Source organism: Solea solea, chromosome 20 (assembly GCF_958295425.1).
Source record: "Solea solea chromosome 20, fSolSol10.1, whole genome shotgun sequence".
Classification (NCBI taxonomy): domain Eukaryota; kingdom Metazoa; phylum Chordata; class Actinopteri; order Pleuronectiformes; family Soleidae; genus Solea; species Solea solea.
In genome coordinates this window covers 5,394,789-5,465,490 of record NC_081153.1, presented here as the reverse complement: position 1 = coordinate 5,465,490, position 70,702 = coordinate 5,394,789, and the positions used below count along the sequence as shown (strand labels likewise).

At 41.5% G+C, this 70,702-nt stretch overlaps 5 protein-coding genes across 9 annotated transcripts; 3 read left to right on the top strand and 2 right to left on the bottom strand.

The window, feature by feature from the left end:
* Positions 1-25,837: 25,837 nt before the first annotated feature.
* tac1 (tachykinin precursor 1) lies at positions 25,838-32,261 on the top strand. Its single transcript, XM_058619257.1, has 5 exons — positions 25,838-26,277; positions 27,188-27,290; positions 27,401-27,424; positions 30,972-31,028; positions 31,631-32,261. The coding sequence occupies exons 1-5, from the start codon at positions 26,164-26,166 to the stop codon at positions 31,675-31,677; spliced, it is 345 nt and encodes a 114-aa protein (XP_058475240.1). The 5' UTR covers positions 25,838-26,163; the 3' UTR covers positions 31,678-32,261.
* Positions 32,262-33,903: 1,642 nt separating this feature from the next.
* Positions 33,904-42,581, bottom strand: asns (asparagine synthetase). The gene is made up of 12 exons (XM_058620103.1): positions 42,457-42,581; positions 40,145-40,400; positions 39,430-39,667; positions 39,165-39,350; positions 38,974-39,075; positions 38,654-38,781; positions 38,434-38,560; positions 37,947-38,053; positions 37,528-37,628; positions 36,940-37,021; positions 35,721-35,876; positions 33,904-34,892 (listed from the first exon to the last, which is right to left on the bottom strand). The coding sequence occupies exons 2-12, from the start codon at positions 40,391-40,393 to the stop codon at positions 34,683-34,685; spliced, it is 1,686 nt and encodes a 561-aa protein (XP_058476086.1). The 5' UTR covers positions 40,394-40,400; positions 42,457-42,581; the 3' UTR covers positions 33,904-34,682.
* A 798-nt stretch (positions 42,582-43,379) lies between these two features.
* Positions 43,380-54,467, bottom strand: anln (anillin, actin binding protein). Of its 4 annotated transcripts, none has more exons than XM_058619127.1 (24): positions 54,257-54,467; positions 52,480-52,630; positions 51,956-52,387; positions 51,548-51,849; positions 51,013-51,373; positions 50,631-50,833; positions 50,400-50,507; positions 50,202-50,313; positions 49,771-50,057; positions 49,535-49,677; positions 49,303-49,444; positions 48,958-49,093; positions 48,498-48,680; positions 48,280-48,406; positions 47,926-47,974; positions 47,778-47,831; positions 47,401-47,433; positions 47,289-47,307; positions 46,528-46,640; positions 46,267-46,320; positions 45,552-45,638; positions 45,348-45,455; positions 44,866-45,038; positions 43,380-44,420 (listed from the first exon to the last, which is right to left on the bottom strand). In XM_058619127.1, exons 1-24 carry the CDS (start codon positions 54,272-54,274, stop codon positions 44,306-44,308), a joined length of 3,510 nt encoding a protein of 1,169 aa, XP_058475110.1. In that variant the 5' UTR covers positions 54,275-54,467; the 3' UTR covers positions 43,380-44,305. The 4 variants fall into 4 exon arrangements, with proteins under 4 accessions (XP_058475110.1, XP_058475111.1, XP_058475109.1 ...); XM_058619128.1 differs by having other exon boundaries at positions 49,771-50,060; positions 51,013-51,370; XM_058619126.1 differs by having other exon boundaries at positions 49,771-50,060; positions 54,257-54,466.
* A 256-nt stretch (positions 54,468-54,723) lies between these two features.
* Positions 54,724-61,717, top strand: LOC131447384 (putative tyrosine carboxypeptidase MATCAP2). 2 transcript variants are annotated; one of them, XM_058619130.1, is made up of 7 exons: positions 54,724-55,157; positions 56,763-57,418; positions 58,907-59,050; positions 59,888-60,020; positions 60,162-60,467; positions 60,811-60,908; positions 61,181-61,717. In XM_058619130.1, exons 1-7 carry the CDS (start codon positions 55,133-55,135, stop codon positions 61,337-61,339), a joined length of 1,521 nt encoding a protein of 506 aa, XP_058475113.1. In that variant the 5' UTR covers positions 54,724-55,132; the 3' UTR covers positions 61,340-61,717. The 2 variants fall into 2 exon arrangements, with proteins under 2 accessions (XP_058475113.1, XP_058475114.1); XM_058619131.1 differs by lacking the exons at positions 54,724-55,157; positions 56,763-57,418 and adding an exon at positions 57,487-58,384.
* A 1,663-nt stretch (positions 61,718-63,380) lies between these two features.
* stx12 (syntaxin 12) lies at positions 63,381-69,322 on the top strand. Its single transcript, XM_058620093.1, has 10 exons — positions 63,381-63,475; positions 64,122-64,245; positions 64,722-64,791; positions 65,798-65,897; positions 66,674-66,811; positions 66,904-66,947; positions 67,801-67,906; positions 68,066-68,138; positions 68,246-68,328; positions 68,449-69,322. The coding sequence occupies exons 2-10, from the start codon at positions 64,146-64,148 to the stop codon at positions 68,539-68,541; spliced, it is 807 nt and encodes a 268-aa protein (XP_058476076.1). The 5' UTR covers positions 63,381-63,475; positions 64,122-64,145; the 3' UTR covers positions 68,542-69,322.
* Positions 69,323-70,702: the final 1,380 nt, after the last annotated feature.

Sequence of the window (70,702 nt, the reverse complement as noted above, 5' to 3'; positions counted from 1 at the left end):
CGGAATCAATGGACCAGAACCTAATCCAGTTGCCCTCAAAGACCTGGGGTCCTGGGACTCACCACCCAACGTCTTCAAACTTCAACTCCAGCACCAATTACCCTGTCGGAGAGAGGTCTGCCCTTCATTCAACGCCTCCGCAAAATATAACGCGAGACAGACACCATTCACAAACCTGTCCAACAGCTTGTCTTGTTTGGATGCCTTGTATCCACCAAGTAGAATGGTTCAGATTCAGATTCTGTTCGGTTTTTGTGTTTTTGTTCCAAAATTATAGACCCCAACCGTTCCATTTTAGGTACCCATGGTCTGGTACGGGTACCAGAGCATGGAGGGTAAGGGTGGAGCTAGACCCACGACAGTCAGCTGATTGGGCGACAGAAAAGCGTCACTCCCTTGGGCCCGGTGTTTCTTCAAGACCCACAGTCTCTTCTCATACAGACCTCGACGTCTTGTTGAGGCAAACCGAGCAGGATGTCCTCCGTTTGTTGTCTGTTGGGTGTTGTTGACGCACCAGTACCGCATCAGGCTACGTATCCTGCTGACATGGCCGCCGGCCGTCGAGCACAGCCCAAACCCTGCCGACCAAGTAAACGTATGGTTTTCAGTCACAAAAACAAGCCTGACTGAGGGCTTTACCGTTCCAAACGGTGTTGTACGGCTGAAGACTGTTCATGACTACCAAATTGACCTCGACAATGTGTCTAGACCTGTGTGCGGGGGCCCTATAAAGAGCTATCACAGAATCCGCACATCATAATCAAAACTTGAGGCCAAAGTTTACCTCAATATTTACTTCATTTTAGAATGTGTGTTAAAATCAACCTTCAAACATACAAATAACTGAACTGCAGTCCACAAGGTCTATGTTTGGACCATTTTGAATCTCAGTGTAACTCAAAGCTTTACGTCCCTTTACTGCACATACTTTCAACAGGATTTAATTAGATGTTTTATTTTTTTATTTTTCTAAGATTGAAATATTCCGACCAACCTTGAGAAACACCTCAGGACTGTTTTTTTTTTTTTTTTTAGATGCAATACCTTGTAATTATTTGCAAAATGCTGGGATCAAGGCTGCTGTGTGGTCTTTATTAAAAGCCAGTATGGAATTCGTTTTATTCTGAGAGTGTGTAGGACCGACATCAGCCGTGCGGAGGTGGAGCACACTTCAAGGTTGTGAGGGACACATCCATAGACATTCACTGACAATACTGTGCTGCTTTAAATGGAGAGGTGTGCGAGGCTCGCACGCCAGTGGGGGGAAAAAAAAGAAGATACAAGTGCCCTAATGAAGTTGAGAAATGTTCAATTCCTTTCCATTTTCCATGTCACTTTGTCAGCAACCACTCACTTAAGCGAGCATAACTTAAGAATCACTTAGAGACCTGTCTGCCCACTTATTCCAACGCACTCAAATGCCAGCGCCCTTGCTTTGATACCTACGTGCAGTAGAGGTTGAGAAATCAATTCCAAGCAGCAGCTGAAATGCAGAAATTAGAAATTGGGTATGATTAAACAATACACCATCCAAACTGAGCTGTCAGAGTCAAAGCTGCCATCACTTTAGCAACAGCAACTCTTTGAAGTCGCCCATGAAAGACAAAAAAGAACCCCCAAGAAACGTGTGAAACGTCCAGGGCTCGGGGTCCACTGCATGTTTTAGATGTTGCCCTGCTACGAAAAACACCCGATTCAAATGAATGGGGATGTTATCAGGCTTTGGCGGAGCTCGATGACGAGCTGACCATTTGAATCAGGTGTGTTTGGAGCATACCAAATTTATACCAAAATAACCGGCCCCCTTCTGGTCCATTTTTTTGGCACCCTTCCCTTGAGGTACCGGTAAAATCAGACGATTGGCGGCATTCAGCGGATTGGACGACAGAAAATTGCCACTCCCTTTGCGATCGGTGTAAATATCCCATGAAATATTTTTACAGTTGTCTATTGTGTCGCGTTCAATGTCATTGTTCGTAGAGGTGCTGTTGCCTGATCCAGTGCTCTACCATTCCAAACCATACCGTACTTGACTGTTCAAAACCGGATCCGCTGATATCTGAAATAGCTGACTTTCTCAAGCATTACATCTGTGTTTTGGGCCTTTTAAAGACTCTGTTCCATACACTAAAACATTGTTCCACAGCATGTGCTTTGTGAACGTTCTCAGTAATTATAGTTGCAGGCCTCCACGTTGACACAATGTGCAATTCTTCCATCTCTGCATCTTTCATCTGCGTTTGGCGGCCACAGCTGCTCCTGAATTATATATTTATCTTCTTTGGATTTGTTTAAAGGCCTCGATCGGACCTGATATTTACATCCGTCCTGCAGACATCTGTTTCAGTGAGCGGGCGGCTCTGAGATCATCCTTTGTCACACCTGGCATTAACGCACATTCCGTGATCGCGTCTTAATTCTCCCTTGTACTTTTATGCAAATTGTTCTGTGGTGTTTTTAAAGCAGTCTGACTGTACACATGTGTCAGAAGAGAGAGAGAGAGAGAAGAGCCTGGAGGCACTGAGTGATTCACTGCACTGTGTGCAGCTGGAATGAGTTTTAATCATTTGAGGAAAAGCAGTGTGACCTTCAGTGCTAAGGTTACGGCAACATTCACAGATAAATCTCTGTATGGGCGCTAAAAGAAGTATAAAAAATACTTTTCAGTTTACCACGGAGCGACAGTGGGTCAGAGGACGTCAGCTGAGGAAGAAGCCTTTAATTTAACGTGTCCTGAGGAAAGATTTAAAGAAAGATGTACAAACATTTTTTTCAGTTATCAACCAAGGAAACAAGGGTGCAAACATCACTTCAAAACCTGTAAACTGTCCTGGATTGTGTTTTATTCTGATATTTGAGAGGGGATTGAGCCTTTCAAACAGTGGCCCTCATCTGCGCACTTTAAATTTTGTGGAGTCTTTTCAAAGAGCAGCTTTGTTCAGACAAGCGTTTAGTTAGGTGTGGGTTTTACTACAATCTGTTTCATCTGCTTGTGTCTGTGCTTGTATCTGCTGTGTTTTATGTACCGTATTTTTTTTACTGTTTTGACCGTGAAGCCCTTTGTGTAAAAAACTTCAGCTGTAGTGTCGAACGTGGCCTAAAAAAGGCCGCTGTGTGTTTAAACACTCACCGTGATCGTGACAATTAATGAGAACAAAGTGATGTTTTTAAATAAGTCTGTGTGTGTGTGTGTGTGTGTGTGTGTGTGTGTGTGTGTGTGTGTGTGTGTGTGTGCGGGCGTGACTGAACTCAACTCAACTGAATCAAAGCACTAATCTATCATGAAATAAGAAAAAAAGAAATCATATGGCGTTCAAGGTACAGTGTGTACGATTCTCCTGTCAGGTTTCCTCACACTGGCTTTTTGTTTGTACGTAGAATAAAATCTGGAGCTGGACCTGCTCTGGCGTAATCTGTTTATACTATTACATTTGACGCTTACTGCTGTGTGTGTTTGTGAAGCCAAAGGTTTTTTTTTAAGCGTAAAGCACAGCGCGGTTCTTTGCAACGAAACGTGCAATATCAATAAAGTTCCTTTGTCGTGTCTTAGTGATGAAGTAATGAAGGAAAATCTAAACAGTCTTCAGTCAGTCATGCTGCATTGCGGCTAAGGGAACATTAGAGGGGGGGGGTAAGCTATTCCGTCCTGTTCTCACAGAGATAAATTGCTCCTGAACATCGCGTCAGATAATCTGTGATAAACAGATGATTCTGAACAAACTACTTCTGGCCAACTTTCAGTAATAAAATGTAAATACAACAGCACATATTTGAGGAAGCAGAGCTTCCCTTGCTGTAATAGAAGATTAAAGATGATAAAAATGGGGTTTTGCTGAATTGGCACAGGTTGTCCGGGCTCCTGGGATGTCAAGGTGTCAATGCTGATGCTGCTGCTGCTGCTGCCACTGGATACAGTTTACTTTCCTAACATGGTATGCAGGGTATTCATCCAGCTATACAACAACTTTACCGTTTATCCCTCGAGTTCCTGGCATTGAACTGGGTTGAGTGTATTATTCTCTCACAGTTTCGAGTGAACCGCCGCGTCACCTGTGTGCGAATTGTGACGTCACAAATCAAAACAAGTTACAGAAGGGAGAGAGAAGACACGGGGGATAAAGAAAGGAGCAAAATCCCTGTTGGACACATTAAGAAAACCTTTAAAGTTGGGTTTAAACATTTTTGGTTTTTTTTACCTGTAGGAACAGAGAGAGTAACCAACAGGAAACTACCACAATGTTTTGCATGTGGTCGTGTTGATCTGAACATAAAGCATTTTCATTCAGTCCTACACTGATAAAAGGATTACATTAGATTCGATTACATTGCCCTGTAATGGTCTTTGGGAGGGAAAGTGGGTCTTTGCCATGCAGCAATTTCCTAACTGGATTAAACAAACGTTTTTCTAATGAATGGAAAAGATGTTTTCTCTGTATTTTAATAAGATTTGAATAAAATGCAGCAAATAAATGGAAACTAAATGCAGGAAAGAGAAGAGAGGCTCAATAGTGAGTCACATACAGTACAGTGGAAGTGCTTAAAATAAAGTATTTTGTTTAAAAAATAACAAATGTATCATTTCATTAGTAAATATGCTTTGTGGCTATAATTATATACAGGATTTCCAACATTTCCAGGAACTTTCATTACCTGAGGAGAATAATTCTTGTCGTACGTCCTCTTCTTTTGCTCCATATGTTTTTGAAATGAACAATCAGTTCTCGTTTTAAAATGTGTTCCACCAATCAGCTTTCTGCAGCACACATTATATATTTGGTAATTAACCCTTTAACACCGAGCATATCACCGGCGACGCGTTTGCGCAAGTGCACTTTGCATTGCAGTACTTGCACGACGGTTTGTTGTGGGAAAAATGGCAGATGAGAAGTTGCCCATCAAAGCCAACGTGTGGTTATTACGGTAATTTCACTCACACTCTTGTAGAATCAGCGTCTTTGTCACCAAGGAGGAGAAAGTTGGAAAGACTCAAAGACTCAAACAAACGTTATCGTAAATGTGTTTTATACTGTTCAAAATTCCAATTTAACACGCATACATACATCTGTGGTTTCGTGTGCTACTTTTTTAAATAAAGCTTTTTGTCTTTCTTGCCCGATATACTAACGTACTTAGTTACAGGACAATTTTCTGTCCCTTTTATGTTTAAAATAAACAACAAAAACAAAAAAAGTCCAGACGGACATTTTGAGTCTATCATCACCCGGTCTATCATCATACACATGGCAGGTTATTTCCAACTCATTCTTTGCATGAAACTATTTATCCATCAATGATCCAGGAGTGTTTAGCGGTCCACCGCTTTAGACTTCGTGACATCCTTACAAATGCTGTCGTAGACAATGGGGCCGCATGTTTTCTTGTCACATTAATTATACTCATGCGGAGAGAGCGTGGGTCTTAACAGTGCTTTTAATGTCAGTACACAATGTACTACCCTGTAAGGGATGTAATTGCAATAAATTTAGCAGGAACAGAAATTACAGTATCTGTGCTGCTCTGGATACACAGTGGTTCCCTTTTTTTTGTCTTGAGAACAACTGTGAAAACATGGCTTTGTGTTTAGCAAAGGCCTCATAGATTCATGTGATACAGGGAGGGAAAAAATACAGAGTAAATATTTACATAGACACTTTGCCAACTTCTAAATTTCCTGTGTAAATCATACCTGTTACCATACGGGTTAACAGAGTGGACTTAATGTGCAGAACATAATAAGACAGACAGCGAGTAAAAAAAGCAGAGTTTATTGCAATATTAAATGAAATGTGCCAGAGTCTCTGATTGCACTTTATAACATCACCAGTTCTTTATTTTTTGCGCTAAATGTTGTCTACAATGAAATAGAATAGGAATAAAACAGCTATATATTCCACTTTAATCCGAATCTATCTTTGCAGGTCCTGCATCTGAATTGATGGGTTCATCTCAAAAATTTAAAAAATGTACTTTTGACTCCACCCCTCTGTCTTCATTCACACTATTCTGGGTATGCTGCCTCTCTACGTCACCTTGTAAGCATGAAGAACACTTATAGTCTTAGATTTAAGGTGCCAGTGTTCAGGAAAGAAGACTCTGTCCTATGTCAGTCCATAGTCTTGGAATGACCTCCAGGTCTGTTTTGAGGTTGGGATCTATTTGCTGGGTAACTAAAAGTTAAATCAAAATAAAACATGTCAAAAACATGATATTCATGGTTACTTATGTCATTTAACCAGGCTTCCTTTTTCTTTGTTGTTGTAAGTTCGGAACCTGCAAGTTCGGAACCTGCAGGTGTCCGACAGAGTTTCAGCCGAATCCTAGAAAACTCTGGCCCCTGTTTTCCCCATGACCACACGTTTTAAAAGCCTGTCTGACATCATCAATTTCATACATGATCTGTTGTCCTATGTTGGTAACCTTAAAATAAAAAGCGAGTCATTGGTCGCTCCAGTTCCGGAAGCTCCCGGTCGTCACATCCGAGGCTGACGTTCTCATGCTAAATTCCCAATGCATGTTAACAAATTTGACAATGGCGCCATGTTTGTTGCCTCTCCCATACTCCAGGAAACAGGAGACACCTGGGCCATCTCCCATCAGATCTAAAGTGTCCCTTTGTTAACTCATTATTTTTAGGTTTTATTCGGATTCTAATCAATTGCATGCATGTGTACGTGAGAATGATGGATTCCTGATTGCAGGCAGACACTCTGTGTTGACATCTTCCCATGGATGGGACCCTCCCTGCCTTTTACCGTCTCCTCCTCCATCCCCCCTGCACAGCTCCTTCCTTTGCTCCCCTGACGACCACCTCCTCTTCACTCCGCCCCCTCCAGGCTCCACAAAAATGTGTGACAGAGTCCAGAGTAGCTGGCGTAGCTCACCTCTATAGAAGTGTTTTTTTCCCCTCCAGGGTCTGCACCAGTGCACACATCTGTGAAGATCCAATGGAAAATAGCACCTGCTTAAATTGGCTCCTCCATGAAGGACACACAAATACAGATGCAGATCATTCTCTTATCTTTGTTGTTTTGACATCATTCGTTTTCCTGAATATGTTTTTTTTTATTATTATTTGGATTTGTGTCCTTGGGTGTCCTTTTGAAAGGTGCTGCTTACGAATAATAAAATTGTTATTATTATAATTTATTTTCTGGTATTCAACAAACCCCCCACAGGATGTGGTACGGCAAGAAAAGCATGATGGAATGGATAAAAGCCGCCGCTTTAATTAGAAATTACGACACAGACTGAGGTGCATTTCAAAGACCAGTGAGTCACTTAGCTTGTGTGCTGTGGCCTGAGGTGTGTGTGTGTGCGTGTGTGTGTGTGTGTGTGCGCTGCATGCATTAAGTAATGACAAGTCAAGCTCACTCACTCAGATGGCTGCATGATGGGCTCCCACATGGCAGTCGTGATCAACATGGTGGACTCTAATTTCTGATACAATGTGGCAGGTTTAAATATAAAATGTTCTGAAAGGAAAGAGAGAGAGAGAGAGAGGGAGGGAGAGAGAGAATCTAGATTAACGACACACGGGCCACAAATTGGATTAGATGTGGCTCGGATAAAGTATTATACAAGACTATTTTTATTGTAGATCCTTGAAAAAAATAAAATGTCCTTGATGCGCCGCTGTAAATACCGATTGTCGTGAAGATGTAACGTCGGGCAGGTCCCAAAAAGCAGGATTTAGAGGTAGTGTCTCGGTAAACTTGAACGGATGAGGCCGATGAGAAGAATTGAGCCTTGACTTGAGCACAAAAAAACATGAGTAAGCAATGATGAATCAAAACGCCTCACAAGATAAATGGTGATACTAGGGAGAGCCAAAGGCGTCCATTCCGCTTCCAAGGCTAAATAACCTGGCGGAAGAATGGAGTGATGAGCCCAGTATACAGTGTTCTACAGTATATACTGGTGAGTCTTGATGGGTTGATTGGAGCCGCGGTGAATGGGCAGCGGAAGGAAGGAGACCCATAGCCACGCCCAGAAAGACATTACCCTGGCAGACGTTATCCCAAATGGCCATTTTCAGAAATCTAACCCACAGTATATCAACTACAGACTGTGCACATTGATCCAGGCCTGATTTGAGTGAAAGTGAATGGTGTTTTATCTTTTATCCGGCCTTTGCAGCAAGAAGACTGGGGTTTGCGACCTGGTCTGAACAACAAGGACCTTTCTGCATGGAGTTTGCATGTTCTCAAGTGTTCCTTCACCACTTTTATTAGTTCTCTATACCGACTCTTGTCAGAGTCACTATGCAGGTTGCCATGTCTTAGTATCCTTGAGTAATACTGACAACCCCAAACTCTACATCCTAATTCCAGGATGGGTCAAATGCAGAGGAATACTTTCCCTAAGGGATTAATCTTTTAATTAATGTGTCTAAAGACTCAAGAAATGATATATCATATAAATATAAGAATCATATAATTGACCAAGTTGCGGAGCGTGTACACCAGCATAAAAACATGGTCACCATCCTTGACGACAAACTGACTTTTGATTCTCCATGTTGAAAGCCCACCAGCGCTTGTACTTCCCACGCAACCTTCGCAACTTTGGTGTTGACAGAACTTGAAAATCTTTTATTGAATCGCTTTTAACCTCGACTTGTATCCATCGGTGTGGCCTCTTGAATCAGAAGAACAGGAGCTGTTTATATGGCATTGTAAAGGGTGCGCTGGTTCAACCTTGAATCATCTCTCTCTCACACATGTTCAAGTACAACGTTTTGAAGAAGGCCAGGTCAGTTCTCGTTGACCCTGGCCGTCCTATGGCAGATGAATACAGGTTCATATACAGAACCAACAGACTTATAGATAGAATTATTGTGTCTTTGTTGCCATTGTGGTTGTGAGTGAGTCATTTGTGTCTATTTTCATTTATTTCTGTTGCTGCTGGCTGTGCTTCAATTTGCCCCTCAAGGCTAACAAAGAGAACTTTGAACAGTTTGTGTATTTTTTAAAAAGGTACTTTTTCATAAATAGCCGCCTACCTGTGGGCTGGTGTTGGGTGTATATAGATGAAAGATACATCTATATATATTTTCATGGATATAAACTTGTTTCCAACTTGTCTTTCTAATAGTCGTGCCAATTGGCAGCCATCGATTTCTGCTATTTCATATTCAGAACAGACCAGGTTTCTGTTAGATAAATGAAGAGATAGAATTTGTCCACCTACATAAACCTAACCTATGTAAAAGTATTCTGGTATGCAAAGGCCACTGTAGTTCCCTGACAAGCTTGAGAGGGGGAGGGGTGACAGGACTGCAGTGTCAGCATTAGATGTCAGTTGTTTTTACACAATGAGCATTCCTTCCAAACAGCTGAGAATAAGAATAAGTAGTTTTCCATTAATACAGGAGCTGTTTTCCCTGAGATTTGATGATGGACATCTATATGCACACAGTCAGTCAGTCAGTCAGTCACCAGCCGATATTTCATGTGCTGTTCCTCACTGATTTGCTGAATGGAATGAAGTGTGCCGCACTTGCACTTTACTCGACGGCATAAATTTCATTTTCTGACAGCGCTGATATGACGGCTGCTCGGCAAGATTTATTTAAGGAAAACACAAAGACCTCAGCGGCGGCTTTTAGTGTCAGCTCACGTTGTGATGACGATCCTCGGCCGTGATTCATGTGCTGATCTACATCGGCGCTGATTCTCATCAAAACACAAGGTGTTACGGTTGTTTATGTAAGTGTGAATATCATGAAACCTACTTGAATGGTTACTCAGCTCAGATTCTGTCGATGCACAGTCACATGAGAGCTTGCCAATGATGGTAATTCTAAGATAATGATCCAACAAATAATAAATACATAATTAAACAAAGGGCAGTAATTTCCGTTGTTAAGTGATAAACATTTATGAGAAGTGCACGTCCTCATTACAGCCATAGGTCAACTTTCAGCCTCACCCATCCTCGCTTTATCTCCCTCGAGAGTCATTCTGCTGGTTCCAGACGGAACTATAAAGTCAGGTAGCTGTATTTGCTTAGCTGCTACCTTCTGCCTTAAAACACCATCCAACCAGGAAATGAAGGAGGAAATACTCCTGGAACCAACAGCAGATCAGACTTTATGTCTGGCGCCACTGGTCAAGTACCACCGTTGATTCCACTCACCCACGACAATCACTAAAAAAAAAACAATTTCCTATTGATACTGGAGGATGGATATCTTAAAACCTTAAAGTCTCCTTATGAAATGATTGTTTCCCATTGTTCCCCATAGATGATCGTATTGTGTACCTGTAGAATAGCAACACAATTTTAATATTAAACAAAGACAAACTTAGTCACAAGACACAATGAGCTGCCGTGAACCAGCTTGGGCGACCCAGAAAAAACCTTCACCTGCTTTGTCTCACTTTTAAACAGCCTGCTCACTCTCCCATAGCAAAGTCCATAGGACAGGATTCTAATTTGATTCTCTTTATGGACTTCTATGGAAAACCACTTCCCATCAGCGAAGATGAATTGGCGATCTTACTCTTACTAAGCAGACAAGGATTTTATCAGGTGGCCCTTTTCTTAAGGGCAAGAAATCTGTTTTTCCTTGTGTGCCCTCAATGACAGCATGCTGGAGGTAAGCATGGCCAAGTTAGCATTGACTTATGCCGCTTTCCCATGATGCAGTTCTAGCAATACTCGCCTCATCAAATTTTTTTTTGCTTTTCCATTTGCGATACTCCCTGGTACCTGGTGCTTTTTTGGTACCTACTCTGGAGAGGTTCCAAGCGAGCTTACCTTAGACCTTAGTTCCTCCTGTGCCTTTGGCACATCAGGCAGCATGTTTCCATCTCCTTTTAAGGGCAGCTGCTGTCTCTACTTCTTCCCAGGGGACGTTTGCCCTTTTCAGATCTTCCAGGAACGTCCTTCGCCAGGTGTTCTTCAGCCTGCCTCTCTTCCGTTTACCATGTGGAGGTAGCCAGGTCGAGGCTGTTTTTTAGTGTTGATGTCTGGGTAAGCGTAGAATGTGCCCTGCCAGTTGCATTCTTTTCTCTGTTGACGGTGGTTGCTGACCAGATGGTATTTATCCAACGAAACACTGAAGCTGCTTTCCCAATACTGCAGTTTATGTCAGGCTCTGCCTCGCCTCTGTTACTAATGAGACTGCCAAGCAATCTTAGCTGATACTAAAATGTGACATTGACAGAGTGCCGACCACTGATTGAGGAGTTGTTACAGCGAGTATACATGGCTGCTGTCCGAAAAACAGGTGCAGACGTTCCTGTTTGGTGGCTGACGAGAGGATCCAGTGTGTTAGTGTCACTAATATACATACAGTATATATATGCGCACAACCGTGCTATGACGAAACCACCCACTTTGAGGAAGCAATGGTAAAATGACGTGCCTGACACCCAAACCGAGTAGTGCCAGAAATGTCTGGAAAAGCGCCATTAAGGTACCAGTGCCTCATAAAACCACACCCTGTTGTGCTTGCTCAGCATCCTGGCCTTGCATATTGCACTTCAGTTGCTTCATTAGTAGTTGGAACTGGAAACAACGTCACATCAGAGGTGAGTTCCCACAGAACTTCACAAAGACTTCAGAAAGTCTGACAACAAGAAACCCGAGGGGCTATAGAAAGCTCCAAAACAAATATGGGGTGCGCCAAAGAGACATCGGTGGAAGAGGACGGACATCGTAAAAAGGTGTGTCAGTGTATTTGATGAAAGAAGTGCCAAGAAGGCAGTAGAAGCTACAGCTTCCACTTTATTGATGCTCAGAGCTGCAATCTGTGTTTGTTAACTCGGTGCATGAGGTCTTCAAATGAGTTGACTTAGAATTACAACTCCAGTGGGCGTTTCATTTCAAACTCCCGACTCGTAACGGGGGGAAATGATGATCTCTGAGTGCAACTGGACTGCAGTATTTATTAGTTTACATATCAACCCTCCCGGCTGAGTGCTGATAAACATGGTTTGAGCCTCACAGTGCTTTCAACCCACCAGTTCCCTCATCTAAGTGAGCTGAGAAGTGTTCAGTATGTAACACTTTATTAACCTGACCAGACTGACACAGCTATATGAATGCAGACATAGACTTCAAACCTTGGAACACACCTTAAAGTCAATACTGCGGCCTTTAGAAAAGGGTATTTTTGTGTGAACGTATGTATGTTGACAGAAAAGCTGGAGGAGGGAATAATCCTGGCGCCAGAGACTGGCCACATATTCGATATATTGACAGAAATCTAGTCATTATTCATGGGAAAATACTCCAGAGGGGACTCTTGCCCTGTTTTCACAGAAAGAAAAGGGCAAAGTGAAGACAGCACATTGTCATGAGCCAACCAAAGAAAACATAATCTCCTTCTCTGCTGCTGAAAAAACTGGTCGATACATTCATCCCATCCTGACTCTGTTTTCGCTTTGGCTCCACATCCAGAACCCGTTTGCTCACCCACACCCACTCGAGATATCACATCATTCCTGTGCTTCCTGACGCCCGTTCAGCAACACATCCAGTTTGGTCTTTCTCCTCACATAACAAAAGTTTAAGTGGCTAAAATCATCCTAAATGTTTTCGGTGACAGTCACTTTACCGTTGACGTGCGTCTCTGGGTGTCTTATTCTGTTACCTGCCCTGACGTCACAAAACTGTGCTTGTGTTTGAGTGATAGAGAGAAAAAAACAGAGATGGGAGAAGCTTCAGTGAATCCAGGCGCTACTCGTGCTGCTGTAACATGAAATAAGTTGCAACCGTACGAAAAATGACCCTTAGAAAACTACTATGTTAAAACTTATATACAGAGGCTATAAGAATGTGCATTATAGAGCATCTTACATCCTTTTTTTCAGCCTAACCTATAAGCAATCTGACCATTTTTTCACCAACATTTTTAAATTTTCACTAGCTATATAAACACACGTGAGCAAAAAAAGTACTCAATTTGTGACATTTGTGAAAATTGGAAATGTGTCACAGTTCTGAACAAAAATAAGAAGAAAAACTGTCTATTTTGTGACTTCTGGACAAGTATCACTACTCCCGTTGATATAAAATGAATCATAATTTGGAATCAACAACACATAAGAGCACAAACTCAATCAGACTAATCTCTTTGCGAGGTACGGAGGTGAGGTCGATGTACCCGGATGTCATCACAAAGGAGGACGCACGGGGAACGGCAGAAATGACATCATGAGGAAGAAAGCGGAGAGACGACATATGGTCAAATTTCACGTACGATGTTATGGAAGACAAAACCGAACTGCCAAACTGAAGGGAAAAATTACAACGAACCTGAAGCGACATTTGGAGGCGAGACATCCAGAAATCCATGCAAAGGTTTTGGTAAATATTGTGGCAGCAGCTGCAAATTAATTAGCATATGAGTCGGTGTTAATTTTGACAAAAGTTTGATTATTGACAAAAAATGTTTGTCAATAATGTTGATATGACAAAAAACTATGACGAAATCTACCGAACGAATAGAAACTACAAGAAAATGGACTGGAACGAGATCCAATCAGAACTAATCTCTTTGCGACTAGGGAGAAAAAGGAGAGACGACAAATAGTCAAGTTTTACATCGAGTTATGGATGACAAAACCTTTATAACCCTTATAACCCCCTATAGTGACAGCAGCTACAAATGAATTTGCATAGCAGTGCTGATTAGTGTAAAAATTGCCATGGATTGGCCGAGTAAGCCGAGTGCGCCGTCTTTAATGTGATCTCAACACCCTTGTACGTACACGGTCTTCTACCCAACTGTGGGGCCAGTTATTGTCGTTAAAGTATGATAAATGTACCTTCTGTGTTCATGTGCTCATGGGATTTTGTTGCATGGGTATGAAAGTCATCCACCACTAAAGCAACTTTCTATATATACTGTTTCTCTACAATGTCAGAATGTTAATATGTCACCGTGGGGACGCTCCCGAGTCGTCGCAATTAAAATGATGACTGGCTTAATGAATGAAAGTGGCTACTCTCATGAGTAAAAGGCCTGCAGTCAAACCCTATATATGACAATGACAGAAAACGCATTGGCATTGTTGAGGAAAACCAGTCATCGCGAATCTGGCGCGCACTCAACAGCAGCAGCTGCATGGAACTCATTACCCTGATTGGACAGAGTGGCGTTGGTATGCAGTCTGTGTCTGCTCCTGACCCGACGGGGGTTCAAACACCGTTAAAAACACAAGCAGGTAAAACAACGCTCGCTCGCTTCCTTTAAGTAGCAAGAAGCAAAACACTAAAAGGGGGGCTGTCAGACGCTGTTACAGGAACACTTAGATGTTGTGACGCAGGTTGTTGGTTTTTTCCCTCCCTCTGTCAATTGAGTTAAAGACTGCGACAGTAAGGTGCTGAATAAGGACCACACACACACACATTACTTTCTCTGTCCTCACTGGAGCAGTGGGAGTGCCAGGGGAGCTCCTGCGTATTTCCCTGTCTGGGTGTGATTGATTATGTCTGGGTTTTGTCCTCTTCGTCATTGCTCGTAGAAACAAGTGAGTGACTTCACTTAATGCTACAGTCATTCCTACTGGCTGGGAATTATGAACGAAAGACTTAGTCATTCATGTGCAAATTGAATTAAACTGTTGATTTTGTTCCTTTTTTTTTTTTTTACAAGAAATAGGTCGATATCTGTTTGGCAAAATGTCGGATGTTGTCGTCGGGCATTGGCAATTTATGTGCTTCTTGGGCTTAATGGGTTTGAGGCATTTTCACTCTCAAGGATCATGTGTCGTTATTGTGCATTTCACATTTACATTGATGTATAACCCTACAGACGTGTATATTAATGGGATAATGTTGTGATGCTGTTGGCTGTGAGACTGTGGGTTGGAAGTGGGCCTGTATTTGTAAGACTGAGAGCTCAGTCATGAGACCATGTCTATGAACCAACACATATTGGGATCAATGTGTTATTTGACTCTAAATGGCTCAATGATCTGTATCTTTATAGCACCCAGGATGCAACATGACCTTTTTGTTTGTTTACGCCGCCATGTTGGCAGGAAAAAGCCCTCAAAGTTCACCATGCACTTTAAATCCATACAATAATCGAGTGATATATTTCAAAACTTGACAGACTGATTATATCTGACCCTTAAAAACCCCCCATTACAGACCTACAGTATTACGACATCTTCAACTTCGTGCCTCTGGGTTTCCCCCATCGTTTCCGTCTTCTATTTTATGGCAGCGATCCATCTCTGCCGACCTCTGGAGATCTTTGTGTCCATGCTCAGTAATGTGGCCACTTGTGTCATCAAACCACCTCTGAATGGAGTTTTTATAACCTGACACCGCTGTCATGATGGATGGGGAACATTCTGACCTGAACTCGGCACGATCTGCATGTGATCAGATCACTCAAGATGGATGCTCTAAACAGGGTCTTACATAAAAACGAGTGGAGTCGTCCCTGACGGACTCTGAAGACCATAACGGGACAGGGTAAGTGAAAATGGAGAGGCACGAACGGAGCTGATGTCGACTAAGGTCCTTTGTAACCGAGGCCACCAGTGCTGCTGAAATGCAGACATGCTTTTAGCTACTTCCCAAAAGTGACGGCCCTTTACTCCCACGAGGGCTCTGAGCGTGAGGGCATCTGTGTGGGAAGATGAGTGATATAGCCATTGTGACAAACTGTATTCCAGCAGCTGTCAAACGGCATGATTCATTCTCGACGTGTCCTCACAACCTTCAAACACCAAAAGAGTGTGTGTGTGTGTGTGTGTGCGTGTGTTTGTATGGGTTTCTTTGTGAGGACCGAAAAAAGTGATATAGGGAGTGTGGACATTTTGGGAAAGGGAGGAGATTTTAGCTGGTCCTTACATTCTGTCATCCCTAAAAATGTCTTTTTGAGGAATAATACTTGGTTTCAGGGGTAGGGTTAGGGGACACATTATGTTTAATTGAAAACAGGAGAAAAGAAAGATGAAACAAAATGGCTTCTCTCGACTGCCTAACTACAATTTGTCCCCAAACATTATTACATTAAATAAACAAAAACACTCAAAAGCAAAGAATCTATATACTGCATTTACTTTCTATTCTAAATTAACTTAAATACCATACCCAACTTGTGAAAGAGATAAAAGAAATTGTTATTCTCACTCCAGCAGGACCAACATGTTTTGTGCTGCATTTAACCTACGCTTTTTTTCACTTGTACTTGACATTTGGATGAACAACAATCACCACCTGAAAATGACATGTCAAGTACACATGACAATTGTCCGTGAGTTTGTTTGAACGCCTCTCACACTGGAGGCAAAGCCCCCGCTCACGGCCCTCCTGAGTGTTTTTGTGGCCAAACTCAGCCCCACTTCACTTCACATCGCTTGATGCTAACAGAAGTCATGACTTGTGGGAGGGTGTTTTTATTGGTTTGTTCTGGGGAACAACATCGAATTATGATAGATACGTTTGTGTTGAGAGTTCTGAACCTGAATAGACTTTTATTTATTTATTTATTATCTGGACTGACATTTTGGGCAAGGAATGTCTAAATGATTTCACAAAAATCACTCGCTAAGGTTTTACTGGTGTTTTCATGCAAAATACATGCAACTGAAAGCGAACGGCACAAAAACGGAGAGGCTCTGTATTTCAACAGTGCTTTATTTGCACAATCTTAGTCCATATGAACAGATTGATTCTATTGAAAAGCTCAAAGGTCAATCACAGATCAAGAAACGTACAAAATGTACTCAAAGCAAAAACAAGTTGGGCTTTGAGTTTCTAAAAAAAGGTGGTCATGGGAATCAAACTCCCCACAGCCAATCACTGGTTCTATCAGAAAGGTGTTGACTTACTTACTGTATATATACTTTATATCCCAGTTTTAACAACTTGGAACAGTGCTATAACATTGTCACTGTCACTTTTTTTCCGCATGTGACAGCGGGCTTTTGTGACATGTGGCATAGAAGGAGTCGAGTTTGACAGTGAAGTTCCTGACAGTGATTACCAACTGACAGAAAGAGATGAGCTGAGGGAGTTTTCTTCAAACCTACACAGATAAGGGGAAGGAGTTCAGATTCCCCATAAGCAGCTCAAAAGAAGAAAATGAGCTCATGAGGCTTCTTGCCTCCTCCGGGTTCTACCCATCGTTTGAGGAGACCTCAGGTCAGACCCAGAACATGACGAGGAGATCGTTTTACTGTATGGCCTGGGACCATATTGGTGTGTTGGGAAAAAGTTCCTTTTAAAAAGGTTGCTTCAACTCTGTCGTCTGGTTTAGACAAACAAGGGTTTACTAACTAAACTGAAGTAGCTATAAGTGCCCTTAAAAGAAAATGTTGCACATATGAAGCCTGGAACCGCACATCATTGTCTTCTTCTTTGGTAGGAATGCGTCCTATTCCCTGCGTCCAGACTTGTACCGCCACCCAATGGTGAAGTCAGATACTACAGGACCCTGAAGCGTGAGCACACCAGAGTCTATATAGTATAGTAGACAGGACCTTTACTAATCCAACTACATACACCAGTCGCTTTGAGTAAACACAAGCAGCGACTACTCACCCGGCTGGTTATGATAGAGTTAACCAAAGGCCAACCACTAACAAACACCAGCAGAACCAGATAGATGCAGATACCGACGTCTCAAACTTGAACACAACGCACCAAACATTGGTGCCACTTTTGTGCCAAAGACTTTCTCCGACTGTGTAACAAATGTTCTTCTACCATAAAGTGGAAATAAAACGGCCCATACCATGACTATCTCTTGTGGAAAAAGTGCATTGTGAGCCAGGCTGGAGATTCGACTGTACGTCCACTTCATTCAGTTTTTATTATTTGATTATTCTGTTGTCATGGAACCTAAAAGAGGATCATGGTTACACTGCGTATCTGGCAAATGTATCCTCATCACTCCCATTAAGGTACGTAGCATCTTTCTGACAAAAAAGATTACCCGACACTTGCTCTGCGCAGCAAATTCACCACTGACATTTATCGTGAAGCCTGGTTTCCATCTTATCTCAGACAGCTATCAATATTCCTTTCACATCAGCCACTTGTGAGTATCCATTACCCACACGGCACCCAGGGGGACAATTCCATCAGAAGGTCAGAGGATTGTTCTCGCAGCCAAACGCTCGGCGCAGACTACAAAGAAAGAGTGCAGGGTTTGGATTGCGACCAAACCCATACTAGATTAGAAACTTCCCCAATTCTAAGATATATTTCCAAAGTGTTGATAAAGCTTGTGAAAAAACACGACTTAAAACTATGACAAAATGGTTTGTCGAGCCAAGAAGCGATGAGGAAACAAACGTTTAGATGAAAAATTAAGCTTTCTTTTCTTCAAGGAATGGAAATGCGAAGGCAAACCAAGAAACTATAATGGTAACTCGGCTTATTAAAAGCGCCACTCTCAGATTAAAATCCGAAAGCATTTTTGTTTTAGGGCAGCAACAATTATTCCAATCTTAGATTTTGTTGATCCTATGACACTAACTGAATATCTGGATGGAAAATAAGAGGCGATGGGTTTATTCTGCCCCGGCACGTTGACCCTCCTGCACGATGAGAAACAGATGAAACATCCTCGGGCTGCAGCCGCGGCGTGGCTCCAGTAAATCTGATCAGTCCATCATAGTAAAATCATACACATTCTCAATTTGTGCTGCCCAACCTGGTGATATGTGACATTTATCTAATACTGGCGCTGCCTCAGCTGTAATGCAAACAAACATCTGTGGAACTGAATAGCGGTGGATTAAATTAATGGTCCCGGGTGACGCCTGAGCACCAGGGGTGTGGGAAAAAACTCTGTTGGTTTATTTTTAATCAAATGTTGCCGAGTGGCCAATAGCAGGAGACTGGTTATACAAGGTAATACCACAATGTGAACGTGAACAAGTTTAAAACAGCAGATGATGTGTGAAGAGACCATGTGTCCTCATCAAACTTGTATGAATACATGAGAGTTAATTTGGGGCTTTTATAGAAGTGGTTTGACTAAGCAAAACATTTAAGGACCAGCGACATGAATGTTTTGCGTGTTTCCACCGGCTCGGCTCGGCTCGGCCCGTAGCGTGGTTATTTTGCATTTCCACAATAGATAGTACCCGGTACTTTTAGTACCTGCTCTAGCGAGGTTCCAAGCGAGCTGAGGTGGTTCTATGTGTGACGTCGCCAGACTATTGGCCACTGATTGGTCACAGGAAGCGGTAGAGGACGTAAGACACAACAACGCCGAACTGTAGATCAGTTAAAGACTTAACAATCATAGAAACGTGGGTCAATCAACAAGAATTGCCAGAGGAAATCACCAGAGGAGTCGGTGTATTTAGCGACAGCAGTGCTGATCGCGACCGGCATCACACGTCAGTGCTCCGGTCATGGAGGAAGTACTGAAGAAATCTTTGTAATTAACTGATTCTAATGATTCAGTTACACTGAAAACACGGCAATCAGAGATGACAGACTTTACCCCATTTACGCAACAAGCCTCTGGCGGCCTCTGTTGGTCATATTGGCACATGCAAGTGTGGACGCACAAACAAACAATCAGACAGACACACAGAGCCACTAAAAACAATGAAGTGATAACTGCTTTACAAGTCATTAGTCACTTAAACGAAGTCACAGCAGTTTCATGTAGCAGTGATGCAGTGATGACTCCGCCCACGTTGAGTCGGTGCTGTTTTGTAGTGGAACACCAACCTAAACCGTGCCGTGCCGAGGTGAGTCAAGGCGAGGCGAGCTCGGACCATAAGTGGAAAAGGGGCTAAATAGTGTGTCGTAACATAGCGTCACACAGCGTGCGTATTATTGTATAATCAGCCTTCCGTCTTCTTAAGACAACAGAAGATGAACTTGTATCAAGTGAACTTTATTGTTGTTAGCCAGCATCAGTACGGACCCCACAGCTGTCCGACAGTCTCAGCCGAATCCTTGAAACCTCTGCCCCCTGTTTTCCCCATAAACACACATTTTAAAGCCTGTCTGACATCATTCATTTCATACATGTTGGTAAGCATAAAATATAAAGCCAACCCTCTGATCCAACCCTCTGATTTTTTTAGGTTGTATTTGGATGTGTTTGTATGGGATGGCCTCCAAATCAACTCTTTTGGTCCTGTCAGAATGATGGGTTTCTGATTGCATTTTCCCGCCAATTCATTACAGGAAAGGGGTGAAGATCGTACAGAACATGCAGCGTTTCATGTTCTTGGCACTGGCTGCCATGGTGTTAATTTCTCTCCAAACAATAGAAAGACAAAATGATTTTGTAACATTCCCAACGGAACCAAACTGAAGCACTTGGATGGTACTTCTAAAAAGTTCTTGGCCTCATCTGGAAACAAGGGACATATCTTTATGCTATAAAGCCTTTTACTGTCCCCATTCTTTTTGTTTTTATGTCGTGACATGGAGTAATTTTATGGAGAGGATGTTGATGCTATGAGGAAAAACCATTATCTTTCCCCGTGCCTGAGCCAAACCTAACAAATGACCAGGTATTTGTTCCAATTTCAGGTAAAAATCACAAAATCATGAACTCTCTTAGAAAAATAAAACCAGATTTACTGTCATTTTTTGCTGCACACACAACAGCAGTGCAGGTTTCTCTTGATTAATATTTAAGGATACACAATAATAATAAAAATATGGAAACAAAACCAACACATAAAGTTGCAGTTCCGAAGTACTGAGTATGAAGATAAACGTGTTAAAAGGTACTTAAATAAACTGAAAAGAAAAAGAAATCTGTATGAAGTTTAGATAATAAAAAGGTAATAAAATGCAGTTCCAGGATCAGCACTTTAACACGTGGTCCAGTCGTATCTTGCTTTATCTTCATGACACTCCTGTCTTACTTCATATCAGGTTCTTCCACTTGGGAAGAGAGGGGACTTTATTTAGCTCGTGCTGTGAAATATCTGGTGAACATGTTACAGGCACCGCGAGAGCCAGCGTGTGGTCGACACGTGTAAATTATCACAGCATCTTTAATTTCACACTACGAAAAATGTGACGGCGCAGTTGCAGGGTCTGTCGCCGAGTCTCTTCATGAGTTCATAATGGCACCACATTTTAAACATCAATAAATTATTATCACATTAATTTCCAGACAGTTTAATTATAGGGGAAAAAATTAATTACCTCCTTCTCTCATTTGGCAATGTCACATATTACGTTACTGTACTGTGCGTACCGTGTTGCAGTTGGACCAAGAAACTGTGGACTTGTTCCCGGTCATGTACACGTTAGATTAAAATGTTTAATATTTGAACAGCTTTTATGTGTCGTCTTCTTCTTCAAGGCTGCATTTTAATTGGAATATAAATTGAATGTTTGCTGTTAACTCCTGGGTGTTTTTTTTTCTCTAATTTGAGCTCTTGCATTAACTATTGGACCCAGTGTCGCTCTGGCTCTGCCTCCTCTTCCTCCTCCTCCGACAAACAAGTCTGCTTTTGGATCCGCTCCGTGCACAGAATCAACTCGCACTGTAATGTATTCATGTTTTATATCGGCATGTTGGAGTCCCATTAGGCCGCTGGACGCCTTATCTAAGTTAGTGTCCATGGCGTCCTACTATACAATCCAGCTGATTGTATTACCCACACAGCAGCAGCAACTGCAACGCCTCCCAGCCTCAGTGGACCAATTTGTCCACATCACCCCCCCACCCCCGCCCCAAAATAATCTGCATATCTGTTTATCTCTGCGCCCCAACTTCAAATGGTGCCACGCTAGCTTTACCTCCTACGTCTTCCCTCTCCTCCACGGTAACTCCCTCTCATGGCTCCAACAGCTCCATCACCTCTCCTGCTCCAGCTCCCTCCATCACCTCCCCCCTTCCATCTGTTAATCGGATGAGCTGTCACAGTTGTGTGGATGATTAAATTCCACTCCGGAGTGCTTCTGCAACCACAGAGTTCCCCCCCCCCCCCCCCGTCCTCGGTAAAGATAAGCTACAAATATTGATGTAAATCTTTCAACATTTCCTTCACCTGCACAGAAAAACGGGACTCAAATAAATCACACAGTCGGACACGAGATGAATTGGGAAAAGTAGAAATAAACATGTCAGAGGTTTAAATTTGCCGCTGTGAGCCACAGACTGTACATAATGAAGCCGAGACTCATAATTTGACCAAGCTCACAAACATCACCTGCAACCAGGATCCTATTGAACAACATTAGCGATCTAGCGAGCGGTCGTACTTTAATGGCACCAATGTTTATCAATGTGTATGTTTCCCTGTTAACTTCACCAATAAAACAGAATACACAAATCACACTAGTGTCCAAACTTGAATTTCCCTTGGGATTAATAAAGTATCTATCCATCTATATCTATCCATGTCCTATTGAAGTGAAACCAAATGAAAAGTAAGCAAATTCTCCCCATCGATTTACATTCAAACCTGTGGAGTCACCCCCTCCTACATCCTAGGCCTCAGTTTCATCCATTTGTATGTAACTGTTTCTATATTTTGTTATTATATGAACACAGACAGAATTTATTAGTGGAAAATTATTGGTTTCAGTCATTTTTTCAGAATCTTAATTTTGGATTTCACTCAATGAGAACAAGAGGCAGGAGTGTTGCAGTCCGTTTCCAAACATTTATTACAGAAAACTGTATATATACTGTATATAAGCTGGGGGACTAATGAGGGAATGGACTGCAGCTAAGGATATGGCCGAGGTATAATCACTCACTCGTTTGCGTTTACATGCATGTTAAATGTCAGATTTTAGTCGGACTAAGACAGTAATTTGGTTTTCTTAATGTCATGTAAATCGACCTTGTCTTAGTCGGACTAAGATACCTGGATAAAGCGATTCATAGTTCGATTACTCCTGCATGTATACGCTTAGTCGGACTAAGATACCTGGATAAAGCGATTCATAGTTCGATTACTCCTGCATGTATACGCTTAGTCGGGCTAACATACATGGATAATGTGATTCATAGTCCGATTACTCCTGCATGTATACGTTTAGTCGGCAAAACATACATGAATAATGTGATTCATAGTCTGATTACTCCTGCATGTATACGCTTAGTCGGGCTAACATACATGGATAATGTGATTCATAGTCTGATTACTCCTGCATGTATACGCTTAGTCAGGCTAACATACATGGATAATGTGATTCATAGTCTGATTACTCCTGCATGTATACGCTTAGTCGGACTAACATACATGAATAATGTGATTCATAGTCTGATTACTCCTGCATGTATACGCTTAGTCGGGCTAACATACATGGATAATGTGATTCATAGTCCGATTACTCCTGCATGTATACGTTTAGTCGGACTAAGATACCTGGATAATCCGATTCCTGCATGTATAAGCTTAGTTGGACTGGAGTCAGACTTGTCGTTCTGCACATGCACCAAAATGTCCTCCCTGGTCTTTGACCCTGAAGTAGAAGGAGACAACGTATAAACTGCAGCGGCAGTGTTGGCGTCTTTTCTCCTCCACGTACTGACTCATTTTCTACAGCTTTAAAGGGGCCGAGTCACACCCTGGTCAAGGGACAACCATTCACACTCACAAGATTGTCCAATTAATTTAATCTGCATGTTTTTTTTAGACTTTGAGAACATGCAAACACCACAGTCACCACGGGATTCAAACCTGGTGTAGCAACAGTGCTAGCCACTACAGTGCTAGCCACTACCCCGCTGTGTGGACCCGACTGGATAATTAATCCCAAAGAAATGGCAGCTGAACAGGGTGAAATTAAAACAGAAATATCATTATCATCATTATTCATGACAGTCCTGGAGTCCATTTCAATCTCAGGGAAAAATATTTGCATTTGCCAATAGCACATGAGTAAATAAAATGAACTTATTGTTCGGGGAATAAAGGCACTTGAGCAAATCAATCACTTGTTTAGGTGCGTGAAACCTGAACTTGGTGTGGTAGTGCACTCCTCTATTCATGCGCAACATCGTACACTTAAGAAAACAGCTTTTCTCATGGAAATCAGTGGCACCCCGGGGTCACACTCCTTCCTCCCTTTCAATCAGGCTTTGATATGAGAGCTCTGCATGATGAGAGTGTTCTCTGAGCCGGAGGAAATAATGTCACTGAACACGAGACACAGTCGCCACAGTGTGTATCCTCAAACACACTGTAAAAGTAATAATTGTATTATTATTATTATTATTATTACTATTATTATTAATAATAATAATTGCAGCACCCTGTCATGAAAAACTGGTGAAGAGAACCAAAGTAAGTTCAGCGTAAAGGCGACGCGTTGCCGTGTGCTTCATCACAGACTTACGTTATGTGACGGCAGGTTTTCAGCTCATATCTGTATATGAACAAAACAAGACATAATAGGCAAATAATAATAAAAACGAGAAAAGATAAAGATGCTCGGGTACTTGTTTGGTCCATAAAATGACAGAAAATGTCGGAAATGATGTCCACAAACCAAAATCTTTCAGTGGTAATGATTTGTAGATATAGATACACATATATATATACGATAACAATCAATATATATATATATTGATTGTTATCGTCTATTCCGACATTCGTGAGCCCGAGAAAGATTAAAAGCCATTTCTAAAGATTACATTTTTAATTTTTGCCGCGTGTAATAAAACACAACTTCTTATATGGACATCCTGGGGGTGTGTGTTTATAGGTCACACATTCAGGCTTTTAAAAAATGCCTTTCAAAAGTGTTGTTGAATCAAAGTTATGATTCATTGAAGCTTGACGTATTACACAAATTCAATTTGATTTTAACATTTTGTCATCAGTAGGTTTTGCTCAGGTGTGTTTATATAGTTGGTGAAATTTGAATTTAAATTGCACAGTTTGTGCTGAAAAAAAGGATATGATTGCACATTCTTATATGTTTAAACATAGTAATGGAAAAAAGGAGCCGCAATGCTCCGTGTTCTAAGGGTTAAATACACGCTTAGGACTCATTTTTGTGAGTAATCAGGTCTTAACTTTGAGCAACAGTTAAAAAAGGGTCACATTTGTTTTGTTTTACTATGTTTTTACAGCGGATGAGGACGACGGTAGTTACTGTGTTCATATACAGGTTTCACTTTGTCATGGGAAAATAGCTTTGTTTGTCTGAGGAGTTACTTGTAGTAGGTCCTAGTGTGTTGGGTGCCTTGGGCACCAAAATGCATAGGGCCGGCCCTGCATATAGCACCTTTAACTGCAGGGAGAGGGAGAGAGAGGGAGAGGGAGAGAGAGAGAGAGAGAGAGAGAGGAGCCTTTATTGATCATTATATCGAAAATGAAAAACAACATCACTTAACAATGACTCACTTCATTTTCTTCATGTAAATCTTCCAAGTTTTTTAGAGCCACAGCTTAATTTTGTCTTCTAAAAATACAGTCGTGACCACGCTGAGCTTCATTCATTCATTCACTCACTCATTCATTCACATTTTCTTCCAAGTACAGTGGAAATAAGAGCTGAGGCTCCATAACATAAGGCCCACCCATCACGAGGCTTTCTTTATTATAATTATTTATTTTTATGTGACAAATAATTTAAACAACAAAAATGTTTTCTGATAAGAGAGACAGATTAAGTCCTATAATGGATTATATAAAAAAAGAAAAAGAAAAAAAGAAAGCGTGACCACGAGCAGGGACGCAGGGATGGAGAGAGTTGGTCAGTGACGCACGCACATACTTCACAGTCTGTGATGACACACACACACACACCAGTGTTTGTTACCGGTAACTTCACTAAAAAAAAAAAAAAAAAAAAAGTATCCTCATTACTTCGTGACTGGACGAGAGTACGTCTACTCGCGCGCGCTACTGTAGCGCCCGTTACTAAGCAACACTGCTCGCAGTGCTATATAGGAGCGCACGCAGAGTCTCATGCGCACAGGAACGAAAGGAAAGCAAGGAAAGACGCACCGGAGCGCACAGGCTGCTGCTGAGCGCCGTGTGGAGAGATACCCCGCAAACTGACGCACAGACGCACGCACTCACGCGCTATGGACTACTGTTAAGATCTGCTAGTGAGAAGTCAGCGCGCGCACAGTCCAGTCCAGCTGCTGCTCGTGCGTAAAAACCTCGCCAGTTTACCTTCTTTCTTTTTCTTTTTCTTTTTTAAAGTTTGCTTTTGTTGTTGTTTGATAAACAGTGACAGTGAATCCGAGTGAATTTTCTTTTTAAAAAAAAATCACAGTTTGGCGTCATGAAGTTGCTGATTTTACCGGTTTTAATGGTCCTTTTCGCCGTCGTCCAAGTTTTTTGCGAGAACGACCCGAAAGAGGAGGCTGACTACTGGACGAGTAGTAATCAGATACAGGTACTTCTTTCAGTTCCACACTAAAAATATATATGATATGATATCTGACATTTTATTAGTTTAAGTTAGAGTGAAAGATTTGAATTGCTCGTTTTGGCCAGAACATCCTCGAATAATAGATTCAACTCAGTGGATATTTCCTGGATGAAATAACTGGATGTTTGTTTAACCATCAAATGAACAGATTCCGTTTTAAACAAATAAACAGTGAAACTTTCAAGCACATGTGTGATATGATAAAAGTAACTGTTGTAAATCTGTAAAGATGAGCTGATCCAGATGGGTTGTTTTGACTCTCTCTACATATGTCATTGTGTTAAATATTACCTGTTACTACTAAGATTGGAGAGCACATTAATCCATAACTAGTTTTGTTAGTATAATGGTGACACATTGTCTGCTTTTATCCAAAATGTACTCGATTTCGTGATTAAATAAACACAGAAGACAGCAGTATATGCTTCCAATAATTCAACAATGAATCAAATAATTAGTGAAAGCCTCCCCTCTTAGTTACAGAACACAAGGAAATGTGGTTTGAGTGCTCCAGTGAACGAAAAATGAGTTAAAGCTCTTAAGTGCACTGATCTGAACCCTGAATAATCTCCTGTCTGTGTTTGACATTGTGATTCTGGAGGCGAGCCAAGCTCAAACCTCAAGACTGTGGATCTGCTGCCATTTCTTTTCATCATGCATATTTTAGAGAGGAGAATAAAAAAAAAACACTTAATGAAAGTTCATGTGTCATGTGTGGATTATTGGTGGTGGCATCCTTTATAGATAATTACTGATCTCGGGCTTGGCTTTCCTCCAGCTCATCAGCAGAAGTGCAAGAATGAAAAGGGAATCAAATCCATACAAATGATCCAGAAACGCATTATTACTATCATTTTTTTTCCTGCACACTCAGGACGGCTGGCTCTCCAATGACCCCCTCAGAGAAATCCTCCTGAGGATGACGAGAAAGCCGCGGCCGCATCAGTTCATCGGCCTGATGGGGAAACGCTCAATGGGTGAGAGCTGACGGTCCTTATACAACTGCCTTCTTCTTCTTCTTCTTCTTCTTCTTCTTAATCCTCATTTCTTCATGTTTTCTCTCTCTCTCTCTCTCTCCTCAAAACAGCAAACTCACAGATCACCCGCAAAAGTAAGTGCAGAGTCATTTTTAAACCCCTCACTGCTGATATAAAACACCTGTACCCTATATATATATATATATATATATATATATATATATATATAGTAGCTTTATTTCTCATAATCTGAAAGATTCAAAAACAATAAACGTGCAGGGCCGTAGCCATGATTTTAGCAGCCCCTCAGCCCCCTGTACTCTCAGTCACAACAATGAACCTCTAAAATGTGACTTATGTGAACTTGGGTTTGACATATTTGCTTATTTTCTCAGCGTGACATCCTGAATGCCTTCTCAATGTGCAGTAAATGTGAAATTTGAATTATAAACTCCCACCAGGTTGCTAATGAATCCAAACCTTTAAAAAGAGAGACGCGTGAAAGTGCTGCACCAGTCAAAAAATTACATGAGCATGTAGGGCTTTCAGGGTAATTAATGCGACACGTCAGAACTAAAAAGGTTTTAATAAAAAGCTTTTAAAGTTTAGATTCAGACGTTTTGTCGTACTAATAGGAATAAACAAAGTGTGCATTGTATTTATAATCTTATCATTTATGTCACTAGCAAAATAAATTTCTCTGGGTTTAATTAACGATTGTAGCTCTTTTGAATGCTGCACCGCGTTCATTTTAATTTGTCGGGAGAGACGCAGAGCAAACGGGAACAAAAAAGAGTCTGTGTGTGCGACACTAAAGGAAAGAGATAAAGAGTCCGGCAGAAATGGGAATGAAGAGGAGGGGATTTTCTTTTTCCTTTTTTTCTTTCACCCACTCAGTGATGCAAACACAGTGCACAGCGGCATGATAATAAGTATACGTCTAATTTATTCCGTGTATGCAGACACGACTGTAAGTCACTCATCATTAGGGAGAGGGAGAGGGAGAGTGCCTGCGATCAATGCCCCCAAGGACATGGGAGTTAAATTGGATTGTTTATGGCTGTGATGGATTTAGGGAGCAACATATTTTATCCTTCACTTGCAATGAGGACACTGTTTTACAGGCACTGGAGAATTCTCCTACACGAATGTAAAAAAAAAAAGAAAAGAAAAGGAAGACTTGTGCATTATCGTATAGCTCCTATACGTTACGGTTCCATTGTTGTTTTTATTGGTGACAAAGCCATATTATGCAAAACAGTTACAGTAACCTCTAATCAGTCTAATGCATATATTGATGAATGCAATGGAAGCTGCTCCCTCGGGGGGTCTCAGTGGTTTCATAACTGCCCCAATCCAATTCTGCATTCACATGCTTCTTTTTTTCTTTTTTTTACGATACGTTGAGTGGAAGTGACAGGAGCCTCAGTCAACCTGCAATCCCAGTTTCTGTATTTCTGCCTCACTGTTTGATCGTAAGAGGTTAAAACAAACTTAACACTTATACGTACAGTATAATTGTACAGCAATACTTTTGTAACAGATATTATGGTAACGCCGTCTTACTTCTACAGTAATCAACAAATAATAACGTTATGTCATTACTTGTTATCTGTAATCTGGATGTAATATTATAATTATTTCAATATTACCGTTAAGTACGTACCAAGCGCAAAACTGCATTAGAAAGATGATTTATTATATGTATACGACGCGCAATAGTATATATAATTTGCATCGCTTATATGTGTTTCATATAGGGGCATGGTTCTCAAATTGTGGTGCGTGTACCACCAGTGGTACGCGAGATTCCTCTGGTGGTACCAGGGCATGTGATCGGAGTGGAGCTGAGGATTTTTTAGACCGGAGGGCGTAGAAAATTAAACTAATAATAATAATAATAATAATAATAATTAGAGTCACTTTATCTCTCGCTCCATCTTAATCTAATGTCACTATACCAGTGTGTGACGTATATGTGAGGAAGACGAGGATGATGATAAGAGCAAATGGTCTTACTGGCAATAAATCTGCCTCTTGTGAAAAGTCCGTAGCCTTAATTTGCACCACTGTATTTTAACGTAAATGATAATGGTGTTACTTCAAGAGCTCAGTATTAAGTTGTTTTAAAAAGTTTGAGAACCACTGATGGATTCTATTTTAACGTCAAGCTCCTTCACTGCGTAATAGATTTTGATGACATGATGATGATGAATAAAGCGTTTCCACATGAGACACCAAAGTATTAACTATATGTTCCACTGCAAGAATTAATGACACCATTTACAGATAATTTATTCATCCACGCTGTGCTGCATGACTGTGATTTCAATATGAAAACGATTCATTGTTAAGTCTGACATGATCTGAATCGAACAGGTTTCGGAAACTGTGGTTTTCAAGCCTCAAGTTCTGAAATTTGGCCGCATAATACATCCACTGTCAATCACGACATGGCTCAGTCAGATATATAGTAAGACAATCTTATCGCGATACATGACGATGTCGGTCTAAATGAAGAAAACGTTAACATGGAAAGTTAAACGTGCAGGATCTCTCTGTTTATTCACGACATAGAGAATAATGTGCATAAAGTCATAAAAAAAAGGTATTAAACGTGGATGGGGCATTTCTTAATAATCTCCACTATTATCCCAATGTAAACCAGGTAACTTCCGCCCAAGGTTCCCTTATTCACTTGAGCAGCGCCACCGTGAGGAGACATGAAGTAGCAACACCTGGCGACTGAAATTTGCCTTCATTTATCAATTAAAATATCGATATTCACCTTAGTGTACCGATTATCGTCTTCGCACAAGGAAGGACGGTGACACATGCAAACTGATATTTTGACCCAACCGTAATGCATATCCTGCGTTTATAATCTATTTAAAACTCTCATTGGGACCATCATTTACAAAATGGATGTCATGCTGTTTTAAAGAAGATCTGAAACTAATGATTGAGACTCCCGCGGGAAATGTTTAAAGATGTTTGTAAGTCGCTTTGGATAAAAGCGTCTGCTAAATGACATGTAATGTAATGTAATGCTGGAAATCAAGTGAGAAGTTGGCCCGTTTTCCTCATAGACTTGCATACAAAGCAGCAGCGTCGCCACCTGATGGACATTCAAGAGAATACAGGTTTAGATCGCCTCAATGTTGGCTTAACTTTCCTGTATTTAACAGTGAGAAAACATTGATTTAGAAGTGACAGATATTTCCTCAAGTTAAAAATTGGCAGTCAGTGCTGCGAAGCTCACGTTAGCCTAAACAAGCTAGCATTAGCCTCTGTGAGCAACGTTTTGTTGTCTTGTACCTGATGGTAAATTCAAAATACTTTCTACTTTTTATTTTACGTGTTATCGTTAACTGTGTTGTCTTTCTTCCGTTTTCCTTTGCATTTGACGTCAGACTTTGTCTTACAGAATCAATACCGGGCCTAGATTTGGTTGCTAACTCTAATGCTAACCCTAGCCACCTTTAGCGTCACATTCTGAAGATACAATTTATGACATTTTTATTTAATTTATGATTTGAATTTATGAAACAAATAATGTAAAAAAAATACATTAAAATATCAAAATTTATTATAACACAGGACCTCTAAAATCCAGCTAAGGCTACAGTTGCTGCTTGCCAAAATATGCATCTACTAAACTACTTTACATTTTCTTTGAAGGGCATAAAGTCAACTCTTTTGTTGGACTGATGGGGAAAAGAAGCCAAGAGGAGCCAGGTAAGAAGAAGTCAATTATATTCTACTTTAAAAAAGGTCTTTATCCATGCAGGCTTCTGTAGGATAGCGTCACAAGATGATGGCACAGTAAAGCAAGTACAAATATAAGGCTTAATCTAAAGGGTATGAAAGCCAAAAGGAGTCATATATTAAAGTGATTTTGCTCATTTCTGCCAATAAACCCTCCTTACACAGTAGAACCGTGGTTCTCAAACTGTGGTACGTGTACCACCAGTGGTACGCAAGCTTCCTCTGGTGGAAAAATCAGAAATACTGTTCTACTGTGAAAATTAGGGCATGTGATCGGCGTGGAGCTTAGGAATTCTGACTGTAGTGCGTAGAAAATGAAAGAAGTAGCTCCATCTTTATCCAATTTCATTTTACCAGGGTATGAATGTGTGAGGAAGAGGAGGAGGATGATGAGAGAGCAAATGATGTTATTGGGAAAAGTCCGTAGCTGACTTTGCTCGACCAATTTACTCAGGTGGTGTGAAACGTTGGAGAAGCACTGCTCTCGGCGTTTTATAAAGAATGTTTTTTTTTCAAAATGTTTTTTCTAAGACTAACATGTTTTCCCCTCTCTCCTCTTCCCGTCTCTGCAGACTCGTACGAGTGGAGCACAATACAGACGTATGACAAGCGCCGCTAGACAGTCCTCTCGTCACCCCGCCTGCTTGTCATCCAGCCATTCCTCATCCAACGGAAGGAGCACCTCCGACGGGTTCTCCGTACTGTGCTATAGCTGTTAGTCGAATAAAAAAAAAAAGAGATTCTGTTTCCACATTGTAGTGATGTAGCAGTGCTGTACCTGTGCCAGTTTCATTTGTCCCAGCAGAATGTGGTGAGAGGAGGAGGAAAGGGGGTGTTGGGGGATTTCATCGTCAGTGTTAGTGCTTTCTGTGAGCGTTTTTTCGGCCATCTGCCCATGCCACAAAGTTGACATGTTGTTGTGGACCATCAAAGCAAGGCTGTACCCCCGGGTATGCTGAAAATTGCACTGCCAAAATGACTGTATAGTGCCTCATAACTGTTCACTAATTGCAGCTGATTGTTCTAGAAATCCGTCACACTGGGACTTTTTTTTTTTTTTTTTTTGCTTTCAAGTGACATCAGAGGAGCCGTCGTGCACCTGGACATGTGGTTTTGACGTGACAGGATAACTGTGTGTTTTAATGGTTTGACAAATATTAAATTTATTTTCTTTACTGGTTCAACTAAAGCTTGCAAGTCGTGAATTGAATTCCTTTACTAAACAGTGGTGTGGAGTGCGGTGGAGGGGTGAGGTGAGGGCGCACTCTGGTGGTTGACGGTGGTGCTGCTGCAAGTTCAAGACGTTCAATTTTCAAGTAGTTTTAGTGGGAAAATTAAACAAGGTCGACATTTTTTAGAGTAACATGACTACACGTTCACTCTCATCAGTTCATTATAGATTAAACCTTACATACATCAATATAAATAAAACACCAAACATAGTATGTCCTAACTACCTTGATTTACTGGAGGGATATGACACTATTTCTCAATTTCACAATAAGGCGAGAACACACTGGTGTGGTCCTGTCACGATATGAAAGTATGCTATTCTTTAGGCAAAAAGTGTAGTTTTATCTTCATTCTCAATGGAGCAATTGATTTCCCCATTTTAAGAAATGAGAAACAAGAAAATATGAGACATCATGTCTGACATGATGTAAGTAGACAAACAGCACAGATGTCATCATTTTTGAGATTAAATCCATAATCAGTGAGGTCTGTGAGGACTCAGAAACCTGAAAATTTCACTTCAATTCACCAGATGTGGAAAGCAAAGTCAACTGTGCAAGTGTCCGGAACCCTGTTCTCTTAACGATCCATGTGTTTGTCTATAAGTCTACAATTAGACGATTTATAATGTTTTCGAAGAGTTTATCAATCAGTACTTGCAGGTCTTTTTCAGATATGTACATTTTAATTAACGTGGTCCCATATCTTAATATGAGTTGGGGGAATGGACACCGTGTTTGACGGCTGGTGCTCAGCAGCAGATGCCCATGATGCTCTTCTAAATACAGTTACCTCTGGTTCTAAAAATACAATTCAACCCAAAACAAAATACTAAACTCTGTAAGTTTCCAGGCTAATACTTCTCAAACACTGGTCTGACATAGACCTCTTTAGTGCATGGAGGCAAGTGAAGAACATTTGGCAACAGAAAATAGAAACCTCTGGCACAAAGAACAAACTGCTGAAACACTATCAACACGCTAAGGCAAACTGCCAATGTGTGGTTTGGCAAGGTGAGCTTTTATACTGGAAACCAGACAGAGGTGCAAACAATAAGGGCGGGGCCGTGTAATCAAGAGCACAGGCAACCAAAAAAACCAGGAACAGCAGGTAAAAAGTCTGAAATGATCATGATCTGCCACCTCAAACATGCACTTTCCCTCCTCTGCCTTTCAGTTCGTCTTTGATTTCGACGTTGACCGAGCCTGTGCACTCTGAACTGGTCTTATATTGGTCTCCTCGCATCGTTGGCACAAAGTGAGATCAGGTGCAAGTCGTTACGTGAAAGCTCTAACACCTGTGCTGTGCTGCAAAATGTGTTTTAGAAAGTGACAACGTGTTTAGAGTTTTCAAAAAGAGTGAATAACATCACTCTTTAGGGATTGGCAGAGTGGGATTTCGTGCTTTGTAAACATTTTTGACTTGAGCTTTTACTGAACTACAGCAGGACGAAGGCTGTGAAACAGAATTCAGTTTGAAAGAGTGTAGAGTAGTGAAAGTGATACAAATGCACAACAAAGCCTGAAATGACAGTTCTGCAGCTGGAGCACGTACAGTACAGTACAGTACAGTACAGTACAGTATATCATCCACACTAATGATGAGAAACCAGTGGGTCTGACAATTCTATTTTATTAGCAAAGCAGCGATACACAAGATGCATCGTTATCTCAAGGCACTTTAAATCTGCCCTGTGTGTTAACGTTACATGTAAGCGAATGTCTGTCACCATCAACCAAGCGCAAAATGACTCCACACGACTCTGCACGTTTCTCCATATAACCGTTTGAAGCAGCCGACACGGGCAACAGCACACATTGCGCTAATAAAGCGTCAAGAAAGTTTTCCAAATGAATTCAACTGCTCAATAAAAATACACTAAAAGTTCAGCAGTTTGACGAAATAAACGGTTATTGTGCATTTATGGTAATTAATGGTCGATGATGTTGATACTTTCCTGTTTGTATGCTGCACAGTTCTTCTAAAAAAAGCTGTCAGGCAATACTATCAGACTTGACTGAGGTAGTGATTATCGTTTATCTCGTCAAACTGCTGCAAAAAAGCCTTTTATTTGAGCAGTGGTGTCACTTCTGAATCGTTTTGTGGACGCTTTTTTTGTCGCCACCGTTTGTCTTGACATAAAACAAACCACTTCCTGTGTGCACCAGGTGACACGAGCTCGAAAACACTGGCAAACCAAGAGAGAGCTAAGTGGAGCTAAGTTGCTGAGTAATGCCCAAATGTTACAGACTAACTCCATCACTATCTGAAAAAACAGCATGTTGAGGTAATAACCTAAAACCCACAAAGTTAAAATAGATCATGGGTCAAATAAGTAAAGCTACAAATGACACGCTGACTGACTGACTGACACACAGCTCCTGCAGCCAATCACTGGTCTTTCTCCGGTTCATAGATAGACAGCGTTCGGGCCGACGGGTCGGAGGCTTGGATCCAGCGTGGCATCCAGTAATGGGAGAGCCACCCGGCCCGGCCCGGGAAGTGCTTCTCAAACACCTGCCTGTAGTGGTACGCCTCTTTGGAGGAGGGAGTCAAGTGAGGGAACGTCTTCTGGGCCTTTTTCATCTGGTCGTCGTTCACCTGAGAGAGGAGAGCGGAGCAAGGTCAGACAAGGTCAGACAACAGCTCCGCACGTTAGCATTTAAATGGATCGCAAACAACAACCACATTCACTGCCCTTAAGGGGTTATTGAGAGCCGGTTCAACGAGTCTGCGACACTCACCACAGGAGAAAGAAAAGGAGGCACATCTTAACTAAAGAGCGCCAAGAACAACCATAACTTCACAGTGGTTATAACCCTCTAATATTACAGTTATGTGCATGGTCTGCGAGTATGACCGTGACAGAAACCAGTGCATCATTTCTAAATGTCAAATCTCTTTCCATTGCACTTTCCTTTTTTTAAATATATGAACCTTTTTAAAATGTCAGTTTTTGGTGCGCAAAAATGGAACGTGCACCTACAAACAGGGTGATGGAATACTCCCTGACGTGAGATTTTCTTTATGGCCAATGCTGAGATTAGACGACAAATTCAGGCTGATTCTCAAGCGATTTGGTCGTTTCCTACACATTTCCAGGGTAATGACCTGATTATGAACACGGGGGAATGATGCATGGACGTGTAGTATAACATAACTAAAGAACAGATATTTGGCTGCTAGGCTAGGTGGAATAGTGACCTGGAAAAATGTTCCGTTGAGCTTTGGGAACTGAACCTCTGCCTCTTTGACGTCTCCTCGAGGGACGACTACCAACAAGACACGGCAAGAATCCGTGCCGCTGTGACTGATAATCCGACATGGCGACCGTCGTGAAAGACAAAAATATCGTGTAGCCTGATCCCGGCGTAAACGGAGGTATAGCTGATATAGCCCAGTGTGTGTGTAACTGATGTAAACACATACCACAGAGTCCAGATGGTCCTGCAGGCAGTTGTACCAGGACTTCTTCAAAGACATCAGACCGTCACTGAAGGCTTCTTTACGCCGCCACAGGATCTCCTCGGGGATCAAGTTGAGACCTTTGAAGGAGTCCCTCAGCAGGTACTTCTCCACTCCGTGCTGCTTACACAGGACACACAAGACACCGTTATGATCCTGTTCAGACCTGAGTACAGATCTGAACAATGCCAGTGTATCTTGTCTTTAGAATCCACAATCAGAGGGTTTGAGGACACACAATCTGTCCTCAGGAGGCATTAGAGACCACGTCCTCAACTGCGGTCACCTGATCCGCACACTAATCAGCCCCCATACGTTCATTTATTTGGACATTAGGGCTACAACTAACAATTGTTTTCATAATCGATTCATCTGTTGATTATTTTCTTGATAAATTGAGTAAAATGTAAGAAAACGTGGAAATGATGTCTCAAAGGTCTCGTTTTGTCCACAAACCAAAATTATTCCATTTTAAATGATTTCTTTGTTAATATGGAGCAAAGAAACCAGAAGATACTCACATTTAAAGAAATACTTGAGGCTTGAAACTGCAACGCTAATTCTGCACTTTTCAGACCCACTCGTAGGGGGATGGGACCTTGTTCCCAGAATGTAAACAGTGTCCGCCATCTTTGCTAACAGGAAGGCTAACAGGACTAAGTGTCACTGGTGGGCACGTAACAAAGAAACGAATGAAGATATTTCTCGATTCAGGGGAAACTGAGATTGGGAAGGACAATTTTTCAAAAATACTAGCCCTAGTCCCTGCGATGGACTGGCGAACTGTCCAGGGTGTACCCCGCCTATCGCCCGATGTAGCTGAGATTGGCACAGCACCCCCCGCGACCCTCTGGTGGAGGATAAAGCGGTAGATGATGACTGACTAACCCTAGTATTCCTTTAAGAAACTGAAAATTTAACCAAAACACTCAAATTAGTTGACAATTTTTAAACAAATTTCATGTTACAGCGGCAAGAGAATTGTTTTCTTTCACTCCAGCTCTTGTCTTTTCTCTCTCTCTTTGTCTCTGTTTCACGCAGACACATCTGTGCAGTCAGACTTGTTAAAACATAATTTTGGGGGTGCCAGATCCAATCATAAGCATCCAGGACACAGAGCCAGGTGTGAACAGATACACGTGAGGACACGCCTTTAACGAAAGAATTACTCATCTCACTTCACCTTAGGAATCCTCATCTCCTCAGGCAGGGAGAGGTAGTACGCTGTCAATCTGTGGTCCAGGAAGGGAACTCTGAGCTCCAGACTGTGAGACAGAAACCACACTCAAATCACTGCTGGACATAATTATGCAGTAATCGCCGTTATTAATTCACGTCAAAAAATCAGTTTCCGATGGATTTCATTCCTACACGATGTCACTTGTTAAACTTTTATTAGTCACATTTTGCTGTGTATTATAAATCCAAGCCGTTCACTACTTTCAATGTTTAATACATTTAAACTGATTATTTCAAACACTGAAGTGACAAAATTACACAAAATAACAATGCAGTCGATGAACTTCTCCTGTGTGCCGTGATGTTAAATTTAAGTGTGTGTCAGTTTTAGCTTTAGCTTTACAAAGCTTAAAAAACCTTCCAGCTGAGATAGATACATACAGGAATATACAGCAAGTACTGTACTTTCTTTAGATATTGTAGATTAAAGCATGTGTCACTGCTACCGAGAAGGGACGGACAACCCTGGAATAATGTGATTTTAATGACTATGTAACACTGTAGATTAATGTCAGACTGAGTTGAAGCTAACCCATGTGCAGAGGTGGTGCGGTCAGCGCGGAGAACGTCAAACAGGTAGAGTTCCTTCATGAGTCGAACGCTGTCCTCCGCGGCTACTTTGGGATTCGGAGCCTGGGAGAGAAACGCAGACCGGTTGTTAAACATTGAATGTGATGGAAAAATTGTCCACTTCTCTGTATTTTAACAGCCATTTAATTTACAAAAAAAATCTTACTGTTGTCTTACAGGTGTACTGGTGTGAGAAAGTGGAAAATACATTTCTTAGACATCTTAGACTTAAGCAGGAATAGATTTAATTACGTGAGCCTTTAGTGGAGTGACAAAAAAATGAGTATTTAACGCGGACTCTCTGGAGTCAGACTGATGGAAATCAGCCGATGTGACAGATTAATGTGACAGTTTACAACCTGCATCCACACTCGGACTTGCCTTGTGGAAGTAAATGTATCCCTGAGCGAGCTCATCGGAACCTTCTCCAGAGAAGATCACCACACTGTCGGACTTCTCCCTGATGTACTTTGACACCAAATACATGCCTACAGTGGAACACGGAGGGAGACGTTACAGGAAGGCAGCGCACAGGGAGTACTTTTGTGAGAACACAAAAAAAAACCAAAGATATTATATCACAGTTTCAGACTCAAAATGCTTCTATTCAAATGTTATTCTCATTTTGTTCTGTTAAGGTGCAGAGTGTCAAATTTAGGTGAAGATAGATGAAAATAATTATCGCCTGATTGTATGAATTGTATGTTTTTTATTACCCCAGAATGAGCCTTTAATATCTATATCAGGAGCAGGGTCAATCTTTAAAGTTTTGATGCTGACTGAGGGCTACACAGGTTCTCCAACACACGTGGAAGGGAAAGGTATCGATAATAAACGGGGTGATGCATCACGGTGAGCGCAAACTCACCAACAGAGGCACGTACGGTGGTGATGTCATAGGTCTCCAGGTGGAAGATGACATCATCTACCGCTTGGACGCCTTCTTCTACGGTGAAGTTCACCTCGTGGTGTTCGCTGCCAATGTGAGCGGCGACCTGACAAACACAGGTCACGGCCTTTATATCATCATCATCTGTTACTGTTGTTGTTACCGCGGTGCCGGAGGTTTGTTACACGACGTCAAAGACCTTGCGAGCCGATAAGACGTCGGGGCTGTCCTCTGAGCCGATGGAAAAGGTCTGGATGGGATACTTCAGCTTCTCCTCCTTGGCCAGTTTCACCAGCGTGGCAGCAACCAAACTGGAGTCCAGACCACCTGGAGATCAGTGACAGAAAAACTGTATTTTATTCAAACAGTGACTCCCAAAGATGGATTGTGGGAGATTTTATTTGGGGTCCCTGAACAAATTTTCAGAATTTTTTTTTACCAACCTTTTGGTTATGTGTATATGTTTAGAATAATGTGCATAAAATGAAGCTTTAATGAATTAGGTGTAATTTAAATTACCTGAGAGAAGACAACCGATCCTCCTCTGAGCCATTAGACGCTTCCTTACAGCGTTCTCAAACAGGGCTCTGATGTTGTTCTTAACCGTCTCCTCATCAAAGCCTGCGGGGGAAAAACATCAGTTGTAAAAACCACGCATGAAAGAATGTGTCACTAATGACCGAATAAGTCGACAAAGAGCGGTAACGCACCCGTCTGAAGCGTCTCCAGGGTGTCGCAGACGGCATGCGCAGGCTCCTGCGTGCAGCAGTGAAACTGCTCCATCTCAATAGACTGAACTTTGCCATTCTGCTTTAAATCAAAGACCTCGAAATGCCCGGGGAGAAAGGGGACAATGTTGGCAGGGGTGGCCATTGCGTGGGTAATGTTCGTAAGGCCTGTGATCAGAATAACAAAAAGGTTAAGCTGTAGTCTCTTACTAGGCTTATAAAAGGGTTAGATAAACTAGCCTGTTACCTTTAGCCTCTGAGCAGACAGCAAGGAATCCATCATCTGTGAGGAGCCTGAACAACGGACGCACGCCGTACGTATCGCGCCCCAAAAACACTTTCCTGTTGGCGGTGTCCAGCAGGACGAAAGCAAACACGCCGTCCAGCAGGGAGGCCATCTTCTGGACGCCAAAGCGGTCGTACAGGTGGAGCAAAATCTCGCCGTCCACTTCAGTCTGGTGATCGAACTCAAACTGCTTCCTCAGCTAAAGGAGGGACATCACACAAAGGTCTCACTTAGGGTCTGTTTCTTTTTGAAGAGTGGTTGTGTGAGGTTCGGGCCAAGAAAGGTCAGTGCTGCCTGAGCTGTGTGTGCGCACCCCCCTGCTGTGAACCAGAACGAAACCGGCATGCTCATTCTTACTGGAAACATGGCTGCCAAATGTCATCTATCACTAACATAACACTAGATACCATACAACAGACATGATCTGCTGTGTTTGACCTGGGGGACTTTAAAAATCACACTAAAAATGAACCAAATACATTAAATGTTTATAACAAAAGAGACAATGGGACAGTTCTGTTTATGCATGAACACAGTGCAATGCCAGGTATAAGTGAAGCTACTTCTATGTTTTCAGGAAACTATGGCAACCGACTCGACAATGTTTTAAACGCCAAAGCTCACTGTTTTACATGTTTTACATGTCGTCGAGGTGTGATCCTGCCCTGATCCTTACTGTGCGATGGTTGTAGATCTCCCCGTTGTAGCAGAGCCACAAGAAAGGAAACTTCTTGATACGCAGGGGCTGCATGCCGTACAGCTGGTCCACGATGGCCAGCCGATGGAAGCCAAAGCAGCAGTTGGTGAAGCCGTTGACGTTCTCAAAGCGGAAGGCGTCGGGGCCCCTGTGGGCGATCTTCATGGCGCTCGTGCACTGCACCGACAGGCACTCGTCGCTGCCAAACAAAGCCCAGATTCCGCACATTTCACAACTGCGGAAGGTGGAAGCCAAAGACAGACAGACGCGTCATGATCAGGGACGTCTCGCTATCTGCCGTAAGACAAACTATGAAACTTGGTCTCATTGTCCCATTTGACAAAAGATATCATTAAAACCTCATCATTTCCAGGTTTTGAAACACTTATCAACATTTTCTGACATTTTATGGACTAAACAAATACTCAATTCATCAAGAACATAACTGTCAGATACAGTGATTATGAAAACAATTATATTTAACAGGTCGGTTCAGCTCATAAGGTTGCTTAACTTGTTCTACAAGCTAATAAATTCCAAAGGCTCAGTTACAGTAAGTCTATTCTGCTGGAACATCACGTCTGTCCCACTGTCTGCAGTTCACAGTCGGAGGGATTCATTCCCTTCTACTACAATGAGCCGCTAAAGCTGAGCCAAGTCTCCTGACGTCCACAGAGACAGTGTGAGAGGCTGTCGACTGTGGTACTGTGGCCCTGTAAGGGGCCCATTACAGGCTTACGGGGTCACATTACCGTTACACGAGATTCCCAGAGCGAGGCTCCTATCATACCAATGCAAAACGGTGGATTTTCAAACAAAAGACAAAAGCCTCTACTTTGCAAAGACCTACTTGAGGAGATAAGGCTCCTAAATCCCTTTTTTCACAGACTTACTTTTATATTCTGGGTAAAATTCCATTATACTTGTCTTCACTTTTAATTTGAAAACATGGAGGTCACAATCTCCAAACACAAATGCGAAAGAAAGCATTTAGGTTTTCGGCACCTGTCGGTTGGAATAAGCCTCAATCTGAACTTCATCGTCAACATCGGTAGCCCTGACTTCTTTTTTACAATAATACAAAACAGAAAATTAAAAACATTTATTCATTTATTTATTTTTAAAGATCTTTCACGGCTCATTTGCAGTTTGGGATCCACTTCTGTATGGAATTAGAATGGGGTCAATATTTTCAAACAATACTCTTTCACAATGCAAACAACACTTTTTAAGAAGCAAATAAAATATCCATTTAATCATTCAAAAATACTGTATTTTATTGATAAAATACACTTGTTGTTTGCGCTCCCTGATTTGTTCTCTGCGCTCCAAACAATACAATATTTTTGAGTGATGAAATCGATCATTTATTTACTTCTTACAAAGTGTTGTTTGCTTCGTGAAAAGTATTGTTTGAAAATATTAACACAAATCTAATTCCATACTTCTGTGAACCATTAGACTCGATGTAAATTTTAGCAACGCCATAATGACCATATATATATATACAGTATACATATGCACAGTTTAATTATTTGCTAATCACGTCCAGAAAATATGGGAATGGATTTAAAAATAGTTTTAAAATAATAAATTTTTAGTGACTTGAACTAGAACAAATCTGGTTCTCTTAAATACGGTGGCCCTAGAGTGCCAAACAATTTCTCAAAAATATACAGTAAAAATATTTGATAATAAGTGAGGGAGTAGTCAGCATGCCCCTGAAGTCAACTGTACCAACCATTGTCACTTATGGGCCAATGTGTTGTTATTGTACAGTAAAAATCTAAATAAATTAGGGAAAATATTTCGTTCAAAAGCTTCTGGACAATGTGACCCAATGTGGGGGTATGACTACAAGGGCGCACTTAAAAACGAATGACGGCTCACTTGACCGCAGTAGTGTACGGCACTGCAGGGCCACTTAAACCTGGACTTGAACCATATGTTACAAGTAAAAACTAAATTATATCAACAAATATCTGCTGTAAAAGGGTCTATGACCTTAATGCTTGAGCATGACATACACTGACAGCTAATAATATACAATATACTTTAACTCGCATCATTCCAATGAGTTTGACAGACATACATTTATTTATAATTTCTGTACATAACATCATTTTCAGCTGTGTTAACCTCGCCCGGAGTACTATCTACTATAATATACGATATAATAAAATCTACGACAGATAATAAAAAATGAATAAAACGTTCCACTTAAACATTAGACATTTATCACAATTATGGAAGCACCGGTTCTTTATGATTTTACAGTGACGATAACTTACCTTGATTTACAAACCGTTTGTAGTTCAAATCAGGCTAACGTCTGCTTGCTGCTCCGCTAGCGGTGGACTGAACCACGTGCAGTGTGTGAATATTCAGCCACTGCGGTCTGTAGGAAACTCAATGTTACATCATCCACTGGCCACCAAGCGGATGTGGTAGGCACATGTGGGCATAATTAAAAGGCAACCACCCAAACTAAAAGACAAAAGTTTAATTCAAAATACGAAATTACTATTGAAAATACTAATGGATTTTTTTGAAAATCTAACTTGATGCCCTCCTCGGGCATTTTTGTGTGTAAATAATATATATATATATATATATATATATATATATTATATATATATTAATAATATATATATATATATATATATATTATTAATATGTTCGAAGTCCAATGTCTTTTACTCAATTTACAAATAAGGTGATGATTTAATAGTGATTTTTCCTACATTTTTGGCACAAAGGTGTCCAGAGGTTACGAATGTCTGGACAAAAATAAAAAACTATTTCAAGATTAACAAATTTAAGATTAAAATTTAAAAAACTTCAAATACTATACAGTGGACGTTACTATACATAATTACAATCCAACATCGATTTTTTTTTTCTTTTAAAATCACTTTGGTGGTTTTTTGTTTTTGTTCATAATTAAAATCTATTCAAATTAAATTCAAAGATGGTCAGAATTAAAAACTAAACGTCCAAATAGAATTAAAGGCACTCCAATAAAAAAGGCGTATTTAAAAAAAAAATCTGAATTTAAAATCAGAAATCCAGAGAAAAAATTAAGATCTACTACATAGAAGACACCAATACATGAAAATACCTCAAAGCAAAAACAAACAATTATTGATTCTCATTAAAATTTATATTTAAAAGTATGAAAAAAGACATAAGAAACACATTAAGTAACAGGATCCATGTTGGTCAGAGCAGGAATTTATTGAAGTCTCAATGATCCACATAGACCTTGGCCAATTGAAGACTCCAGTTAAACAAGTCAACACACAACTCACTTCCTGCTCAATCCGATTGTTCGCAATGTAAACCGATGTAGAAGCTAAAACCCAAACAAATGCGTGGCGTTAATGGAAATCTGCGTTCGTCATCAACACGATATGAGAAAGAGTCGTCTCTTATACCTACACACGGGTAAAAGACATTAGAGTATACAGACATACAGTATATGCAACCTGTGGGGTCACAAGACACAAAACATGTTACACAACACTTCACCTTACACAGAAACAAACACACACACACTGACGAGTACAAACAGAAGGAAAGCTTAGAGTGTAAAAATGTATCAAACATCTGTGTACAACAATGACGTAAACACACCTGCCACAAATCATAAAAGATAATATATATATATATATATAAAGTGAAATCTTATCAAAAGGTTATCATTATTATTCTGTGGTGTCATGCAGGATAAAATAAAGAGCGTTAATTCAGTGACAGAACTGTGGTGCTTTAGACGAGTAGTCATCTGGAACACTGTTTATATAACTGAATACAGCACTGAAGCGGTAACATCAAGCGTCTTCCCCACACTTACGTATACGCATGAACATAAAAACCCAGCGATTCAATAATACCTTAAAACGAGCCTGCAAATGAATAAAATCTGGCTCCTGCACAAAAATACTGTCCTGAAATGTTTTGAGTGTATGGCTTTATTTTACTCCCCTCGTCTTTAGCTTAGTGCTTTGCAAAAACATTTTACAATTCTCATACCGTATTGCACTTAGTGATTGCATGCGTCACTGATATCGACAGCCTAAAAAACAAAAAAACACAAAAAAAAGGGAGAAAGAGGCTGCTTGTGACAAAGTGCGGGAACTACAGTGGCCTGTAACAGCCGTCCGGCTGCCACATCCGCAGATCCACGAGGATCTGGTTCAGTTTCTTCATCCACAGGTTCCTCTCGTCTTTAGTGTCCGCACTCAGCCAGTTCCTGCACACACAAACACAGACACAATCCAGGATCAGTGGGATGTAACCAGACATGTAATTTCAATCAGTACTTTTACCCGACGTACAAAGACTCCAGCTCCTTACATGTCAGTGGAGGTGCCCGCCAACTACTCTATGCGACTACTAGCGCCTGCATCGTCTCACATTACGTAAAACTTTTAAATGATAACATTTAGTCCTCATCTTGTCCAGACTGACCTGACCAAATTTGAAGATGAAAGCAGAAAAGCTCTAGGAGGAGTCTGTTCAAATACCAACAGTGTAAAAAAATCGGTCCAGAATTATCCAGTTGTGGGGGTTGTATAATTCAAATGTTAAAAATTAATATACAAATTATCAAAATACATGATTTCTGATGTAATCTGTCATTAATCAATTGATCATTGCAGTCCTAGTAGTCCAACAATAGTAAGAAGGGAACTTACTTTGTAACACACATCGTGTCCTTGCACTGACTAACCAGTGTCTCTTTGTCGTCCTCTCTCTGTGGTCTGACTGTGATGAGCTCAAACGTGTTGGGTCGGGCACAGAACTCTCTGTTGGCCGGTTCCACTCTCTTACTGGTGCAGTTGGACAAGTTAATACGGCCAATGGGAGTCTGGCCACGGGGGGAAAAAAGGAGGAGGGTTAAAACAATAAACAGGAAGACATCAGGCATCAAACACAGACACATGTAAAGTGGAGGTTTCAGCTCAGAATGTATTGTATGTATATCACACTGTCCTGACTTTGAATAGAATAGAATTGAATTGAATAGAGCAATCGCTAAAATGTTAACTGACATCTGTGCTTTAATAGCTAAAAGATAACAACATGGCTGCTTTGCTGAGGCCCAAAATAAACATTTGGCAAAACCTGGCCTAATTTAAGAATTTTTTTTAAAAATTACACCCCCAAAATGACATACCTTTCTCTTCTCATCATCTGGGTAGGTCCAGTAGGAGACACAGTATCCTGAGAGGACACACCACCTCCTGTGCCAAGCTCCAAATCCACTTACGTCTTCAAACATCGTCTGTAGTTTGAAAGAAGGGACGGACACAGATGATAAATAACATCACCGGTGACTAATGACCGCCATCATGTTGATGCTTGAACTGCCTGCACTCACCAGGAAGCCCCTCTCCTCTACTTTTGAGCCAACTTCACACTGCATCTTGAGGTAGACGTGGCCCTCTAGTGGGCACAGGAACGGCACCTTGGATTTTAGAGCAGAGACTTTATTTAATAAAAAAGTGTGATCATCGCCGCCACAATTCACGAGTGTTGAGATTAGTCTAAAGTCTTACTTTAAAAGTATCTGACAAACATAAACAGCGGCTGTGTCCACACCAATACATCTTAGTTTTAAAACATTTATTGATTTTGTACCAATATGTACTTGTCGAATTTTCCGGCCCCTTGGAAAACGTCGAAGGATTTTAGTTTGAAAACTTAAACTAGACGGATTAAATCGGGACATGCATCTGTGTTAATTTCCTGATTTAATCTTAGTAACAGCTCGACTACCAATGAATGCGTTACATGCGTTAAATGTTACAGACATGTACATACATGTCATGTTGTGTAAATGATCATGTAATAACATACATTTACAGCAGTGTTTTTTGTATTAAAACCAAAAAGTATCAATGTGGACATCTAAAAAGAAAAATGTATTAACGTTTCATAAGGAGAACTGGGTTTGTTATTTGTTATTCAAGCTGAAAACATTATCACAACGTCAATATAGTTTATATAGTATGTGCCGTCTTATAGTGTGTTCACCCTTCCCCACAAAAACAGAAGACAGGCAAAATAAACAGACAAAGAGGATAAGTAGTAACCTTGATATGAAACAAGTCACTGAGTAGTTCCCTTTCACATCCTTCATATATGATCTAAAAGAAAGATAATCAAGGCAGGAGAATGAATGCACAGGCACAACTCGGGTGTCCTATGAGAACCTCCGTGAGCGTGAGAGTCTCTGTCGAGCCTGCACACAAGCCTAGGACTGAGGATCTAATTCAGCCTGGCATCACACATACAGTAAAGCATGAGTACTAGGTCAAAGACAAAGGCCAGAAACAAGAAAATGGTTTCTATACCTTCTCCAGGGGGAATTTGTTTTTCCCAATTGAGGACAGGGTGAGCTTGTGTGATCCAACCAGCACGAAGTTACTGGAGCGAACAGCGTTGGGCCCTCCTGGACTGGCCATAACTGCAGAGGGAAAGGATACAGGAAATGATGAGCCAGTGAGAAATGTTGTGAAAAACATCTTCCTCCTCATGTCCCCAGTAGTTATAAAGGGCCACTTTAACCAGAAAATATACGGTTATTTACTCATTTCCAGAGAGAAATGTGTTATTCGATTATCAGTCAGTGGATCTGAGATACACGTCTCATTCCCACAACAACAGAGGAAGTTGGGATTGAGAATAACTAAAAGGTTGAGGTCAAAGTCACTTCCTTCAAAGAAAATACACCGCTCTTTTCTGTGTTTTGGTCAAGTTTTATGAGTAAAAGATCTGAAAAAAAAAAAAACTGGTCAAATTTGATCTGACTCTATGATAGAACATGAATCCTCCTTCATTTGACAAAGTCGGGAATTTTTTTTTATGAAACTACCCTTTAAGTATATATATATATATATATATATATATATACATATACATATATATATATATATATATATACATATACATATACATATATATATATATACATATATACATATATATAGTAAGTAAGTTGAAATTTAAAATCATGGAATACCCCTTTTTTAATAAAAAAAAAAAAAAAAACAACGCTCAGTGTAATAATTGGCATAAGATACATCAAAAATAAATAGACTGTATTTCAACATACCTGGTGTCTGCACACTTTTCTGCAAAGGACAAGATAAAAGGGAAGAATCAACATTTTCATATTACATAAGAAAGTTGAGCAAAAGTAAGTAAAAGCAATTAAAAATTCTCACAGTGATGCCGAGGAATCTCTTTGGTGTGATGGCCTAGAAAGACAAACATCAAGAAGTCAGTATGTTGTTGCCTCACCTGTGACAGTTGACATTAAAACATCTTTTTAAAGACAGTAAAAATTCTGCTTCACTGAAAGAAACCACCACCTGAAGCTGTGCAACTGAATCGTCAGTTATTTTTGCAGTGGTGGCATTGTGACACCCAGTGCAGAAGGATCTGATATATAAACTATTCATACCGACATACACAAATCATGTGCTTCAAGAGCCTGTCTCCAGATTGTCCGCACATATACACACAGTTAAAGAATTTGTACATCACACCAAAAAAAAAAAAAAACGGGGTAAGAACAGGGAAATAAAACAAGTGATTTTACCTTTGATTTGCTCGCTTTCTTCTTCTTGTCACTGCAGACCTCAGGCTTCTGCACCTGGAGGATGTTCAAGAGGATGACGCGTCAGTAGTGAAACATTTGTGGTCATTTTTGAAGAAGAAGAAAGACAGAAGGGCTTATATTCACTTACCAGGCAATAAACCTCAATGTCAATTACAAAGTCACCGGAGACATCAGATCTGAGTGAAAGAAGCAGAGTTGGTGATGATGAGAAACAGCAGTGTCTAATTAAAAGGTAGATTTGAATCAGCAGACTGATGAAACAGCAAGAAAACAAAGCAGCAAAATATCCAGTAATTCATTGACTTTTGATATATGGGGTGAGAGATTGGGATTAGATTTGCATTTTGTTAGATTCAGCACATTATGTTTGTGAAGCTTCTCAGTCATCCAGGTCATTCATTATTATCTGTAGGTGGCTTCTTCAGAGAAAAAGGTTGTTTGCCTTTGAGGCTGAAACCTGTCTAGAAAGTGTTTGACTTACAATGTGAACTTGGTGGGGAAGGTGAGGGTGTCTCCACTGAGGCCACGGTGTGTGCTGGCCAGTGGAGTCGCCACAGTGTTCTCTGCTCCAGCGCGGATCATGATGAAGAAAGAATATTTGGTCGACTCTGAAATATTCAACGCAGAATTTTTCTTCATTAAGACGCAGTATAGAATGACCATGATGTGGTTAAACATGTGTTAAAGATCTGAGTGTACCTGGCTTGTTAGCAATAGAGCACACAAAGTCTGCCTTGAGAGGCAGACGAATCCCCTGCAGGGTGATTGAACCCTTAGAGGCGGACATGGTGGTGGATTCTGTGGCGGCAGCGGTCTTTTTCTGTCCAGGCACACCTCCTCGCAGACGGTCCAGCTCCGCCTTCAGCGCCTCCCTCCTCTGCACTAAATCCAAAAGGAAAGACAGTCAAGCTCGGGTACCACCAGGAGTCCGAGCTTACAGCACACGACTGTGGCTATGGCGCTGGTGTTGGAATGTGGCTCTAATCTACATCTTCTATTTGTCATTCTGACATCATCTAGCACCTGAGCACAGCTTTTATTTCTGCAGCCATGTTTTACAGACTATGTTACTGCTTCACTCTCTGGTTAAAAATCCTTTTCCCGTTTATCCTGTGCCTTACACACATCGTGTTTGCATCTATCGACAGGCTGAACTCACTTGCCACCAGCAGCAGCCTCTCGGCTTCAGCCTCCACCTGGGATCCTTTTCCGTGCTCCTCGTCTGTGCAGCAGTTGAGCGCCTGACTGGCCTGATGAATGATCGTCTGCTGGAGGTTCATCTCGTTTGTCAAAATCTGCACAAATAAAAAAAAAAAAACGCAAGTGATGAGCAAGAGCAGGCATGTGTCCAAAGTGTTTTTTGTGTGCGTCCCATGTTTTTATAGCCTCATTCACATTTAAATTAGCAGTTAAACTGGGACTAGTGAACCTGAAGAAGACAACACTACAGCTAAAAATCATTCTACAAAACAAGTTTTAAATGGAGCAGTTATTTCTTCCAAACCTTCATCTTCTGTTTGACGTTGAAGAGACCGGATCCTCTGGGTTCTTCTGCTCTCTGAGAAACGTCCTCTTTTCTCACAATGACCTGCTTCACGTTGGGCCGCTCCATCTCCTTCACTCTGGTCGACCTGTATGCGTCAATGCTGGCAGAGACAAAGAAAGACTTGAATGTACTGACAAATCGAGAACTGAAAACTTTAATGCATATGCGAGTAATATGTGGGAGTATTCACCTATAAGGCAGTTTACGGTCTTCATCCGAGGCCTCAACGTGGTCTGAGGAGGAAGTCTGGATTATGTTCGTCCTCGGATACTTGCTTGGAATGCGAACATTGTCTGGGGACTTTATAAGGAATGAACTGGCAGGTGTTGACGTCTGCAAAAACACATAAGGAACATTTTATTTTACGCCAATATAATGTGCTGTAAATTAACTCAAAAGGCAAAAAGACACAAAGCTGGTGCCCACCATCATTCCCCTCTCTGGACTCTTCACCACAGATGCCAGGGGAGTCAGGAGGGACATGGAGGAGATATTCAGGGCATCTTCCTCCTCATCCTCATCCTCATCCTGCTCCAGGACTCCATCAAACAGCTCGTTGATGACTGCAGAGTTGATGGACTGGTCCACGTTCATCTCCCTCTCTGTGACCACCTCCTCCTTGTCTGGTGACTCATCTGTTGGTTTCTCCTCAGGTTGGGGAACCACCCTCAGAGGGCTGGATGTCAGTGCTGGAGGTGAGACCAACATATGACCTGCTAACCATAAGAATAGCTGTTAACTCACTCACTCACTCACTCACAGTAGCAGAAAAACAATAAATTCCCCCGACAACAGAACAGTGGCAACAATTCCACAACATGACCACTCACCTGGACAACATATATATTTTTAAGTACCTGGGGGGATGCATTTGACGGGTGTATCAGTTTTTTCAATGGACGGAGCTGATGCTTCCTCCTGTTGCTCACACGACGCAGCCTCACTCCGTACCGGCTTATCGGGCTGTTCCTGTGAAGCATTTGTATCAGTTCATTAAATATGAAGGAGGACTGCTTTGTGACTTAGTTGTTTGTTCGATAGGTTTGTGAGTCAACCTCGTTGATGTTGATTTTCTTGGATTCTGCCGCTTCATCTTTGTTCTTCCACATATTGTTCCCATTCTGAAAGCGACTGCGAATCTTAGCCAGCTCAGTCTCTCGCTCCTGCAAAGCAGAGGATTCTACTTATCATATACCATATTTGTCTATGATAACTTTAAAAAGACCAGATGATCACAACAGTGATGATGCGATGCATTATTTTTATTATGTGTAACAATAACCCACCATCTTCTGTCGCTGGGTGAGATCAGCAGAGGTGGTGTTTGCTGCCTGGGCAGCTCTGAGTCTCTCCTGTACCAGTTTGGTGTTAGGTGTGACTGACTGAGTTGCATGGGGAGTCTTGGCCTGGGTGCTGCCCCCTGCTGGGGAACACTGGTTGCTGCGCTCTTGGCACCTTTCTCCAAAGCGCTCCAGGAAAGATTTGACGCCTGTTGGGGAATGTGAAATCAGTGTTTTCTTTTACATACGTGGAGAAAACCCACCCCGACAACAAATGCTGACTTAACCAGTAACTTTGTTTTTATTCTTATTAATATATTTATTTGTTGATGGAGAATTTTATTACAATTTCTGCAAAGTAAAATATTCAGGAGTGACAATGACTCACCCGGACCTCCAGCAGTGGACTTTTCCTGGGAGGCAGAAGGACCAGCAATGACAGGTTTGGCACAAAGCTCTGGTTTCTGGGGGCTGGCAGTGGAGTTGAGACCCCTGGAAAGGACCTGACTCTTCAGGGGGCTCTGAGGCACAGATGCTGTGGAGGAGGGACCGGCCCTCTTGGGACTGGATGGGACTGTTGTGCCTTGATTGTAGCTTTTCAGGGGACTAGAGGTAAAGGCCACTGACTGGTTGGAACTCTTCTGAGGACTGCTTACTGTCTGGGGTGCTGCTCTGGCTGCAGGATTGTCAGATTTCTTAGGACTGGGGCCAACCACTTGGCTGGATTTGATGGGAGGACATGCAGCCTGCTGGGAAAAAAGAAATCAATAAAATAATCACATACAATCTGGTCTCTTCATAAAACAGATTCCTCATGATAATGTTCTATTTATTAAAAAAAGATATGACATGTTTCCATACCACATTGATTTTATACCTACTTGTGTGAAAACCAAGAATGAAATGACCTCAGGTCAGCCTACCTGATTAAACCTGGATGTGGACTTGCTGCTTGATGCTGATTGGCTGTCAGCAGCACTTGGCTTTGTGTTGGCAGCCACAAACTTGGTTGCAGCAGGCTTTTCTTTCGGATTCTCTTTGGGGATATTAGCATGGCTTAGGTCATCTTCCCAAGATCCAATGGTGGCAGCAAGGTTGGCCAGTCTGCCTCTTCTCCCTACTGGATTTCCTGAGGACACGGAGGGTGCAGCAACTGGTGGGTCCCCGGCTTGTGTCTTTAACAGGGACAGCGGGGTACAGTCTGGAATGGCATCAGTGGTGGGGGCTGAAGAGTAACCAGAATTATGCAACAATCAGATTATTTGACAGGGTCGCTTTAACATAAACAGTATATTTAGCAAAAATCTTTATAGAAATAATGAATATTTTACCACTTCCATCCCAACATTTTCTCTGCTCAGCGAGCCTCTGTAGGCGTGACTTCATGCCAGCAGCACAGGGAGCTGGATCTTCGACCAGGTATTCCTTAGTCATATGGAGGGCTGGACTGGCAGGTACCAACTCTTCATCTTTGCTGCTCAGATTAGGAGCAGGATTGACAGCTATTTTCTCTAGTTGTGGCTGTTCAGTTCTCAGCTGCACTGGCTGAGAGCGAACATCCGGTCGGGTTGCAGTCTTCTCCAGAGAGGAATGTCTGCTGCTGGGCCCCACTGGAGGTTTCTTGTCTGTGGGAGGATCTGCGAGCATGGGGACCACAGGTTGGTTCATCTCTGGTTCTTTGTTCTCCTCACCAGCTGCTGGATGGATATTTTCCCCGGAGCATAGACGCTTGGAAGGAGAAGGCTTGGAGGATGGCTGTGGAACTGGGAGGATGTGGAGAAGAAAGATGAGCAAAGCTACTTGAAATAAAATGTACATGTCTGAAAGCATAGCAGGCCGGCAGATAGAGTCATACCTTTGTCAATGACTGGCTCACTGAGCACACTGTTAGTATCAGCCAGTGGCTCTCTGGGCCTTTTGGCCATTGGTCTGTTTGCTGCATTTGGTCTCTCTGCCATTTTCTTCTGCAGGTTTTCTCTGCGAGCCCGGGTCCGCTCCAACAGTTTCTGTTTAAAGACAGAGTGTTTAAGTGTTGGTCCAAAAGCTGTGTTTCACCACCAGAAATCAACACCGATACCTTAGCAGAAACTTTCAATAACGCCAGCCCTGGTATGGAAACATTATGACCCTGTTCAGACCTGATCACAGGAAAATTTGCACCAAGGACAGGTCCAAATGCTCCTAATCCATCCTGAATGCAATCACATAAACCACATTTAATGGTTTAAGGGCACATGTGCCTAAATTCCTGCGCTGCATGAATGCGGTCTGTCCTCAGGACACTTAAGGGACCGTCTCTTCAGCTGAAATTATCTGATCCACCGCAGTTTCAGGGCTTTTTTTCACTTCTCCTTTTTTCCCCCAATTGCAGCCACCACCACACAATAGTAAAAATGTATTTGCCATTTTGCATTTTTACAGCAGCACACCAACAACTACAACACATAAGTACAGTATATGGTGGTAGTGTCTTTGGGTTTGTCAGTCACCAACATACACACTACATAAAAACATTCCTCAATCCCACACTGGACTATGGAAACTATAGAAACTGGCATGTCTTTCATTGTATATGTCAAGCCAATTTAGTAAGAGGGTGTGGCAGTGTGAACGGGGATGCATCTTGATGCATACAATACAACCACAAAAACAGAAGTTGTTTGTGAATAGAATACAAGCTGTGAAAGAAAGACAACTCCTCTCAAGTTTCAGTTGAGGCCATCGGTAAACTACAAATCCCTTCAGCCAGTTTTAATAGCCCACTGCAACATTACTTGTGGGTGAGTCAGGGAGGAGAAAGAGGCTTCTGTTTGCTTGCCCTCTTTCATTCCTCTTATACATGACATCCCCTCCAAATGGCCTCAGCCTGTCAACCAGTCTGATTTACAGTAAAGCAAGCCTCAACACATTCCTGCAGCTGCACTGCAACGCCTACAAACTTTCTCAAGGCAGTGTGGAAAAACTGATGTCACATTTTGCAGCAGGAATGAGCCACTCCTGCTTGTGGCTCCTGGATTTGAATTTTCAAACTCCAATGACCGGAACACACGAGTAACAGCAGCTGTATTTAGATAATGACTTCAGTACCAGAAGTTTGGCACACAACCGCAAGCAGGTCGTTGGGATTTGGACAATTTCCAACCCTGACACAGTTCATTGCCTTAAATGGAGAAATGGTCAATGTGAATTACGATGACAAAGGGATAAAGTTTGGATGGTATACTATACCGGGAGGTCAGTCAAACAGCAGTATGACTATATAACAGAGCAATCAAACATCGATACTAACTCAATACACGATCTTTAGCAGCAAATATTAGCTTAGCTTGTTTTAACACAAGGTTGTGATTCCTGACCACGTACAAGAAAAATAAGTGACGCGTTTACGTTGACTTTAACATTCCAAAAGAGTTACAATCGAGTCTTATATAGCAGCGTTAGCTTATGTGCGAGTGCAAATACAAGCGATACTAACAACGTAGTTTCCCACCGCAACTAACGAGTGTAAAAACGACTTTGTCAATGTTACGTTCTACGTTAGCATTAGCATGCAACACAGGCGCAGCCAGTTCGACACAAACATGAGTTAGCCACACACGTACGTTAACTCTAAAGTTAGCGCACCGACTCACCTCCGTAAACGGGTCCATTTTGGAGACGTATCAGCTCAAAAGTTAACCCTATGACAGTACTTTAGAGCTCTCTTGTACACCACTATGTGTACAAAGACACACACACACACACACACAGGACGGGGTGACGCGAGCTGAACGACACTCTACTTCTCTCCTCTCTGTCAGTTTCCTCTTCTTCTCTTCTCGCACAAAACAACATCTGTTCAAATTTTGAATTTCAGCGCTGCGCCAACTGCGCAGACTCCAACCGTTGAGCGAAACTCCCCGGGACCAATCAAAACCAAGAAGCCAAGTCTTTAAGCCCGCCAGCCAATCACAACCATGGATGTGGCGCGTGAGCGAGTCGGCGAGAGACGTCACTACACAACAGCACTATTTCTGTCACGCGCTCCTCTTATTAAATCTATATTTTTCAACCTAAATTAACTTAATACTTCATTGACCACATTACTCAGCCCTAAGTTTATTTTGTGTATCTTCATACATTTACAAACATTAATTAATTTGTTTGCAATGTCTCTAGACAAAAAAGGACTTCGTTTCCCAGCAGCCTCCGCGCGTGCGTGTGCGGCCTAGGGAACAACGTAACCATGGAAACAGAGCAGTCGACGCAGACAGCAGAGACAGCGAGCGCAGTCCATACAGAGACAGCAATAGCCTGTCCATCACCTTGCGTAGGTTGAACAAACAGTGTCAGCTCAGCTTATAGCTACTAAACATGTCCGACACATTTGTGTTTGCCTGTCGGAATGCGTAGTTACGACAGGCAACTCTAGTTTCCGATTATACAACCGATTTAGCTAGTTTAACCTTGCTAAGTCACGGTGGGTTTGTGTTAGTTACGGACTACTGACCACCTTCACTTTCCAGAGGATGCTGGAGTCGATTAAAGTGACTGGTAATGTTGAATTGTTTTGTTCTTTGCTTCTCTTATTTCCCTGACAGCTGCCCTGTGTAACAGGATGAAATTAACCTTCATTACTAAATCATGTATGTGTTTAAATTTGTCATGTAATAGATAGAACTTCAGTTGACAGCAGCTCATGTGTGAGGTAATAGTAGTTGATGACATGGTTGCGCACATAGCTGTGCTGGTGAAACTGTCTAGTCATCACACTGTGCTGATGTGCCCATTAGCCTGTGCGTGTGTGTATGTGTGTGTGCTTGTATTTGTTCCCTCTTTAAAGACCTTTTCAGGGGGAAAACATTGACCTTGTTAGGACTACTACTCCTGGTCTCAATGATGCCAAACCTCATTTGTGAGGAACTGCTTAAGTTTAGAGCTAAAATTAAGGGTTAGGCATTAATCAGGTGTTTGAGGTTAGGAGTAATGCTTTGTTTAGGCTGTCCAAATGATGGAAGTCAATGCATTTGGGACAAAATAGTGGTACTCATGTCTTATTTGGATTGTCGTCTTGCATGTGAGAGCTTCCTGGCTAAATAAAATGGGGGATGCAAATCTCGGCAGCTGGAAAACCAGCTCTGCCAAAAAATGCACCCCTTGTTTATTTTTATTTTGCAGAGCATTTGGGATAATATAGTGGTGCTCATGTTATATTTGGATGTCTTCTTGCACGTGAGAGTAAATTTCACATGTGTAACAAGCTTCCTGGAAAAATAAAATGGCGAATGCAAAACTCGGCGGCTGTAAAACCAGCTCTGTCGAAAAATGCACCACGTTTATTTTTGCTTTGTCGAGTATTTAGAAGAAAAATGGTGGTGCTCATGTTATATTTCACCTGAATGATGTGTATTCCATACACACCACTTTCATTGTGGCAATAAAATACAACAAAAATAGATAAAAGCACGTCTCGGTAGCTCCACAATCAGCCCTGTCATATAATGCACTGTAGACCTGTCCCTAAGCAGGATATTACTAGTCGCTAAGTAAATGAAAACATAAACTACTGTCCTCGGACAACTTGTAATCACTAATAAATCGCAAAAAGTATCGCCATAAAGCCATAGTTTGTCGTAAAAAGGATGAGGTCGTTGATGTCCACTGGTTTTCGCTTCAGCTGTGCATGTTGCTGTTAGATGCATGCAATTCTCTTAATTTATCATAACATAAGTATTTACAGAGATACTGTAGATTTAAAATCTGCAATGCCACATAAGACACCATCAAAATAGAAAATATTATAGAATAAGCTGTATCCAACACAAAAAACAGTAGCAGCAAAATGTATTATTAGATAAGAATAGATACAAAATGCAAAATAAATAAGATTTTAAAAATGACTATCTTCTAATGTGAGTATGAGATCTTAAAGATATGTATTGCTTCCAACATGTATGCATTCTATTTTTATTCAAATAAAAGATCAGTGGAAAAATAGAACAGTTAAATTGCAGCCTTTGTGATTTGCTAATTACATTGTGTCAAACTGTGATCAGGAATACATCTAATTTTATCCTCAGAGGATTACTCTATCTCGCTATTTGTGAAAGGTCTGCACATGAAGGTAAATCAGCAAAAAAACATTTGTTTATATTTCAGAAAGACTTCACTGGCCAGAAGTAGAAATGTCCAAAAAATACATCTTAAACTCCACTGACACGCCACTGAATCCAAGCCAAGTATACCTGGAGAGGATTTCTTCCAGCATCCTCAAGGACCTGTTCAGCACTGGCTCCAGCAGCTACAACCTACTGCTGCAGGCTGAGGAGGAGGAGTGGGAGAGGCCAAAGAAGTCCCTGTTTAAGAGGCCAAAAACAGCCGTGAGGAGCAGCGCCTCACCCGGTAAAAGAAGCCAACGAGGCTTGGCTTTAAAAAAGACGCACGCACAAGAAGGTGGCAGTAAAGCCGCTCAGAGGTCCAACTCCAATTTCTCCAAAACGGCCCAGGGCATCGCAGTAGTGGGCAGCAAGATGGGCCTCACTCCCCGTACGACCCCACAACTCAGGAAGATGTGCAACCCCAACTCGCCTCATGCTAAACTTCCAACACTGCACAAAGCAGCGATCGCAGGGGAAGGGGAAAATGGCAAGAGGCTGTGCATCCTGACAGCCATTAAGCCGTCTAATGTGGAGAAAGAGAAGGCCAAGTTCTTCAAGTCTGACTTTTGCTACAATCCACAGTTTGAGTACAGCAACCCTGTCTCTGCGCCTGTTTTGGCACGGCATAACAACGCCTCCGATCGCTTCCTGACACAGGTGAGGCTCTTTCTCCAACAAGCGTGTGTGAAACAAAACAGTGTTGAATTTGGAAAATTTGGAAAAAAAAGTGCTGACATCCTTAAAGTGTAAAGTTTACTATGGGAAAGTTGATGGAAATGAAAGACTGATCAAATCCATTTGAAGAGTTGACATTGTAACATTACATTGGCGTCCATTTTTGCACTGATGTCTAGGACATCATGAAGAACCTGTACTATCTGAGTGATATGTACACAGTCCACAGAACTACAGTACACACTTGGTTCATTGAACATCCCTTTTCTTGTATCCATAAGGAACCTTCTTCAATAACACAGAAAATCTGACTCTCAAGAGTCAGAGAGTGGTGGTTCCACGAGATGGTGTAACACGTCATCTTTACAAGCCACAGAATCTCCACCATGCAGCAGGAGTCATGGTATATGTTTCTAATGAGTAGGAAAACAGCCATTTGGTGTCCTGTTACAGGTTGTTTAAGTAACGCTAGTGCGTGAGCTGAACAGGAAATGTGAGTGAGCTGAATAGGAAATACAGTAAGATGATCCTGCGAGCAAATGTTCAAGGTTTCTCTTCCTAAAGTGTGTCCTAGTTTTTCCCTCTCTTTTGAATGTAGTGGTCAACGGATAAGGGTTTTTCTATGAGCAGCCGATGATGACTAAAAAACCTTGTCAAATAAACCTTTGGATTAAAAAAAAATGAAGTTTTAGTGCACTTAGAAGAATTGCTCAAGTGTCTAAGATCAAAAATGTGTAAACCTACATAAATATGTAATAATTGGCCAATTCGTTATTTAATAATCGGTTGATGCCAGTTATAAAAATGGCAAAAAAAATTGCTCTACTCTCTACTAGAATGACGTTTGTCTTTCGGATTGGTGCTGTGTAAATCCTACAATAAACTTTTCCAGTATCCCAGAACCAGGAACCAGAACTCCACAAAGAGAGGGTCCTCTCTGCTCACGAGGTAATGTTTAATAACAGCAACTGACAAAGAAGTTAGCCACATTATAATATCCATGACAGCAGATTCAGGAGTGAAAAGAGATTTGTGTTTTTAATCAAATATGACCTCAGCGGAGTATTAAAACTTACGGACAAGAATTAGACCAGGACCAAGCATAGAACCTTGGGGAACACCACAGGATTAAGAGTGCCAGTTGGTATAGTTAGCCTTATCAAAAAAATTTAAAATAAATACTATTCTATCGTTTAATACAGGGATGAAAACTGAAAGATTTTATTCATATTAGAACACACAATAGATCAGTGTAAAAATAGAACAATTCAATTGCAGAAATGCCTTTGCCACTGGAATAGATCTAATTTTATCCTAAAAGGATTAATATATCTCTCTGTAAAGGAATAGAATAATCACTTGCTTCTGTCTCTTCCATACTACTTTGGAGCACCACAATAAGAACTATCCTATACTACTTAGTCATTAGACGTGACAGCTATTATACAATGACTTTCTCATTCTTTCCAGGCAGTGCACATCATGGAGCTCGCGCTGCAGCGATATGGCAGCTATGAGAAGTTTGAGCAGGTCACCGGGGGAAACCTCCTCACCAAGAGTCGCATCTGGCACAATGTGAAGAAGTACATGGAGAAGGAAGGCTGTGTGGGCGAGGTGAGAGGACACAGAACCTGGGCTTAAGAATAAGATACTGTGCTGCTGGTTAGTACATGTAGCCCAGTATATTCCCGTGGCTGTCCGCTGCAGCCTGTGTCATGATGGATTTGCACATCGTCGTTACAGAGAAGGAAGTGAATGCGCTTCAGGGGAAAACAAAGGCCTGGCAAAAACCCACCACTTGACTGAGCCCATCAGAAGCACTTTGCTTATGCAACGAACCAATGTTACATCACTCTGTTAACAATGTTCCACTGAACACATCCTACCACACTTGTATGTGTGATTCCTGTGTACATTTAAACACATTCAAGACAACAAATCCAGTGCAGTGACAAGGAAGAAAAAAAACATTATTTATTCACATGGATTTATTTGAACATATTTAGTGATTTATATTTGTAACTTAACATTTGAAGTAAGGCTTGAATATTGTGACGTCTGGCCAAGCTTGGTTCCATTTTCTCCTTTTTTCCATCTTCCATCTTATGTCCTTTGGTTCAATGCGTCTCACCCATAGAATTTTGAATGAACTTTTCCGGTTTCTCAGGTGACGTCATTCAGGAAGTGAGAATATATTGAATAGCCACGGGGGGGGGGGGATTCTGCTAGCTGCAAAACATGCCTTCATTTGAATAGAAGCCTATGGGAATGAACTTATTTTTCACTTAAGTTTAAACATCTGTGAACATTTTCCTGAAGAGTTATTAATGGTTATCAATTTAATGGTTATCAATCCCTACCAGACGATGTTCTGGAAGGGAAATCTGTTTCCTGGTTGGGTAATCAAAGTAGTTTTCTGACATGGGCGTTCTATTGCTCTTGTGTTGATAGATAGTTGTCCAGGTGACCGATGACCTCCTGTCCAGAGCCTCCATGACAGTCGTGAACAGCAGACCAACACTTACTATCAACATCTCCACTGCCCGGGAACACTGGCTGGAGGGCATGCTGAGGCATGAGATCGGTGGGTACGATAATTCTGAATTAAAGTGATTATTTAAAGGAATTAAAGAAATAATTAAAGGTTTTTGAGGTTTGACCTGCTGTGTTATTTTGTGACTTAGCCCTGGCTTGAATATAAACAGTCACTGTCCCGGTCTTTCAGGCACTCATTATTTCCGCGGCATGAACAATTGCCACCAGCCATGGAGCAGCAGTGCGGGCAGGAAGAAGCACAACCTGAAGCCCCTCAACCCCACAGAGGAAGGCCTTGCCAGCATCCACAGTGTCCTGTTCAGGAAAGACCCCACTCTGTGGCGCGCCGCGCTGCTCTACTACACCGTCTACCAGGCCAGCCACATGTCCTTCTCGCAGCTCTTCCACAACCTAGGACGCTTTGTCCAGGACCCCAACACCCGCTGGGACTACTGTGTCAGAGCCAAGAGAGGCCAGACTGACACGGCACAGCCAGGTCGCTAACAGACTTTAAATTTATGTAGCTAAACTTATTTTTTTCTTATTTAAAACAAGTTCAGACCTGGTATTAAAATCTGCCACGCCAAGAACAGGTCTGAGCGGTTCCAACGTGTCCTTGTGACATCAGTAAACAATCATTATAATGTCAGTGTGTATGTGAACAAAGGGCAGAGAAGATTATATGTGATCACAAGAGACAGATCCATGTGTGTGAACAGCTGTACTTACTGTAGCCCAGTCTGGCTGTTCTCAGATCACTGGTGACTGATTATAGCACCAGGCCTGAACCCTGAATTCACGGGTGATATATAACTTTTTACTTGTCTCCGTTTTTTCAGGTTGTTTCAGTAAGGATCAGGTCTACCTGGATGGCATCCTGAAGATCCTTCGGTACAGAGACAAGATCAACTTCCCACTGCTCATGGCTCTCGGAAAGGTGAGGCATCTTAACTCTGTAGGGAATATTACTGTATTTACTGATCGAAGCCTAGTAGATTGATCCTTTTCAGACTTGAGTGATCCGATTGTGTGCAGATCCTGGCGACAACCATCCCTTTAAACCATAGCTTGATATTTGCGAATGAGATTAAGTTCTTTTGACTTTGCACGCACTGTGTAAAAAGTGGTAAACACTGCATCAGAGGAGCTGAATCCGCTGCTTAAGTCCTTAACCAATGTCCTAACGTCGGCGTTTTCCTGTGGACTCAGGTGTCATTTGAAGACGTGGATCGCCTGAAAGCCGTGGCCCAGACGGAGAACATACGCATCCCGCATTTCATGCAGGACCAGGCGAGGTACGCCGAGCAGCTGAAGAAAATCATGGCGGTCAATGGGCTGACCGACGACGAGCTGAAGACCATCGTCTGAGCCGTCTTCATTCCCCTGCACCCCCTGCCAGCTGTGAGCTGCATGTGTCAACACCACCCACATCATCAGTGTGCATGGTCGCCGAGTGTGTGACTTGCTCAGCATGCTGTAGTCATATTTAAATGGTTTATATTAGGATTAGAACAATACTCTTATTGGTCCTGTTCTATAATATTGTGCAAATGTGTAATGTGGTTTTATCTATATGTTTAAAAGGTCACAAGACAGTAGTAAGTAGCTACTCATTAAACCATGCAGATCTCTCATAATGTCACCGATAAGAATCGGAAATCCCATTCTGATGCCTCTCGAATCACACCGAGGCTCCTGTTGGACGAGACCAGCTGTCAATCACACTGGTGTCCACTCATACCTGTACCGTACATCATCTATTTGTACATCACATGTTATTGAAGATGACAGACAACTGGTTATTGAGCCCATTAACTCCTCAGGAAACCAAATCAAGTGAGAAGTAGGATCATTTTCCCGTAGGCTTCTATTCAACCTGACTTCACAAAGGAATCCAGAAGTCCATTTTTTTTATATATGATCCATTGTTAGGATTCACTATTTGCACTTTCTTGACTTGAATCTACCTTCTTACCTGCACTGATACACGTTAACGCAGCTGCTGTGTTTGAGTCACGTATACAGACTGCACAAATCGACCCAATGCCTTGTGGTTTTCCTGTAATACCTGATGAGTGTTTGTGTTGTAAAAACCAAGGATGACCTGATGCTAAGAGCATGTTTGCCACAGTACACTTTATTGACACGGCATTTCTATGAGATTTCTTTGATTTTTAAAGGATTTTTTTTGTTATATTATTCGATAGAATCTTTGAATAAAATAGACCTCCTGTATTAAAAGTGTGTGAGCCTCTCTGTGTGTGTGTGTGTACATGTTTTTATATCTTTGTGGGGACCAAAAAACTCAGAAACTTATTTTTGTGGAGACATTTGGTCTGGTCCCCACGATGTTAAAGGGCTTTTTTGGGGTAAGGACTTAGGTTTATGTTGGGGTAAAGGTTACAGTAAGGTACTTAGTTGTGACAGTGAAGGTCAGGGTAAGGGGCAAGGGAATGATACATATAAAGAGAGATATAAGAACATGTTTGTGTGTGTCACAGAGCTTCAAAAGCTTCATGTTAAGGCTTATTGTTGAGCTTTAGATCATAAATGCTAAGAAACAAGTGGAAATATACCTTTAGTGGTCGAGTTACATATTAGGCACGTTGCTAACTGTTCAATAACTAAAGGACAAAGGAGGCTTCTTTCATGCCCAGAATGCAGAGAGGACAACTATTTTGGAAGAGGAGTCAAAGGAAGCCATCTATGTTAATCAAGAGAAACCTGGAGAAACCTTCAATAACAGGAGAGTGCTTCTCAGGTGGCCCCCTAACAACTCACATTGTGACACCTTTGACTCAGGTGAAACCAACAACCTGAAACTGTGCCACAGGGTGAATGACCCACATTGTTTAACATGACAATTCTATGGATTATACATGACACACACACACGCGCGCAACACCCAAGCCTAGATACACAAGACGAGTAGCAGTGTTTGTTTGGTGGCAGCCATCTCGGAATCCCATTTAGCGTCAACCAGATGGGAGAAGTTATCTTACCTCTACACCAACTGTGTGGCCTACAAATATGTTTATGCTTTTTCAATAAATGATGTGTAAAGTTGAATGGACAGATTATTAATCTGCACTTAATTTCTAATAAAATAAAAACAATAACATATGTTATATGTGTTGATCAGAATCGTGTTTTAAAAGGTTTGAATGGGCCTAAAATGATTTTTAGATATCAAAGTGGGCCCTGGCACTCTTCAGTTTGGAATTGGTTGATGTGGAACACATTATTATGCATTGCAGTAGATATAATTTAGAGAGGAACATGTGGGTTAAGAGAACATGAGACAAAGAATGTCCTGCCTCTACACATCTGACCCAGTAGGTGGCGGTATCCTCTCTTAAAGCCATTTTTTTACGCTCTGTCAACAAAACACGTACAAGAAGAAGAAGAATTCTGCAACGTCACGGGGCAGGAAGGGCATCGTCTTCAGCGGCACAACGAACAACACAACGCCTATATGTTCATCGGAAACAGCACATTAAGCAAGTATGACATTATTTCTTAAACTAAACGCTCTGGGCGCGCTGTCAACTGTCAGAGAACAGACGTAGCTGTTGTAGAAAGAAAGAAAAAGAGTTCCATAAACAAATAAACCAATGGCTGAACAAGTTGAACGTCAGTTAGCTGGAAAGCTAACAGCTGTGCATTCCGCACACCCTCCCGTTACTTTCGCTCGGTAAACCGACGATGGGAGGCTCGCCTATGTTAATTGAACACGTACACTTATAGTGTATAAACACGCCGTTATTAATACGCCTCAACCAGCAGAATGTCTCGTAAGCGGTCTGCAATGTTGTGACGTTAGCGGGCTAACTTGTTAGCCGGCTAACGGACTTATCGATATTTAATGTGGGTTCATCTCTACGACGACAATTAAACAACGAAAGCCTCGCTGTTGTGTAACCATACTATGTGACGCACAGCTGGCGTGACGAAGCTGCATGACTGCATTGTTGTATGAACCACCCTTATTTAGCCTAATACTGACTGAAAACCAGTTCGATTTGCCAGGATGTCACTGAGTTAGTACCAGTTGTCATTGATGATCCTATCATTGCCTTTTCCTTGCATTCTCCAGTCCTCTGTGTTGACATGTCCCTGATGTAACGGTGTTTTTCTTTTTGTTTTGCAGGTCAACCTCAACTCAAAAGACAACATGTCGTACGGCCAAGCGGAGAGCTACCGCTCTGTCCCACAGGACTTCAACACAGTCATACAAACATGCAGCACCAACATCCAGAAGATCACACAGAACAGTGAGTGGTCCTCAGCTTTCACTTACTCACTCTAGCAGCCCTGTCACACATGCACACGACTCTGGAGATTTTCCACAGCATCTCCTGTCAGCTCCCTTGTCTAATCTACTTTGCATGATCAAGTGAGGTCATGTGAGAACCAACAGGAGAAACTCCACAGAATCCACAGAGAGCTAAGTGTCTCCTGTCAGACCAAGCCAGTTACCAGCCCCTCGCCTGGATCTTCTAGAGCTTCAATTGCTGTTCTTAATGTGTCTCAGATAATCCCAATTTGTCATATGTGAACAGCCAACTCCAGAGTTGATAATATATCCAATGTTTAAACCCAAAACTTTGTAGTCATGAGGTGGTGTAAAGAACTTTGAGATGTCGTAGAGAGTAGAATTGTTACAGTCAATTGTCTGCTGACATAATGTATAATCAGATTTAGCTTTAATCGAAAGACTGATTTATCGCTCTGCCTTTCTCTTTTACAGCTGCACAGATAAAGAGCATGGTGAACCAGCTGGGGACCAGACAGGACACCAGTGAACTCCAGGATCGCCTGTATGTGTTGACTTTTAATCTTCACTAACACACAGACACAGAACTGTTATTCTCTAGTATCTCTTATTGCTTTGCTTACAATCTCTTACAACACAATGTGTATCAGTATACACATGCCACAGTATACATTGTAAATATCATGTCCTGCACTGAATTGACTACAACAGCTGTACTTCATTTTCTGACAAACGGCAATGCCACACTGAAAGTTCCTCATCACAGAACTCTTAAAACTAAATTATGTTAAAATAAAAGTATTTAAACTTCAAATAAGAATCTTTTTCATTTATTTGTTTGTGATTAACAAATACAAGCAAATTAAATGCATACAACAAAACAGCAGACAGGGTAATTTGTGTTATACATTATACAGCTTCATATATTTAAATAAAAAAGAAAGATAGAAGGAAAGATGTGTTGGGTTACATAACAATATCAAGTTGTTTCATAACGGATGGGGTATTCATTTCATTCGCATCATCCACAGTCCACCAAGAACGTCTTAGGAAATATTCATTATTTTAACATCTGCTGATCAGCATTATGTCCCGTCATGTGAACGTTGAGGCCGGTCATGCCGCTGCAGTATTTTACTTTGTTTCCTCTGCACTTCTTGAATACTTGCATGGTTCATGTCCAAGTCAAGGATTTGCACATTCCTAAAAGGGTGAAAGTATCTTTGCCTTCATTTTTGTGGTCAGTAGATACAGTTTTCATTGTTTTGTCCATGTTTTTTTGCTTGTGTGCTGTTTGGGTGTCTATTGCCACCTATTGGTGTTAGCTTGCACTGCACTGCATGTTTGAGGGAGTACGTTTTTCAAAACAGCCGTTATAGCACTTGCTGTTTTGTAAATACAGCATCATCTTTATCGATATGCACTGAATATGTTAAAAAAAAAGTTTTGTTATTGTAATTTTCTATGTCTCACCATAATATCCCTTTGTGTCCTTTTATTGTGATGGGTAGATGTCATTTGGTTGTTCTGAAATGCTTTTGTCACCACAGACAGCAGATACAACACTCCACTAACCATTTGGCAAAAGAAACCAACAAACACCTGAAAGATTTGGGATCAGTCCCCTTGCCCTCATCATCGTCGGAGCAGGTGAGTGCCAGTCTTCTTGTGTCTTTAGCAGAATTAGAATGAGAGGACACAGAGATGACAGGTCCTGACTTGTGGCTTTGTGTTGTCATTTTACTCGTGTGCTGTCGATCAGGAAATGGTAGAAAAGTTCAACCAAATGAGCTGCACAGTAACAGCAGATAAAGAGCAGTGAGCAGTGAACTCAGAGTGAAGTCCACCAGTTGTTACAGTCAGTAACATGCAGTTAAAGTCAGCAGATGTATTCCTAGTTCTGCTGATCCTATACCTGAAAGTTTGGGTTTATGAGACCATAGTTTTTGCCGAAGGAGTATTCAACCATCAGAATCTTATCTCCCATTTTGAAGCATCGAGATTCGCAGTTTGACTGGTACAAGCTGTCAATCACACTGGTGTCCACTCGTGTCGTATGCACCATCATTTATCGTCTATCTTCCTCTAAACCTGTACATAATTGACAAAATTGGCAACTTAGTCTATTGAAGAAGACCTGAAACTAGAGATTGAGATCATTGACTCCTCAGGAAACATTAAGCAAGTGGGAAACTAGGCTCATTTTCCTCATAGACCTCTATTCAAATAAACCAGCGGAGTTGCCCCCTAGTGGCTATTCAATATAGTCTTATTTCCTGGTTGGCTTCAGGAGGAAACAAAGACGCTCTTCTTACTTTAAAAAAAACCAACACATTTTTGTCACATGATAAGAGGCAGTCTGAGTTCTTTGGTGTCTTTCCAACCCGTCTCACTCCCCGTGTCTCCCTCTGCTTTGTGGCGTCCAGAGGCAGCAGAAGATCCAGAGGGAGCGACTGATGAACGACTTCTCCGCGGCTCTCAACAACTTCCAATCAGTGCAGCGACGAGCGGCGGAGAGGGAGAAGGAGTCTGTAGCCAGAGCGAGGGCTGGGTCCCGTCTGTCGGTGAGTACGAGTCAGTGACGGTGGCAGTTAAAGACGACGTCGCCTTAATGCACGTGATACCACTGAGCTTGATGTTTCCTCTCCTCTCTCAGGCTGAAGACACCACTCGGGATGAAAAGCTTGTGTCTTTCGATAAGTAAGTGACTCGTTCATCATTTTATTTATCATTTATTTATTTTATTTATTTATTTATTTCGGTCATGACATTTAAATCACTCATCACATAACATTGCAGTTCACACAATATACATAACCGAAAGGGAAAGCGGGAGAAGCAAAGCTTAACTAGTCCCGCCCCCATTATCATCATACATTTCATTTCCTTTTTTTTATTTATTTATTTATTCTTTTTGCTTTTTTTTATATGACATTTTGACAAAGAAAACATGTTTCAGCATCCGGTAGCACTCAGAGATATAGTCTAGCTCTAGACAGTCAACTCAGACTCCATGTGTGTATGTACATGTGTCCATGGTGTTCCATCGCGCCGTTGCACCGTTTCCCCCAGTGTCTACAAATTTCTGTCTCTGACCTTTGTCATATTTTCTTTCTGTGTCATTCTGTATCGATTAATAGTCATCTCTACATACTTCTTTTTAAATACACTCAGTTTTGCTGATTTTTTCATCTCCTCATCCATTTTCATCTTAAGACAAGTCTCTGCTGCCCTCTGCTGGACTAAACTCCAATTTGGGACTCCCAAACCCTTCATATGAATGTTTTTTGGCATTTCTAAACTTAAAAGTAACAGAAAAAGGTTGAGTAGGGTGTTGGTAATAAACTCAGGGTACTATCACTGGTATAAATTAAATTGGGGGATGATTCATTCATTCAAGTCACAGCATACTCAAGAAAAGACTGAACGCAACAGAAAACATGAATGAAATCAGCACAAGTTTATTACATAAGTCTTAGTCTTTGTTTGTAACGGTATCGATTGACGTAAATTATTCCTGACATGTTTTAATTGTTGTCCTGTTTGTTTATAGCCAAGAGGACTGGGGTCAGATGACGACCCAGGCGGAGGAAGCGGCCATCACAGAGGAGGACCTGGAGCTCATCAGGGAGAGAGAGACCAACATCAGACAGCTAGAGGTCTGTCTGTGTCTTATTTTCAGTGGTTATACATGAGTACATGGTGAAAGACCGTTAGCTGCTACCATGACTAAAACCTACTGACACGTCATGTCCTGGGACCACAAACAACTGCCTCAACTGCCTTTTTTTTTTTCTTGTCCTGTTGGTGTTTCTCAGTCCGACATCTTGGATGTGAACCAGATCTTCAAGGACCTGGCAGTGATGATCCACGATCAGGGAGAAATGATCGGTGAGCAGGCAAATTCATCTTTTCATTTTTAATGATCTGCATTGTCCAATTACTGTATGACTGACCAAAGTTCTTGCGCTTCTGATGCCACGCGTCCCGCGCTGCAGATAGCATCGAGGCCAACGTGGAGAACGCTGAAGTTCACGTGGAGCGAGGGGCGGAGCAGCTACAGAGAGCCAGTTACTACCAGGTGAGTTTTCCTGCTGGAAGACACGGGCGCTGTGCGTCGTCGAGGTCCCCGCCACAAAAGCTAACCCTGCTCTCTCTCTCTCTCTCTCTCTCCCCCTCTCCCTCCGCTCCTCCATGACAGCAAAAGTCCCGCAAGAAGATGTGCATCCTCGCCATGGTGTGTTCCGTTGTACTCGTCATACTCGCCATCATCATCTGGCAAGCTGCCAAATGAGTGGACTCGGCCCGAGTGGTCTGTCGCCGCTACATTTGACCCCTGCCCCCTCCCTCTCACCTGTGAGTCCCTGCATTTAAAATAAGCCGCCAGTGGCTGATGACTTAGTGAAGGTCGGTGGAGTAGATTTATAATGAGCTGCTCGGTGAGGAAAAAACGTTTTTGAGACCCGATCAAAGCGTTTCTGTAAAAAAGAACTGGACAGTGAGAGGACGCAGGGCGGAGGTGATGCAGGGGAGCAACGCAACACCTGAGATTCCTTTAATTTGCCTCCATTCGTTTCTTGTCTTATTTACTGCACTAACACTAGCTCTCACTGTATATCTATATGTTATTGTATATAAAAAAAAATGTTATTGGGATGAGCAATAGGCTAAATAATAATAATAATAAAAAAAAAAATAGGTTTTCAAAGTAAAGTCATGGTTTCAAGGGTTGTAAATGATCTTTTTTTTGTTACCTGTTGTTGTGGTGGTTGCCGGTGTAGAGCGTGTGGAGGGTCACAGGTCTTCACAGTAACACGTCAGGACTCGATGACTCTGGTGGTGAAGGCTCATGTGATTGTACCATGTAGTAAAATGGAAACTCTATAAAACAGAAATCAATTACTTTGTCTGTAAATATCCCAAAGTGCTGCGTTATATTCTGCTGAGAATGTTCTGGATGACAAAAAAAAATCACAGTGTTTAAAAAAAGAGAAACTCTGAAACAGGAAAACATATTTAAATGAATTTCTATGGCACCTGATAGTATGCACAATAAATGTTTTAAAGTCTTTTAACTCCTCTAGACTGCTTTTTTTTCTCTCCATACAACATCTGTTATGATAATGTTAAAACATTACATTTAGAATACAATTGATTCTCAGAAATGTTAAATTGTAATATCTATGAAGATGGTGATTTTCATCCTCTATTATAAACACCAAAGATTCATTTTTGTAATTAAATAATACCTTATATTTAAATACATTTCTTTTTCAAATAATAAATAGAATGTTTTCTTATGTATAAACGGATGCTCTTTCTGAAAACATGGCTGCCAATGATAACCCATGAGAGTGAATGATGCAGAGACGCAGGGCGGTCAAGAAAACAGTAAAAGTTTTTTGTTAATTCAGTAGATAAGTTATAGCAAGCATTTTCCAAAAGGGGGCAGTGCACCTTCAGGTTTTCCCTGTTTCTGCACATGCATGGTTCGGCACCACTCACTCTTTCATAGTCCGCACTGGTCTCTCAGTTACTTTCTGAGTGATAGACAAAAGGCTGACACTTTACAGGTTGTTTTGCACGTCTTTTTGGAGCAGAAAACAATTACGTTTGCACTGTTGTCTGCATGTGTGTGTGTTTCCTATCTGTATTGACAAGAATAGAACGTTTCCCTTGATTAAAACTTTTGTTCTCTTGCATCTGCTCCATCCCTAAATCAGGCTTTGTCCACATTCAAATTTATATGAATGATGTAAAAGTAGAAACTGTTTATACTTTCAATAAACCGTGGATTAAACTCAACAATCACCTACTTTCCCCTACTTTTAATACGATTTATTCCATCACCTTTCATCCACCCTTTCCACCCAGTTGTTGAGGCTAAGAGACTGTGCAGAACACCTGGTTTGACACTCTGAGCCGGAAATTCCATCTGCGCTGAAGTGGAAACGTGTAAAGTCTCTGGATGTGGGACTGTTCATGCTGCGCGCTCTCTCTCTCTACCTGTGATGATGAACTGGTGACCTCTTCAGGGTGTTTCCCCTTCTGTCCACCCACCGCATGAACTTCAGGGACATAAAGATGATGAATGTGGACGATTTGTCGGTGAGAAATATGCCCGTGACTACATAAAAGCCACTTTCCCGTACACTGTGGTTATGTAAGCGCAAGGCCCGATCCCATTTTCTCATTTTTGCCTGTAACTGAGTTAAAAAAGGGCTACAGGCATAATTAAGCACTCGCCCGCAGCAAAGTGGAAGACGTCTCTAATGCCAGGGTTTACCGTTAGATCAGATTATGGTATGTACCACGTGGCAACCAGTCGTGACGTCACACGTCGGAATCTGAACTCCCACTTTGAAGCCTCGATGTTCACAGTTTTTGACCTCTTTGCGATGATATCAGCTCATATTATGCTGCACTTTCTCCTGTTTTCCTTTAAACGGGAACAT

Bases quoted from the DNA above. Each gene is read 5' to 3' on its own strand.
- LOC131447384 (XM_058619130.1), top strand. From the start codon at position 55,133: ATGCTGGAGTCGATTAAAGTGACTG. The intron at 60,468-60,810 runs GTCGCTAACAGA...CCGTTTTTTCAG, and splicing joins GACTGACACGGCACAGCCAG to GTTGTTTCAGTAAGGATCAG. The intron at 60,909-61,180 runs GTGAGGCATCTT...CTGTGGACTCAG, and splicing joins TGCTCATGGCTCTCGGAAAG to GTGTCATTTGAAGACGTGGA.
- tac1 (XM_058619257.1), top strand. From the start codon at position 26,164: ATGAAGTTGCTGATTTTACCGGTTTTAATGGTCCTTTTCGCCGTCGTC. The intron at 27,291-27,400 runs GTGAGAGCTGAC...TCCTCAAAACAG, and splicing joins GATGGGGAAACGCTCAATGG to CAAACTCACAGATCACCCGC. The intron at 27,425-30,971 runs GTAAGTGCAGAG...TTTTCTTTGAAG, and splicing joins CTCACAGATCACCCGCAAAA to GGCATAAAGTCAACTCTTTT.
- anln (XM_058619126.1), bottom strand. The intron at 50,508-50,630 runs GTGGGTTATTGT...TCTGCTTTGCAG, and splicing joins TCACCCAGCGACAGAAGATG to GAGCGAGAGACTGAGCTGGC. The intron at 50,061-50,201 runs GTACTTAAAAAT...TCTTATGGTTAG, and splicing joins CGTCAAATGCATCCCCCCAG to CAGGTCATATGTTGGTCTCA.
- stx12 (XM_058620093.1), top strand. From the start codon at position 64,146: ATGTCGTACGGCCAAGCGGAGAGCTACCGCTCTGTCCCACAGGACTTC. The intron at 66,948-67,800 runs GTAAGTGACTCG...GTTTGTTTATAG, and splicing joins AAGCTTGTGTCTTTCGATAA to CCAAGAGGACTGGGGTCAGA. The intron at 67,907-68,065 runs GTCTGTCTGTGT...GGTGTTTCTCAG, and splicing joins CCAACATCAGACAGCTAGAG to TCCGACATCTTGGATGTGAA.
- asns (XM_058620103.1), bottom strand. From the start codon at position 40,393: ATGTGCGGAATCTGGGCTTTGTTTGGCAGCGACGAGTGCCTGTCGGTG. The intron at 39,668-40,144 runs GTAAGGATCAGG...TCCCTCCTTTAG, and splicing joins AGATCTACAACCATCGCACA to CTGAGGAAGCAGTTTGAGTT. The intron at 35,877-36,939 runs GTGAAGTGAGAT...CTGTGTAAGCAG, and splicing joins AGGAGATGAGGATTCCTAAG to CACGGAGTGGAGAAGTACCT.